At 36.8% G+C, this 72,089-nt stretch overlaps 1 pseudogene; it reads right to left on the bottom strand.

Moving 5' to 3' along the window:
• Positions 1-34,189: 34,189 nt before the first annotated feature.
• On the bottom strand, positions 34,190-55,118 carry LOC110566836 (glyceraldehyde-3-phosphate dehydrogenase-like; annotated as a pseudogene).
• Between the last annotated feature and the right edge of the window lie 16,971 nt (positions 55,119-72,089).

Genomic DNA, 72,089 nt, shown 5'->3' with positions numbered 1-72,089 from the left:
TGGCATGGTATAAAATATTACTAAATTTTTTGCTTTTATTTTATTTTATTTTATTTAAAATTTAAAAAAAAAATTTATTCACTTTACATCCACATTGTAGCCCCTTCTTTCATCTCATTCTAGTCTGGCATTCCCTCCCACTTTCCCCTCATTCCCTTCCCCTAAGTCCTCAAAAAAGGAGAGCCTTCCTCCCCTACCAACTGACCCCAGCCTATCAAGTCTCATTAGGATTGGCTGCATCCTCTTCCTCTGTAGCCTGGCAAAGCTGCCATGCCAGGAGGAAGTGATGGAGGAGCTGGCAACAGAGCAGGAGCAGGCAACATATCAGGGAAAACATCTGCTCCTCTAACTAGGGAACCCATGTGGAGACTAGGATGCCTAGCAGCTACATCAATTGGGTCTTTTTGGGTTTCACAAAGTGTACCCCGGTCCTACTCATCTCCTCATCATTTTGTATCTCCTCTTCTCTCTTGCAACATCCCCAAAAGAAAATAAAAACAAACAAACATACAAACAAACACCTTGCTGTAGAATCTGTAGTATGTTGCAATGTGTCCCACAATACACCCCTCTGTCCACATATCTTCACCTGCAATCTTTCATTGCAATGAGTCATTGGTCTAGCTCAAAGTCTCTGGCTACTGCCATACATACTATCAATATTGGATTCTCACAGGGACTACTTCCTGTTATCCTGTCGTGGTCCTGTGTCATGGAGATACTGGAGCTTTGGATCACCAAGACCAGTCATTTGATGTGCTGTAAGAGTTCACAGGTATCTTTTTGCTTCTGGGTCACCTCTCTCAGGATGATCTTTTCTAGTTCCCACCATTTGCTTGCAAATGTCATGACTTCCTTGTTTTTCATAGCTGAGTAGTATTCCCTTGTGTAAATGTACCCGATTTCTGTATCCATTTTTCAAACAAACAAAAAAACAAAATACAAAAACAAAAAAACAGAACAAAACCTGAGACTGAGACATGGGGACCTGAAGAGAAAGATACCCAAACCAAAGACAATTCATGGAGAGAACCTAAAACCCTGGCTCAGATGTAGCCCATAGACTCAATCTCCAAGTGGGTTCCTTAGTAAAGGGATCAGGGACTTTCACTGGAATGAACTCAGTGGAAGTCTCTCTGATCAACTCCCCCTGTGGTTGTTCAGCCTTGCAAGGCCACAGACACACTGATATGTCCTTTATCAGTAGACATAGAGGGAGAAAAGGGAGGAAGTATAGGATTGGGAGGAAATGAGGGAGGGGGCCACAGCCAGGATACAAATTGAATAAATTGTAAAAAAATGACAATAATAATAATAAATTGTTAAATATTAAAAAAAATAGTTCAGAGGTGATATAGATTTTGAGATGGGCCAACTTAAAGTCCCACATGTGGTCATGGCTGATAGCTGAGTTGTGCAGCTCTCCTCTTCTCCCACATCTGGACCACCAGTGTGAACTCCCCAGCACTTCCCCAGCTCTCTCATCCATATGAAGACCAGCATGGAGCAGGGTCAACTCTCTAGCTCTCTGGTACCTCCACCACCAGAGCCATCTCTACTGTGCTGCCCAGTTGAGGTGCAGGGCCCATTCTCAAGTGTGCTGCAGCCAACGAGAGACAAGATAAAAGTTTCCTGCTCTCAGAACAAATGGGCCAATTCTCGCAACAATTCTGCTGTGTAGTCCAGGCAATGTGTGGGGCCCAGAGCCTGACATTCTTAAACATTATATAACTTTTACCTTTTAATGTTTTAACATAGTAAGAGATTAAATGAATAAATTTATACAACCAGGCTGGTCTGAAACTCGTGGTCCTCTTACCTCTGCATTCTTCAGCAAATGCTATTTGCATGCTCCATTCTGGATCTTGTCATTTAACTTTTTCCATTCCAGGTGATATCCTCTCCTATCGTCTATAAAACATTTATAGTATAAGCCTACTCTATTGTTCTGGTGACACTGAGGGTGAATGGCTAACTTTGCAAGAGGTGGGAGAGACGTTTGACCTTAGTCTTGGTGCAGAAAGTCATGGCCAAAACAGCAGAAGCAAGACTGAAAAGATCCACTTGTTATAGTTAAAAACCACATTAGGACTTACTGCTTTAGATAAGGTTGATGAAAGAAGAAAAACCTTGACTTTGAACACAGGAGAAAGTGAACAGGGAGGAGGGCCTTGTAACTCTCTTGATTTCTCTGTGTGGTTTTTTAATCCTGTGAGTGAGCGTGAGCGTGAGCGTGACCATGTAAGTCCCCATTCCCACACTCCAGTAGCATGTGCACTAGTTTCAACAGCCCTCATACGATTACCCGTTAGGAAGACCATTGCCTAGCAGAAAACATCAGTTTGCTCTGTGCACCAGCACCACAACTACCCTATTCCCAGTTAATAATATTATTTTATATTATCTGTTGATTCTGCCTTATAGACCTGACTGCCTTCTTCAGGTATATGTACCCGGGGAGGATGTTTACTGCCTGTTGGACACTTGTTCATTGAGTGCAGTTTCATTTTGGGAAGGAAAAGTGACATATACATGGACCATAAAATAAAATTTGAGAGATAAAGTTCAGAGGGGACGAAAACTATGTAACCTGCAAATGTTACTAAACAAATCAAAGGTAAAAAAAAAAAAAAAAAAAAGAAAGAAAGAAAAAAGAAAAAAGACAGGCAAGCGAATGAGTGATATATACAACTGAATACATTTAATCCAAACCTGGGGAAAGGTGATCGTCAATAAGGAAAAAGTAGAGAATCATCTGTCCTCTTAAAGATAGAGAGATAAGAATGAACGGGTAAAAATAAGGGATAGAAATGAAAAAAAAAAAGGTTTTTTTATTTTTTCATTTTTTTTATTTTTTGTCCTTTGTCCTTTTTAAGAGTGACCAAAAAATGATGAGTAGTTAGCAGTGGCTAGTGATTTTAAAGAGAACACCTAAATGAGGTGTTGTTCTTAATAAAATCACAATCGTTTGATTTTACCAATAAAGACTCAGGAGACAGATGCTGGGGTGAAAGCCTGCTGGCTCAAAGAGGCAGAGAAAGCACCCAGCTGATCTTCCTCCTCAGCTGATATCCCAGAAGGAAAAGAAAACCTCTTTTCTCTGAAAACCTCCAACTGGATATCCTTCCCTTATATTTCCCGTGTGTCTCTCTATCCAGCCTCCTGACTTCTTTCTTTTTATTTTTTTGTATGTTCACTCCCTGCCAATCAGCTGTTTGTTCCACCTCTTGACTTTTGGTTGATTTTATTTAATTCAAAGAGAAAACTCTTGGGTTAAAGGTGTGTACTAGGGCTGAGCCATACCAAAGCTAGAAACAGGTTTTCCCAGTAAATAAGACAATGTTGGGGTTCACAGTGTGATCAAATAGTGATCAAGGATCCTGTAACAGTTGGTTTGGCAAGAATATAGCAAAACAAGTTATTCTAGTTCTGGGAATGCTAATCTCTGAGGTTTTGGAATATAAATGTCATTTAACTAAATTTGCAGTGTTTAAAAAAAAAGGCATGCCCATGAATAAGGGCAAATTTGGATTATTTATAGAGAATTTTTAATATAAAATATATTTTACATGTATGCAAATACACACATATCCTCTGAAAGCTCACTATGCCAACAGGTCCATGTCTAACAAATAAAGTTTTTAAAGAATAGCTAATTTAGATCAACTAAATGTGGAAAATATTTTTGTATATTTTATCAAATGTGTAATATTTGTGACTAGCTAAGAAAAAGATACTTGAAGTTAAAATCTTCCATTTCTTTTGAAAATTCAGTTGTCTTGAAATTAATGTTAAATTTCTTTGAATAATTTTGCCAATTAAAATATTTACTTAATTATTCAAAGTGTATCATTCAAGTAAAATATTAATGATTATTGTACCTTGAAATAATACATTTATATTTATAATTGCAGAACATTTCATAGCTAAATCTAGGAAGTTTATTTTAAAACATATCTTATTTCAGAACCTATCATCTGTGATTTTTTTAGATAAAATATATCATGTAATTACTACAAATAAAGGCATGGGAGTATAAAATAATATATTTCTTTATGTACAATTGGCCTATTGAATTGGCATTTTAAGGTTGTCTAAAAAACTGGAAATTTTTCCTTGAAAAGAAAATGAGATTGTAATAGTATGATGTGACATTTAAGTACTAGGCCTATCAACATTAAATAAAACAGAATGTTCAAATTTCAGTAATATGGCTTTTATTATAACGGTGTTATTTTTTCTCACACAAATCTTTTATAGCAATCAAAAACTGTAAAATATGACAATAACAGTTTCACAGAAATAAAGATATATTAAGTAAGGACATTTTCTGTGCATTGTTAACTTAGAAGTTAAAGTGGGGACATAAAATCATTGTTGAGTCACATAATGTTAAAATATTGTTCCATCTATTTGTTTAAGTAGTATATCAGCTAGCTAGCATTCAGTGAACAATGAAACAATCAAAACAAAGACTGAATGACTCCTGAACAAATATTGTAAACTCATTGAATGAAATGTCATCTCTAAAGAACCAGCAGTTGAATAAATGAAAGAACCATTGGTTCTATCAATTACAATGGAGCCTGTGTATGAACAGGGAATTGGAAATGTTGCCCAAATGTGTTTTCATATTTTCCATCCCAAATATATCATATTGCAATAATTTTTACTCATTTAACTTGAGGGTCAGTTGGCTTGATCATTACAAAAGACTGACTTGAATGTGTTGAAAGTGAGGACACCCTGCTTTCACGCAATATAGCACTAAAGCCAAATACTTAAGTTTTCATATATTCAAGGATGTTTGAGGACATAAAGTCCTTCTTAAGGCCCCGAAGATTGTCAATACATGCTTTATATGCAGTCCTTATTGGAATGCTACCACTGATTAGTGCTAAACAAAAGATGTATCTTATGCTAACATATAATTTGTTCCCGCTGTACTGAAACATCTCATACATGCACATTGTAGTACATGTTGCAAACTTTCATCAAAATATTAAGTAAAATAACATAAAACTTATGTAATCAAACTAGTGCTATAGGATATTTATTTCCTTTTACTAAACTCCTCTTGACTCTGAGTCCAGTGTCAATATGACTATGACTGTCTCTTATAAATATTTAAAGCCTGTTCAACATATAACATTTTAAATTTTATTACAAAATAAATTTGACTTTATATCACTATGCAAAATAAAATCACACATTTTTAATTTTTTTATTAATTATACTTTATTCACTTTGTATTCCCCCATAAGCCCCTCCCACCTCCCCTCTTGATCCCATCCTCCCTCCCCCTTCTTCACACATGCCCCTCCCCAAGTCCACTGATAGGGGAGGTCCTCTTCTCCTTCATTCTGATCAGGTAAGTCTTAATCATGTAAGAATTATTGCATACATATAAACCTACCACCTGAATGGAGTCTTGTTGCAGATTCATAATCCTAGGGAAGATATATACTTCCAATATACATTCATATATTCATATACATATGCTATACACACACAAATATATGTATATATACACATACACACATCTATATCTATGTGACAACAGTTCTTCAAACATGGCATGAATTTGGAGAAGAGCAAAAGGGATAGATAGGTATCAAGGTAGGAAGGGAAATTAAAGCAATTGTATTATGACCTCAAAAATATCTTTTTATAAATCAACTAAAACAAATTCCAAGTACTTTAGATTTGCATTTGTTTTTCAGCCTTCAAAGTTCAATCATCAGACATTAGAACATTAAATATATAGAGTGGGTTTAAGTACTTTTATGTTTAAGTTATGATGGTATAGCAATAAAGCTCTACTTGTATTTTTCTCTTTTTCATTATTGTTATTATTATTATTATTATATTTACAATTCATTCACTTTGTATCCCAGTTGTAGCCCCCTCTCTTGTTTCCTCCCTTGTCACACCCTGTTACTCTTCCTCCCTTATCTCTCTCCCCCAGTCCACTGGTAGGAAAGTCCTTCTCTTCTACTGTCTCACCCTAGCCCATCAGGTCCCATCAGAACTGTCTGAATCCTCTTCCTCTATGGGGTGACTAGGTTACCCCACCAGGAAGAAGTAGTAATGGAACAGGCAAGCGAGATCATGTCAGAGTCTGTCTCTTCTCCCTTTATTAGCAGACCCACAAGGAGAATGAGCTGTCTATGGAATACATTTGTGCAGGGGTTCTATACACTCTCTATGCATGGTCTTTGGTTGATGTATCAGTCTCTGATATCGAAGTCCAACAGTTTAATCCACCATATAAACAAACCGAAAGGGGAAAAAAAAAAAAAACAAACAAAAACCACAAGATCATCTCCTTAGATGCTGAAAAAGCATTTGACAAAATCCAACACCTGTTCAGGTTTAAAGTCTTGGAGAGATCAGAGATACAAGGCACATACCAAAATATAGTAAAGACAATATACAGCAAGCTTATAGCCAACATCAAACTAAAAGGAAAGAACCTTGAATCAATCCCACTGAAATCAGGGACAAGGCAAGGTTGCCCACTATCTCTGTATCTCTTCAACGTAGTAACTGAAGTTCAAGCCGAGAAATAAGACAACTAAAGGAGATCAAAGGGACACACATCAGAAAGAAAGAAGTCAAAGTATCTACTTGCATTTTAGAGAAATAACCATTATGAAAATTAAGTTGTAGGTTCACATATTGTCCCAAATATCCTAAGTTTATATATTCATAAACATGGATTTGTAATGTTCTAGGTAGAGCATTTAAGTTTTAGCCTAAGTCTTCAGTTATTTGTTTTTGAAGAAATATAAGCCTAATATAGCAGATAATATATCAAATTCACTTAAACTATATAATTTCTCTGTACATGTATAAATATATATACATACATACATATATATGTATATTTTCATGGATTTTATCACTGAAAGCCAATGTGTACTTTAACAATGATGAACTACATTACTATGGCATAGCTGTAAAAACTGAAGCTGTATTAAATAATTATGCTTACCATGTAACCATGTTATTAACTATGATAATCAACCTACTATTTCTCTAATGGATAAAATATTCTAAGTTTAAGTCAGTTGATATTATTGAATTGAAAGTTATCTGATATATTTTCTCATGAGTTCTAGTTGTGTTGTCCCAAGTTATGCAGAAAAATTTATTATTTTATGTGTATAAATTTCTCTGATTGAACACCATCAAGCTTCCTTTTAGTTGAGCATTAATTCCTTTATGTACAACTAAGGCATGAGCTACATTGGCTAAATGATTATTCAGGGTCTGAGCAGTCTGCCCAGTATGACTCATGGCTAATGCCCTGGTGGTAGCTCCAACAGCCGTCAATGAGATGGTAGTAACAATGGTGGCTGTAGTTCCAAGATCCCTTTTCTGTCTGAAGAGAGTCATAGCGTGAGGGGCATCAATGGGCACAGGCACCCAGTGAGGCAAGCGAGTAACCAGGGCATACCTAAATTTACTAGCATTCCAGCATTGGGCAAAAAAGCAAGTATCATTACCACAATTACTTGGCTCTATCTGGCTAATAATGAATAAAAATGTGGGATATAGACAAACAGGTGTGGGCTTATAGGAAATATTATGAGAAGCCTTAACCCCTCGTTGGAACATCCTGCATCAGTTCTAGAACTAGCAGTGGTGGTATGCTGGACTTTGTGTCACTAGCATACAACATGAGAATTTTTCCTGTGCTGCAAATCTGTCTAAACAATTGTCGAGCTATATTTTAGGTAATTTGATTGGAGAATTCGATACTACGATGGAGCAGCTGAGAGTGGCCATTGTCACAGTAAATTCTACCAGAGTGGACGCAGGACTAGCCACAGGATTATCAACATGGATTGCTGCAGCCATGAATCATCTGAAGGAATGGGCGGGCATGGGAGTGTTAGTAGGCCTTCTGGTGTTGGTCTCCTTGGTTTGCCTGTGGTATATATGCAAGATTAGAGTCTCACAACAGTGTGATGCAGCCATGATCATTCAGGCCTTTACAGCCATTGAAGCAGGACATTCTCCCCAAACATGGTTGGATACCATAAAAAGCTAAAATGATACGCTCAGGATGCGAGGCTAAGCACTGCACTCAGGGTCAGCCGCTTTGGACCCAGAGAAGAGCATGTCTGATTGCATGCGGGTTGATGCCCCAGGCCCCGCCTCTGAGAAAAAGGTATCAGACGGGTCTGATGCTCTTTGGGTGGATGACACCTAAATGAACATCTGTACAAAGTCCCAATTTATTTCTAATATCAGAGATCAGACCTCTACTCTTGCCTGATGCGTCTAAAACAAAAAGGGGGAACTGTAGAGAGCTGCGGAATGCTGTGCCTTAAAGATGGAGCTGGTTTCCGCCTTCCACCTTCCCGATGGTGAGTGCTCTCTGTCACGAACAACTCCACATTTGGCTAAGGCCGAGGATCTGGCTTGCTTCCATGTATGTGGACCTATCTGCATTGCCCCCGTGGCACGCCTGGGTTGGCTACCCAGAGGCTATTTAAGCTGTGGGCTGGCTTTCCCCGGGGTCCGAGGATTGTTCAATGTTCCTGAATAAACTGCATTGAAAAAATAAATAAATAAATAAATAAAATAAATAAAACAATCCAAATTAAACACTAAAAAAAAAATAATAATAATTTCTCAAATATTTGAAGTTATTTTCCTATGAGCCATTAGAACTGTGTTTTAACCTAAATTACAACTATTATTTTCACCAAACTCGATAATGTGATTTTTATCTCCTTAATTATTTTAGTTCTTGCCATTTATAATGTGAATAATTTTTAAATGAAAAGTCTTTTCTCTCATCTTGTGGTTGTTATATTTAAATCTTCAGGTATGCATCTCTTTTAGAATTCACAGAGATTTCCAAAAATTAGCAAGGGAATTTGTTGGAAGTTTGTAGGGAAGGATGATAGAACACATCCATATAGATTGTTGGGAAATAACTGAACAGGAAAAATTAAATATGGTGTGTTTGGGAGATGGGAAATATAGGCACTATTAAATAACTGTAAACACATTTCAAAAAAAATCATATTAACCATTTTTGAAGTCTTTGCCCAATGGGAAACACAGATTATCAAAATGTATATAATGTTATAATTATATTTATGTTATAAATTACCCAGCCAAGCACAAAATTAAGAGCCTATTTTTAAAGACTGAACACCCTTGAGTCATAGAATGGGGAGAGACTGTAGGGTTCCATTGCTGAGGACAACACCCATATAACTTATTGAAGACCCATTTATTATAAATATCTTGGAGATATTAGGGCTACAAGACCTAAATATAAACACAATGAAAGCAATATACAGCAAGCTGATAGAAAACATCAAATTAAATGAAGAGAAACTCAAAGCAATCCATTAAATTCAGGGAAAAGACAAGTCTTCCATCATTCTCTTCAACATAGTATTTGAGTTCCTCATTTCAGCTATGTATCAGGGTGACAGTGGTTTCACAGAATGAGTTTGGAGGTGTTTCTTCTGTTTCCATTTTATAGAACAGCATGAAGAGTATTGGTATTAGCTCTTCTTTGAAAGTCTGATAGAATTCTGTGTTAAAACAATCTGTCCGTGTTTTTTGTTTTTGTTTTTTCATGGTAAACCATCCCTGCAATCTTGGAATGAATACTACTTGATCATGATGTATGATGTATTTGATGTGTTCTTGGAATTTCGATTGGCTAAGAAACACGTAAAAAGTGATCAATGTCATTAGTCATGAGGAAAATTAATAAAAAAGCAGCATAGTGTTATATATGTATATTTACATTATATATATATGTATGTGTGTACATATACTTATATGTCTATATATGTGTGCCTATATATAGAACATTGTCATTGTTAATTTTAAATAGAAGACAATTTCAAAAATAAATTCAGCAACTGTAAAAATTGGAAAAGAATGAATATCAAAACTACTCTGAGATTACATCTTACACATAGCAGAATGGCTAAGATCAAAAATTTATAGTGCAGCATGAGATTGTGAAGAAAGGGGGACTTTCCTTGATGAGAGTGCCAACTTGAACAACCACTTTGGAAATCAGTATGGTGTTTTCTCAGAAAATTGAGAATAACTTTGCATTAAAACCAAGGTATAGAATAAACATACTAAAATCTACAGACCTAAAGAAGCTAATCAACAAGGAGGAACCTGAGAAAAATACTTAATTCTCATTCAGAAGGGAAAACAAGATAGACAATGAAAGTGTTAGAAGAGAGGGAACAGAAAAGGAGTCTACCACAGATGTCTTCTAAAAGACTCTACCCAGAAGGATATTGAAGCAGATGCAGAGACTCACAGCCAAATTTTAGGCAGAGCACAATGAATCTAATGGAAAAGTGGAAGGATAGAAGGACCTGGAGGAAACAGGAGCTCCATAAGAGGGCTAACAGAGCCAACAAATTTGGTCCTGGGGCAGCTTGCAGAGACTTATGTACCAATTAAGCACCATGCATGAAGAGGACCTAAGTACCCTGATCAGATGCAGCCAATAGGCAGCTCAGTCTCCATGTGGTCTCTTAGAAAGGGGAGGAGGATCAGTCTCTGACATGGACTCTGTTTCTTGTTCCTCAATCACTTCCTCCGGGCAAGGTGGTCTGGCCAGGCAGCCAGTCCTGCTGAGACTTGATAGGCTGGGGTCAGTTCATAGAGGAGGAGGTCCCCTTTTTTTCTGAGGACTAAGAGAGGGAGATATAAAGGAAAGAGGGAAAGAGGATAGTCCCAGGATGAGATGAGATAGGGGGCTACAATCAGAATGTGAAATAAATAAATTAAAAAAAAATAAAGAAAAATACAGGATTTCAAGGGGATACAAATCAGAAGAAAGAAGTCAAAGTATCACTATTATCAGATGATATGACAATATACATAATTGACCCCAAAACCATACCAGGGATCTTCCACAGCTAGTAAACACCTTCAGCAAAGTGGTGAGATACAAAATTAACTCAAAGAGTCAGTTGCCCTCCTATGTACAAATGACAAAAGAGATGAGAAAGAAGTTAGGGAAATAACATCCTTCACAATAGCCATACAAAATATCTCTATGTAAGTTTAAACAAACAAATTAAATACCTGAATGGCAAGAACTTCAAGTCTCTGAAAAAAGAAATTGAAGAGGATATCAACATGGAAAGAACTCCCATATTCATGGATCTGTAGGATCAGCATAGTAAAAATGGCCATCTTACCAAAAGCAATCTACAGATTCAATGCAATCTCCATCAAAATACCAGTACAACTTTTTATTGATCTTAAACAATTCTCAACTTTATATGGAAAAAGGAAAATCCAGAATAGCTAAAACAAACCTGTATCATAAAAGATCTTCTGGATATATCTCTACCCCAATCTAAAGATCTACTACAGAGAAACAGTAAATAAAATCTACACAGTACTAGGATAGAAACAGGATGGTGTATCAATGGAATTGAATTGAAGATGCAGGAATAAACCCACACACCTATGGACACTTGATCTTTGACAAAGGAACCAAAGCCATTCAGTGGAAAAAAGACAGCATCTTCAACAAATGGTGCTGGTCCAATTGGATGTCTACATGAAGAAAAATGCTAATAGATCCATATTTATTACCCTGCACAAAACTAAAGTCCGAGTGGATCAAAGACCTCAAAATAACACCAGATACACTAAATATACTAGAAGAAAACTGGTGAAAAGCCTTAAGTTTATTGGCACAGGATGCAACTTCCTGAAGAGAAAACCAATAAACCCAAGCTCTAAGATGAACAATTAATCAATGGGACCTCATGAAACTGAAAAGTTTCTGCAAAGCTAATGACACTGTCAATAGAACAAAATGACAGCCTAGAAACTGGAAAAGATTTTCCCCAGTGTGCTTTTTTATGAGGTTGTTTTAGGTTTTATCAGGCCAGGAAATCTCTTACTTCTTACTAAGTACCTGTAATTCCGTTTCTATTTATTCTTCTTAAGGTGGCTAAGTTGAACAAGAAACTTACACTGAAGAAACTTGAGAATCTTAAGGTGCAAAGCCTATCAACTTCTAAATTGATGTTCATCTCTGAAAGTAGGTTCAAAGAAAAGAGGATAATATTCAAATTGGAAATTCCAATCCAAATCAAAAGAATACATGCTCCAATTGAATATCAGGGATTGAGAAAGTGATATAATTTATTTATTTCTATAAATATATTCTCTAACAAAAACCTATTTTCGTGAATTAAATTTGTAAGACTGTAAAGACCTAGAACAGAGGTCCTCAATCTCTAGGTCACCCCACTTTTCGGGATTGCATATAAGGTATCCCGTATATCAGATATATGTATTAAGATTCGTAACAGTAGCAAACTACAGTTAAGAATTAGCACCAAATAATTTTATCGCAGGTCTTGAGAGATGGCTTAGAGGTTAGGAGCACTGGCTGCTTTTCCAGAGGTCCTTAGTTCAATTCCCAACAACCACATGGTGGCACACAGCATCTGTAATGCGGTCTGAAGCCTGCCTCTGTCATGCATGCATATATACAGATAGAGCACCCATAGACATAAAATAAATAAGCAAATCTTAAAAAAATAACTGTGTGTCTGTGGGTCACCACGACATGAGGAACTGTATTAAAGACTCACAGCATTAGATAGGTTGAAAACAACGAACCTAAAATATGAAATTGATAGTAAGTATATTTTAAAGTAATATTTTATACACAGCTGCAAAGAAATTAGAACCAATGGAAATTGTAGAAAGTAGTGTGATTTTATATGACAGAAGCTCTTTTTTTGTTATAGTATAAATGAAATTCAGGGTTAGTAGTAACCTCAAAGTTTGAAAGGATTTAGGTGTCATTATTTTCTCATTTTAAGGTTTTCATGAAGACAGAGAGATACAGAAGTCAAAGTATCACTATTCTCAGATGATATGACATTATACATAATTGACCCCAAAACCCTACCAGGGATCTGGGGTATACAGAGATACAGCCAGAGAGATACAGATGGGGTATATGCTACCTTTAAACTGGTGCACAAAAGAATGAGAATATTTTATTGATATAATATGATAAAATTTATGAATAGAAATAAAATTTATTCATAAAATTTATGAATAAAGCAATTTTACCAAATTTAAATACATCTTGTAAAATTCAGATATGAATTAAAATTTAAATAAAAGACTTATATCAAATACATAATCAATGGACATTTTGAATTTTTTTCATTCGGGAAGAATTACATTAAAATATACAAAATTTACACTCTGTCACAAGAAATTTATGATATGATGATTGATAGTAAAATTCTACTCAGATTGATACCTTAGCAGTAGACAAAGGGGTTGCAATTAAAACTTATTAAAATTCAGAATGAGTCCATCCACCAACAATGCCAAAGTCACAAAGTGACAAATAATATTGGAATGTTCTTGATAGAAATAAACTACAATGCGGTTAAAATAATTAAAAAAAAAAAAACATGGTTTGAGTCTATTTATTTGACTTGATATTTAGAATTCCATTCACAAAGATTTTTCTTGGCAAAGGATCAATAAATTCACCTTACTAAAGAGGTGAGTAAAGGGCAGACATTTATTTGCTTTGTATGATTCTCTCTGAGTCACAGCTGCTGCTTTTTCAACAATAGAATAAGCTTTAAGACGTATTCTTTTTCAGTTAGTTAGCTATAAGATAAACACTCATGCATGAAATTGAATCAGGTTTTCCTTAGGGAATCTGTCTTCTTATTCCTAACTATGCTCCTGTCAAGTTTGTTATAACAAAATTGGTTACATTAACGAAAGATGGGTTTGAGAATTTTAAAGCTTGAAGAAAATCAGAATATCTAATGTCTATTATAAAAAACTTAGCATGCTTTAATTTATTGGAAATGTATTTTCAGTCAGTGAGAGTATAGCTGTGTTTTAAGCTTTTAGTCATTTTAGATAAGTTTTATAATATCTATCACATATTAAGATATAAAGAGTAAACAATATCTAAATAATTTATTTTAAAAAGAAAAATAGCAAATTGTTTATATTTTCATAGTTGCATATAAAAAAGTTAACAAAGTAAGACTTTTTTATTTTTTTTTATTTTTTACTTATTTCTTATTAGTTACATTTTATTAACTCTGTATCCCAGCTGTATCCTACTCCCTCATTACCTCCCAATCCCACCCTCTCTCCCTCCCTCCTCTCCTCCCTGCCCCTTTCCAATCCATTGGTGGGGGGAACTCCTCCCCATTCATCTGACCCTGTTTTATCAGGTCTACAAAGTCCTCCTCTGTGGCCTAAGAGGACTGCTCCTCCCTTGGGGGGTAGGGAGGTCAAAGAGCCAGCCATTGAGTTCCTGTTAGAAATAGTCCCTGTTCCCCTCACTTTGGGAAACCAATTGGTTACTGAGCTACCACAGGCTACATCTGAGTGGAGTTTCTAGGTTATATCCATACATGGTCCTTGGTTGAATGTCAGTCTCAGAAAAGACCCTATGCCCAGATATATTTGGTCCTTGTGGAGCTCCTATTCTTTCCCCATCATACTAACTCCCCTTCTTTCATATGATTTCCTGTACTCTGCTGAAGGTTTGGTTATGAGTCTTAGTGTCTGCTTTGAAACACTGCTCGGTAGAGTCTTTCAGATGCCTTCTGTGGTAGACTCCTGTCATTTGTTCAATGCACATCCCATCTGTCTTTCTAAATGAGGATTGATCATCTTATCCCGTGTCTGCTCTCTTGATTATCATTTTTATGTGTATAGATTTCATTATATTTATCATATCTTGTAGGTCTATATAAGCAAGTATATACCATGTTTGTCTTTCTCCTTCTGGGATACTTCACACAAAATGATCTTTTCTAGATCCCACCATTTGCCTGCAAATTTCATGATTTTCTCCTTTTTGATTGCTGAGTAGTATTCTATTGTGTAAAAATACTACATTTTTACCCATTTTTACATTTGTACCCATTCCTCTGTTGATGGACATCTGGGTGGTTTCCAGGTTCTGGCTATTGCAAATAAAGCTACTATAAACATGGTTGAGCAAATATCTCTGTTGTGTACTTGAACAAATTTTGGGTATATACCTAGCAGTGGTATAGCTGGGTCTTGAGGAAGCACTGTTCCTAATTGTCTGAGAAAGCACCAGATTGACTTCCAAAGTGGTTGTACCAGTTTACATTCCCACCAGCAATGGAGGAGAGTTCCCCTTTCTCTACACCTCTCCAGCATGTGTTGTCACTTGAGTTTTTCATCTTGGCCATTCTGATGTGTAAAGAAAAGCTTCTGTAAAACAAAGGACACCGTCATCAAAACAGAACAAGTGCCTACAGACTGGGAAAGAATCTTCACCAACCCTTTATGTGACAGAGGGCTAATATCCAGTACATACAAAGAACTAAAGAAGCTGAAAAGCAGCAAACCAAGTAATCCAATTAAAAAATGGGGAACAGAGCTAAACAGAGAATTCTCGACAGAGGAATATCGAATGGCAGAGAAACACTTAAAGAAATGCTCAACATCATTAGCCATTAGGGAAATGCAAATCAAAACAACCCTGAGATTTCACCTTACACCCATCAGAATGGCCAAGATGAAAAGACTTCTTTTTTTTTAACATGTAAAAGTGATGGAGCACTAGTATGATTTTAGAAAGCTTAAATGGATGCATATTAATTAGAATAGTGTTTAACAAATAGTGTGACTTAAGTAATGTTAATATTAAAATAACAACAAGAACATAGTACGGAATTCATTGGGTAGCCTGCCCTCAGTTCTTCTTCACTTTCTCTGTTTCCATACGCCCAATCCCTTACACTTGTACCTAGTGTTTCAACAGTACATCAGCTGCAGCTTCCCTTCAGTGCTGTAATTCGCCCCATGAATCATAAAAAAAAAAACATCCTGTCAAAGCCCCCCTACCCACCCAACCACCACTTTATTCCAGCCCCTAAATAAGGAGACTCAGCCTGACCAACCACAGGCCTTGCTTGCCAGACAGCCAGGTAGACTGCCAGCGGGCCTTCACTGCCTGTGTTCCTTTAGACCCAGTCTCAGAAACTTCAGCAGTGTTTCAAAGAAACACTAGCTGCATCCTCCCCTCACCCAGCCCACTTTTTCTGTGGATATTTGTCCTGACTACTCCGACTTAATGCTGTGTCACAGCTGCCAACATGGGCTAACATACCCTGAGCAAACACAGGCCACATCTGTCAGTACAGTAATCATAACAATAATTCTTCCCTGGAGTCCAGATGTTCTGCAACAGCAGGACCAGCATAATCCAACACAGCTGAAAATAAGAAAAAGTCTTTGAAACCTACTATATGGAGATGATAAAAATACTTTAAGAGACAACAAATATACCCCTTAAAGAAACTCAGAAAAACATAAACAAATAGAGTAAATGAATAAATCTATTAAAGAATGTCTGAAAAATAAAAAAAAAATGGAGGGTATGTATTAATCCCTTAAAGAAAGGCAAAAAATATTATAGTGAAAGAAAAAGAATAAGATTGTTCAAGACCTAAAAATGGAAGCAATAAGGAAACAGAAACTGTGGGAATTCTGAAACTGAAAAGTTTAGGAATTTCAACAGGAACCACAGAAACAAGCTTCCACACCAGAATATAAGAGATGGAGGAGAGAATCTCTAGTCTTGAAGACAACAACAACAAAAGGATAAATCAAAGAAAATGTTAAGTCTAAAAATTTATCACATAGTACATCAAAAAAAATTGTAGCACTATAAAAAATAAAACCTGAGAATAATAGAAATAGTAGAAGGGGAAGAAACCCAGCTCAAAGACCTAGAAAAATTTTCACTACAAGCCTAGAAGAAAATGATTCTAACCTAAAGAAGGAAATGGCTATAATATACAAGAATCATTCAGTTGAGGGGCATCTGGGTTGTTTCCAGGTTCTGGCTATTACAAATAAAACTGCTACAAACATGGTTGAGCAAATGTCCTTGTTGTGTACTTGAGCATATTTTGTATATATGCCTAGGAGTGGTATAGCTGGATCTTGAGGAAGCACTATTCCTAATTGTCTGAGAAAGTGCCAGATTGATTTCCAACATCATTGTACAAATTTACATTCTCATCAGGAGTGTTCCCCTTTCTCCACATCCTCTCCAGCATGTATCGTCACTTGAATTTTTGATCTTGGCCATTCTGGTGGGAATAAGGTCAAATATCAGGGTCATCTTGATTTGCATTTTCCTGATGACTAAGGACATTCAACATTTCTTTAAGTGTTTCTCTGCCATTCTATATTCCTCTACAGAGAATTCTTTGTATAGCTCTGTACCCCATTTTTTAATTGGATTATTTGATTTGTTGCTTTTGAACTTCTTGAGTTCTTTATATATTCTGTCAGATATAGGGCTGGTGAAGATCCTTTCCCAGTCTGCAGGCTGTAGTTTTGTTTTGATGATAGTGTCTTTTGCTTTACAGAAGCTTTTCAGTTTCATGAGGTCCCACTTATTTAGTGTTGCTCTTAGAGCCTGCACTGTTAAAGTTCTGTTCAGGAAGTTGTCTCCTGTGCCAATGAGATCAAGGCTCTTCCCCACTTTTTCTTCTGACTGATTTAGACTGTCTGTTTTTATGATGAGTTCTTTGATCCACTTGGACTTTAGTTTTGTTCAGGGTGAGAAATATGGATCTATTTGCATTTTTCTACATGTAGACATCCAGTTGGACCAGCGCCATTTGTTGAAACTGCTGTATTTTTTTCCATGCAGAACACCAAATAGATTGGACCAGAAAGAAAAGTCTCCTTTCCAAATAATATCAAAACACTAAACATACAGAAAAACTTGACCATTACCTGAACACAAAAGAATATTCTGTCTTCTTAGAACCTCATCAAACTTTCTCCAAAATTGACCTTACATTTGTACACAAAGCAAGCCTCCACAAATACAAGAAAATGAAATAATCCCTGAGTCCTATTTGAACACTATGAATTAAAGCTGGATAACAATAACAACAGAAAATGTATAAACTCTGGAAGATGAACTACTCTCTACTGAATGAAATGTGGGTCAAGACAGAAATAAGGAAAGAAATTAAAAAAATACTTTCTAGAATTCAATGTAAATGAATACACAGTAGCCAAATTTATGAGAAAAAAAGAAAAGCAATGTTAAGTGTAAAGTTCATAACACTATGTGCCTACTGTAGAGGAATTTTACTCCAGTAATGTGGCTGATCTGATCACATCCAAAGATCTATGTCCTTATGACCCAGTTCAATTGCAGACCTGGCACACACCTTAAATTCCTCTGAAGTCTAAACACACCATTAGTACACAGCTTTAGTTCCAAACAATAAACTAATTGAGGGAAAGACAAAGTGATGATCAGAGAAAGGTTTGACAGAATAGGCCATGCCCAACTCTCAGGAGAGCAGCACAGGAAAGAGAAGCTCTTTAAGAGGAGCACAGGGCGAGAGTTCAGTGCGTTGGGAGTCAGTTGAGAGGCAGTGCAGTGGAGTGGAGCTGAGCTGGTGGCAGTTCAGCTGGTGGCAGTTCGGTTTGTGGAGCTGAGAGTCAGTTTTTACTGGGACAGTCTTACAGAGACAGGTTGCAGAAAGAACAAGCTAGACACAAGTGAAGAACGTCTAGGACAGAGAATGAGAAGAAACCACAAGATTAGGGCAGATTGGGAGGGTTATATGAGGGAAAGCAGAGCAATTCAGTCAAGCTGATAGAAGAGAGATTTAGTAACTCTGTTTGGAGAGGAGTTTGAGCCAGAACAGCTGAGCTGAACCAGCTAACCCAAATTAAGAAATAGTTAGAATGGGTGACCTTTTCAAAAGTAAGCCTCAGAGACAACATCTTTATCAGGTGAATAAAAGTTATTTTTTTTACCTATATTAATAACTTGGAGGGATCTTTTATTACAACTTAATAGCACACCTGAAAGCTCTAGAACAAAAAAGTAAATACACTCAAGAGGAGTAGACAGCAAGAAATAATCAAACTGGAGGCTGAAATAAATTAACTAGAAGTAATGAAAACAATATAAAGAACCAATGAAACAAAAAGTGAGGCCTTTGAGACAATCAGCAAGATAGGCAAATCCTTATCCAAACAAACTAAAGGAATGAATGAGAATATTCAAATTAATAAAATCCTAAAAGAAAAAAAAATGGTACACAGCAAACACTGAGGAAATCGGAATATCAGAAAGATAAAATTTGAAAACTTTTGGCCATAGGTCTCAACATCTGCTTTGATAGTGTGCAGGGCAGAGCCTTTCAGAGGCCCTCTGTGGGAGGTTCCTAACTTGTTTCCTGTTTTCTTCTTCTTCTCATGACCATCCTTTTTGCCTTTCTGAATGGGGATTGAGCCTTTTAGCCAGAGACCTCCTTCTAGAATGCAGGGAATCTTATGAGAGAAGTGGGAAATAGTAAGATCTGGCGAGGACACGAGCTCCACAGGTAGAGCAACAGAACCAAAAAATTTGAACACAGGGGTCTTTCCTGCGATTCATACTCCAACCAAGTACCATGCATGGAGATAACCTAGAACCCCTGCACAGATGTAGCCCATGGCAGTTCAGTGTCCATGTCGGTTCCATAGTAATGGGAACAGGGACTGCTTCTGACATGAATTGATTGGCCTGCTCTTTGATCACCTCCCCCTGAGTGGGGAGCAGCCTTACCAGGCCACAGAGGAAGACAATGCAGCCACTCCTGATGAGACCTAACAGAATGGGATCAGAAGGAAGAAAAAGAAACCCTCCCCTACCAGTGGACTTGGGGAAGGGCATATGTGCAGAATAGGGAGGAAAGGAGGGTTTGGGAGGGGAGGAGGGAGGGAACTAGAGGGGGGATACAAAGTAAATAATGTATAATTAAAAATAAATTAAATTAAATTAAATTAAAAAAATTGAAAACCTTTAGTCCAGAATTAGGAAAAACAAAAAGAAACAGATAATTTCATTATACATACCAGTTACCTAAGATAAATCAAGATCAGACAAAGAATTTAAATAGATCTATACTTCCTAGTAAAATATAAGTAGTTATTAATGTGATCTGGATGCATTGTATGAAATTCCCAAATGATCATTAGAGATATTATGTTGGAGGAAAAGAAATAAAGTACAGAAAAAAAATCTGACAACCATAAAATGCTCTACCTTTCAAATAAGAGTTAAAACCAATACTCTTCATATTATTCCACAAAACAGAAACAAAAGGACAATTGCTCAGTTCACTTTATGAGGCCACAGTTAACCATACCATATGAAGACTCAACATAGATCAAGAATTACAGAGCAATATATCTCATGAAAAGAGATGTAAAAATACTCAATAAAATATTTGCAAATAGAATCCAAGAACACATCAAAAACATTAGCTATGATCAAGCAAGCTTTAACTCAGAGATTCAGGGATGGTTCAATATAAGAATATCAGTAAATGTAAACAATACTCAACTTCATATGAAAATAAATCTACAACAATCCTGTAAAAAACATCCAGAGGTATAACCATCCCTGATTTTAAGCTCTACTAAGAGCCATAGCAATAAAAATCACGTGGAATTGACATAGAAACAGGCAGACTGATCAATGAATTGAACTGAAGACCTAGATGTAAATCCACACACCAATGACAGCTGATTTTTATAATGAAGCCAAAATTACACAATGGAAAAGAGAAAACATCTTCAACAAATGATGTTGGCTTAACTGAATGCAGCCATGTAGGTGAATGCAAATCCAACATATCTCCCACCCTACACAACACCCAAGTCCAAGAGGATCAAAAACCTCAACATAATACCAGATAACTAAACCTAATATAAGAGAAAGTAGGGAATAGCTTAGGATACATTAACACAGGAGACAAATTCTTGAGGACAGCAACATAATGCAGGCAATAAGACCAATTAATAAATGGGATCACATGAAACTGAAAAGCTTCTGGAAGACAAAAGATACCACCAATAAGACAAAACAGAAGACTACGGAATGAGAGAGGATTTTCACTAATTCTACATCTGACAGAAGGCTAGTTTTCAAAATACTTAAGGAACTCAAAGACACTAGATATCAAAAACCAAATAATGTAATTTAAAAAGATATAGATACATCTTGTGTAAGAAGTGGGAAATAGTAGGATCTGGAGAGGATGGGAACCCCGCAAGGAGAGCTACAGAACCAGAAAATTTGAACACAGGGAACTTCCCAGACACTCATACTCCAACCAAGTACCAGGCATGGAGATGGCCTAGGGCCCCTTCGAAGATGTGGTCCATGGCAGTTTAGTGTCTAAGTGGGTTACATGGTGATGGGGGGAGGGACTGCTTCTGGCATAGTCTGGTTGGCTTGCTCTTTGATCACCTCCCCCTGAGAGGAGGGCAGCCTTACTGGGCCATGGAAGATTACAATGCGGCCACTCCTGATGTGATCTGGTGGACTGGGATCGGAGGGAAGGGGAGGAGGGCCTTCCCTATTGGTGGATTTGAGGAGGGGCATGCGTGGGAGGAGGGAGAGGGTGGGATTGGGAGGGGAGGAGGGAGGGGCTTATGGGGGGATGCAGGGTGGATAAAGTGTAATTAATAAAAATAAAAAAATTAAAAGAAAGAAAAATGGTATAGATGGAATATAGATCTAAACAAAGAATTCTCAACAGAGGATTCTCAAGTGGTGGAAAACATTTGAATAAGTGTTCAACATCCTTACCTATCAAGGAAATGCAAATCAAAATGACTCTGAGATTCCATCCTTTTTTTGTATCTTTTTATTATAATATTTTTATTTATTACAATTTATTCACTTTGTAAGCCAACTGTAGCTCCCAGCCTCATTCCTTCCCAATCCTTCCCGCCTTCCCTCTTCTCCTCCCAGGCCCTTTCCCCAGTCCACTGATAGAGGAGGTTCTCCACTCCTTTCTTCTGACTCTAGCCTATCAAGTCTCATCAGGACTGGCTGCATTGTTTTCCTCTGTGGCCTGGTAAGGCTGCTCCCCACTCAGGGGGAGGAATCAAAGAGCTAGCCACTGAGTTAATGTCAGAGACAGCCTCTGTTTCCATTACTAGGGAATGCACTTAGAGACTGAGCTGTGTGGGCTACATCTGTGCAGGGGTACTAGGTTATCTCTATGCATGATACTTGGTTAGCGTATCAGTCTCAGATAAAACCCTTTACCCACATTATTTTGGTTCTCTTGCTTTCCTTATGATGTTCTAGTCTCCTCCAGGTCTCTCTAACTCCCTCTTCTTTCACAAGATTCCCTGGACTCTGTCCAAAGTTTGGCTATGGGTCTCAGCATCTGCTTCAATACCCTGTAGGGCAGAGCCCTTCAAGAGGCCCTCTGTGGTAGGTTCCTGTCATGTTTCTTGTTTTCACCCTCTTCTGATGTCTATCCCATTTGCCTTTATGAATGAAGGTTGAGCATCTTACCCAGGGTCCTCCTTCTTGCTTAGCTTCTTTAAGTGTACAGATTTTAGTATGATTAGCCTATATTATAGTCTAGTATCCACTTATAAGTGAGTATATACCATGTGTGTCTCTCTGCTTTTGAGATACCTCATTCAGGATCTTCCTCCATTTTACACCTGTCCAGACCTAGCTATACCACTGGGTATAGCTGGAAATATACAGAAGAAAAAAAAAAAAAAACACTCCACCCTACCACAAAGACACTCAACTATGTTCATGGAAGCTTTATTTATAATAGCAAGAAACTGGAAACAAAATAGATGTCTTTAAAATAAAGAACATGCAATGAAAATTTGGCACATTTACCCAATGGAGTATTACTCAGCTGTGAAAAAAACAATGATGTCATGAAATTATAGGCAACTGAATAGAATGAGAAAAATTCCTCTGTGAGATGACCTAGACCCTGAAAGACAAACATGGTATGCACTAACATACAAGTTGATATTAACTGCAAAATAAAGAATAGTCATGCCACAATACAAAGACCCAGGAAGGCATAGTAACAAGGAGGACTCAAGGGAAGATGCATGGATCTCCCTGGGGAGTAGAAATACAAAAGATATTGCTGCTGAATGGGGGGTAGGTGTACACAGAGAGGATAAAGAGAAACAATGAAAGGAGTAATAGGAGACATAACTGGAGTTATGGGACAATTCAGGGGCAATATAGCAACCCAGTGCAATGGAAACTCCCAGGAATCTATTAAAGTGATCTTAGCTAACACTCCTCTCTATTGGGGATTTGGAGCCTAAAGGAGCCTAAACAGGCCAGCTTCTGTAACCATACAAGATTTGAAGTGGAGGAATTCAGACACTAAACCAGCCACAAAACCTTAGACCTGCAATTTGTCCTGCCAGCATGATATGCAGTGGGCAGGTGGCAATGAAAGCAGGAGGGATGAGATATGGGGGTGAGACAGAGAGTGTGTGCTGAAAGACAGATGGACTTGGATGTCCCGTCCAGCAGGAGTTCAACGAGTTCCTAAGGAGGGGCAAAAAGAATGAAGTGAAGGCAAGGAGACACAAAGAATGAGAGCAAGTCTATAGTCTGATCTCGCTCTCGTTTATTTGAAAAATTTCACACAACTTTATAGGTAGAAGGCAGGTAGGGAAAATGTGTCAGCAAAATAGTTTACAAAACATAACAGGGTGATTAATGATAATGCAGAACACCGCAAGAATGTTTACTAAAAGACATAATACAAGAATGTCAGCTAAGATATCTCAAAATGTCTAGCCTGACACACAGACGTCTCATAGGTTCTGGAAACATAAATCTCTCACCTACGACCTTGTTGCAGCTGTCTGTAACTTTCCACTCTCTGGTAGTGGCTCCTGGCACTTGGGGATCACTTGGGCTATGGTATGAAAATCTAGTGCAGAGGATTCTTTCTGGAATCTCTGAGGTTTATGTCAACGGGGATTCCTAGTAACAGAGGATATGGAATCTCAACTGGCCATCTCCTGTAACCAAATGAGGCCTCCACTGCAGGCACTGGGTTGTGTTCCCTTGAGGTATTCGTCAAGAAGATACGTAAAAATCACCAAACAACTCAGGTCGATGCTAGGACAGAGGAATATTTTCTGCAAACCAACAGCCTGGCCCTATTTCTGAGGACAACATCCATATAGCCCACTATACGTGGAGAGGCTGAGCAACTGCTGGCACAGAGCCTTCCCCTTTACATTCAGCCTCTTCCTTGAAGAAAGGTGCTCTGCATGCTATGGAAAAAGAAATGTGGACACAAGCCCAGCCATAAATTCTGACCAACAATCTGGACTGCCCGAGAGATAACCTGGGTCAGTAGTGACGCAGAACTTGTGAGAGTGGTCAACAGTGTTTGATTTAACATGAGGCTCCACAATAGGGAAAACTTGCCCTTCACTGGATGGCCAGGAACTAGATGTAGAGTAGAACCAAATACAACTGGCTAAAAATTTTAAGAAATAAAAGCAAGCAAACAAACAAAATAATTAGTGAAATGATTCCTAATGATATTTTGCTATACTCATAGCTTGGTGCCTTTTTCAGTTGTCATCAGAAAACCTTCCTCTACCTGTAGATGGAAATGGGTGCAATACTCACATCCAGACATTGTGTGGGGCGTGAGTCTTAGTTGGAAGTCTCAATCAGGTCATGTCTCTCACCAAGGAAACTGGGGTACCCCATGGAAGAGAGGTGAAGATACTAGGAGCCAGAGCAGATGGAGGACCTCAGGAGAATATGGTCCACTGAGTCACTCAAGCAGGGATCCTATGAACTCACAGAGACTGAAGAGGCACCATGGGGCCTCCATGGTGTGTACCAGGTCCTCTGTATATATATCTGGTGGTGTCAGCTGGGTATTTTTGTGCGACTCCTAACTATTGGAGCAGGTGTGACTCTGCCACTTTTGTCTCTTTTGGGGACTACTTTCCTTCTATTCTGTTGCTCGGTACAGCTTCAGCGTGAAGGCTTTTGCCTTGTCTATTGCTTGGTTTGTTATTGTTTGTGCTCATATCTGTTTGTTTATTGCATTAAAATGCAAGTCAAAAATATATAATTTAATAACCCTATACAGCTTTTTTACCATTTTTCATAACCTTAAAAAAATTCTTTGAAAATATGCGATATGTTATATAAGTTGTATAATGGATTTAAAGAAAAAAGTGTCAGATTCAAATGTCACAGAATATGAAACCCTTGCTTTTTATAATGCCATACATCATTTAAAAGAATCTTTCTAATAAAGTTCTCTAACACTGCATCAGAAAAATTGCATTCTCTGTCTTCAGATAAACTTCATATAAATAGTGCCAACGTTATAAAAACTGCATAACTGAAGCACAGGTTTGAGAGGGTATGAAAATAAAACTACTCTCTCATTGGCTTGATAGAACAGTCACCTAAACAACAAAAGCATCCCTATTTCTTTGCAGGAATGGGGACTTTCAAAGGGACATTTTAGGCTATTTTTGTCTGTTTGTTTCTGTTTCTAAAAGGAAGCATTAAAGATTAATGCAGTAAGTCTGTGTTCACATATAATGAAGCCAAGTTCATTGCTTCAGGATTTTCAAGGCTAAATCCTCTGCTTAATGAAAACTTACATTAATCCATTTCAAATTTAGAATCTAAGAGCACAATTAAATTTTCTCAATGTGAAAAAAGAATGCTATACATTTGGGGTGTCTAGTGTCACGAGTGCATTTTTATACTTTCTACTACATGACACTGCCTGATGTCATATGTGTGCCTCTCACACATTTGGAGAGGCATGGGGACTTAAATACTGGCATTAGCCAACAGTACTATTTAGCTTGATGTTTCAGCAACATAAGTCAAAAGGTCTCCTGTCACTCAGAGATAACATAATACAACTGACATGTATGAAAACAGATAAAATGTAGGTAGGAAAAACTACCAAATAACAAAAAGACAATTATATTTTTGTTATTTGTTTATTCACATAGTCATTTAAGCTACAGCTCTATCATCTTATGGCAAAAAAAGTTTCCTATTTGATGAATATTTTAAACAATTTTTTCAAGCTTCAAAATGACATTATATGTTAAATTCACTTGTGTGTTTACAGGAAGGTACTCTCAGTTTTAAAAAGTTTTTTTTTGCATAATCACTGTGAATATAGACTGGATTAAAACAAGAAACCGTTAATTATATTTCTTCCGAAATTATTTGTACAAATGTTCTCACAATATTAATAATACATTCTTAGGTGGAACACAGGCATGAAATAGGCATTGTCAAGTGCAATAAAGTAATTTTACATGTAATAAGTTTTCTGTAATAAAAAATTAAAAATAGAATATCCTACTAAATTATATCATCTTATTTTTATTACATTTATTAATGTCATGAGTGTATTGGGTGGCAGTAGTGCTAAAATTCCATGATGCACTTGTGGAGGTGAGAGAAAAAATTGTAAAAGTCAGCTTTCACTTCTACTATACAGTACCTGGTAATCCAACTCAAATCATCAAGCTTGATACCTAGCATCTTTACCCATGTAGCTGTCTCATTGGTCCAGTAAGTTGTTTGCAGTCCAACTGTGCATCAAAATACAACAGTCATATTTGTGCACTAATAGTTACATCACTAGATATTGAATCTGGGCTAGCTTGGTTGTTATAGTAGATCGCTTCATCATTGAATGTTCAGAGTATTTTAATCACCAGCATTTTTTTTATCTTAAGCTTTCTTAGTAATAGATATGAAAAACACTGATATGATTCTACAATTTTAATGTACCTTCTTCCTACATATAATCATCATGCTTTTATAACCTTCTGTATATTCTGAAAGCAATATCAGTCACCCCAAGGGGTATCTTCACATCAGTTGAAGATTAGACAATACATTCAAAGAAAGTAGAGAGTATGTACTTCACGGCTTTTCTAATATCTCTGTGTGTATATGTGTTTGTATGTGTGTGTGTGTTTTCAGGAGATTTACTTCCCTTTTTTAGCAACCCCAGCTACTGTTAATAATATTTCCTTGAAGGTAAAGTTTTCCTCATTCCACAAATAATTACATATCCTACCTTCTTTTGACTTGAATAGATAATCCGTGATCCCTCCTAAATCTGACTAACATTTTCAAAATAGGAATATCCAGTACATCTTTATGATTCTATCTCAAAGTGTAGCAAAAGATATCTTAGTCCCAGAAACAGAGTCTGGAAATGGAATTGTGGTATCAAATTGTACACATATATGGTCTCAAAATTTTTCCTTCTTACAAGAAATAGAATACTAGCGTTTTTGTTACTTTGGCATAGGAAACTACCATTGCATAACTGCGAACCAGTGACAGCACGCAGTGCGCACACAAGATACTTGAAACCCAATTCTTAAAAGAATTCCAATTTGTGGTAACACACTGATAATAAAGATTATTAAATCATAAAACTGCCCCTGTCAATTTAGAGCAGTTACAAAATAGGATCTTGAATGTTCAGCACAGAGTACAACTGAAAAATCCCCAAGATTGTGTATGTATGTTCATATGGGGATGTTTGTGTACCACCTGCACCTCTGCTGTCTGTAGAGACCAGAAGAGAGGGAGCTTCTCTAAAACTAGAGTTAGAGATGGCCGTGAGCTGCCAATGGGGAACTCCTAACTGGGTTTTCTTCAAAAGCAATAATTGCTCCTAAGTTCTGAGCAATTACTCCAGGCAACTTATATATTTAAGGACGATGAAAACGAAAGAAATCAGTGGAAACATCAGTATCAGTAGCAGGATTTACTGGGAAACAAAAGAATCTCTGGGTAACATTCAGAGAATTTTGCAGACTATGTATGATAGCTAGAACTTTAGACCTACAAATCTGCCTTCTTTGCCAGGAAAATTATCTCATAACAACAAGTACAGTAAAGTATATCCAATATGGAGAAGCTGAGCTGTTAGTCAGGAAGATATAACCCAATTTTGATTGTTTAGTTAGATGACATCAGTTTGTGCTGGCAAAGACTATGAAGAAAATATGAAAATCAATTATGGTAATGGTGGATCAAAAAAGACAATATACAATATTTTCTTGGTATAAATGTTTCATGTGGGTGAATTTATTAGGAATATAGTATGCTGTGAAGAAGGAAAATTAGTGTGTGCTATATAATAAATAGAACTAACATAAGATGTGGAGAGAATGACATTGAAATGCTGAAGCCCCAAATCATATTATATGGCAAGAAACTTAAAATCCTCAAAAGATTTAATCAGAGAATGGACTTAATTCATTATGTGCAGCTCTTTTAACTAGTCCCATTTTGTAGCTGTCAAAAGGACATGGTCATCACTTTCACAAGTGGATTTAAGAGAGTAATCTATCAAATAGTTTAAAAGTGTTTCTACTGACTCTTCTCATTCTGCAGTAAATGGCATTGAGGTTCTTGCAATGACAGTTGATTTCCTGATCTAGAAAAAGAATATTTTAATTTCACCTTTATATAGGCAATTATACTATTTAGTGTCAGAGAAATAATAGTTATTTTTACTACAATAGGGAGTACTGAGAAAATTATAACCAGATTATATTAATGTGTGCAAATATGGGATAATGGCTCTTTTATTAGAGTCATATTCTGAAGAGATGAGTGTCCCTCTAATATGGAGTATATATGCATAGACAGGAATTTTCTAGGTTCTGAAGAAGAAATCTTACTCCAGTGACAGGCAACAAGATATTGACTATTAGAGTACTTTTTAAAAACTCTTTTAATTAAATTATTTGTATATCTTTATCTCTATGACACCCCAATCCTTTCCAATACTACAACACCAGGTAGGAGAAAGAAAGAATAGGTGGGAGACAGGCACAATTTTCTTTTTTTTTTTTTCTTTTCGAGTGATGATTTCCTTTTATTTTGAATTAAGATAGTTAAATCTACTATAATGATATTGCCATTAATAACTTAGCGCTCACTATAATAATGCATATGAAAGAATGCTGACTTTGTTTTGACAGTTCTATCACAGATATGTTAATATACTAACAGAATACTAGCTATTTTTCTTTTTTAAAGCTTTTTTAATTTTTTTATTATTAGTTACATTTTATTAACTCTGTATCCCAGCTGTATCCTGTTCCCTCATTCCCTCCCAATCCCTCCTTCCCTCCCATCTCCTCCCTGCCCCTTTCCAAGTCCACTGATTGGGGAGGACCTCCTCCCCTTTCATCTGATCATGTTTTATCAGGTATCTTCAGGACTGGCTGCAAAGTCCTTCTCTGTGGCCTAACAGGACTGCCCCTCCCTTGGGGGGTGGGGAGGTCAAGGAGCCTGCCATTGAGTTCCTGTCAGAAATAGTCCCTCTTCCCCTTACTATGGAAAACCAATTGGTTACTGAGTTACCACGAGCTTCATCCGAGCAGAGGTTCTAGGTTATATCCATACATGGTCCTTGGTGGAGTGTCAGTCTCAGAAAAGACCCCTGTCTTTTCTCAGAAAAGCACCCCTGTGCTCCTTGTGGAGCTCCTATCCTTTCCACGTCATACTAACTCCCCCTCCTTTCATATGATTCCCTGCATTCTGCTGAAGATTTGGTTATAAGTCTTAGTATCTGCTTTGATACACTGCTAGGTAGAGTCTTTCAGAGGCCCTCTGTGGTAGGCTCCTGTCCTGTTACATGTTTTCTCTTACTTCCAAGGCACATCCCATTTGTCTTTCTAAGTGAGGATTGATCACCTTACCCCAGGTCCTCTTTCTTCTTTATCTTCCTTAGGTGTATAGATTTCATTATGTTAATCATACCTTATAGGTCTATATTAGTGAGTATATACCATGTGTGTCTTTCTCCTTCTGGGATACCTCACTCAGAATGATCTTTTCTAGATCTCACTATCTGCCTGCAAATTTCATGATTTCCTCGTTTTTTATTGCTGAGTAGTATTCCATTGTGGAAAAATACCACAATTTCTGTATCCATTCCTCTGTTGAGGGACATCTGGGTTATTTCCAAGTTCTGTCTATTACAAATAAAGCTGCTAAGAACATGGTTGAGTAAATGTCCTTGTTGTGTACTTGAACAAATTTTAGGTATATCCCTAGGATGATATAGCTGGGTCATGGGGAAGCACTATTCCTAATTGTCTGAGAAAGCGCCAGATTGACTTCCAAAGTGGTTGTACCAGTTTACATTCCCTCCAGCAATGTAGGAGGGTTCCTCTTTCTCCACAACCACTCCAGCATGTGTTGTCATTTGAGTTTTTTTATTTTAGCCATTTTGATGGGTGTAAGGTGAAATTTCAGGGTGGTTTTATTTGCATCTCCCTGTTGGCTAAGGATGTTGAGCATCTCCTTAAGTGTTTATTTGCCATTCTATATTCCTCTACAGAGAATTATGTTTAGCTCTGTACCCCATTTTTTAATTGGATTACTTGATTTATTGCCCTTTAACTTCTTTAGTTCTTTATATATGCTGGATATCAGCCCTCTGTCAGATATAGGGTTGGTAAAGATCCTTTCCCAGTCTGTAGGCTGTCATTTTGTTTTGATGACAGTGTCCCTTGCTTTACAGAAGGTTTTCATGAAGCTTTACAGTTTCATGAGGTCCCATTGATTGATGTTGCACTTAGAGCCTGTGCTGTTGGTATTCTGTTTGGGAAGTTTTCTCCTGTGCCAATGAGTTCTAGGCTCTTCCCCACTTTTTCTTCTAAACAATTTAATGTATCTGGTTTTATGTTGAGGTCTTTGATCCACTTGGACTTTAGTTTTGTGCAGGGTGATAAATGTGGATCTATTTTCATTTTTCTGCATGTAGACATCCAGTTGAACCAGCACCATTTGTTGAAGATGCTGTCTTTTTTCCATTGAATGATTTTGGCTTCTTTGTCAAAACTTAAGTATTCATAGGTGTGTGGGTTTATTTCTGGGTCTTCTATGTGGTTCCATTGATCCTCTTTTCTGTTTCAATGCCAATACCATGCAGTTTTTATTACTGTTGCCCTGTAGTACAGCTTGAGATCAGGAATGGAGATACCTCCAGATGATCTGTTGTTGTACAGGATCGTTTTGGAGATTCTGGGTTTTTTGTTTCTCCATATGAAGCTGAGAATCTTTTTTTCAAGGTCTGTAAAGAATTGAGTTGGTATTTTGATGGGAATTGCATTGAATCTGTAGATTGCTTTTGGCAGTATGGCCATTTTCACAATGTTAATCCTACCAATCCATGAGCACGGGAGATCTTTCCATCTTCTGATATCTTCTTCGATTTCTTTCTTCAGAGACTTGAAGTTTTTCTCAAACAGGTCTTTCACTTGCTTGGTTAGAGTCACACCAAGGTACTTTATGTTATTAGTGGCTATTGTGAAGGGTGTTGTTTCCTGATTTCTTTCTCAGCCCTTTTGTCTTTGGTATACAGAAGGGCTTCTGATATTATTTGAATTGATTTTGTAACCTGCCACTTTGCTGAAGGTGTTTATCAGCTGAAGGATTTCTCTGCTTAAATTTTTGGGGTCACTCATGTACACTGTCATATCATGTGAGAATAGTGAAATTTTGAACTCTTCCTTTCTGATTTGTATCCCCTTGATCTCCTGTGGTTGCCTTATTGCTTTAGCTAGGACTTCAAGTACTATATTGAAGAGATATGGAGAGAGTGGGCAGCCTTGGCTTGTTCCTGATTTCAGGGGGATTGATTTAAGTTTCTCTCCATTGAGTTTGATGTTGGCTATAGGCTTGTTATATATTGCCTTTACTATTTTTAGGTATGTGCCTTGTATCCCTGATCTCTCCAAGACTTTAAACATGAATGGGTGTTGGACTTTGTTAAATGATTTTTCGGCATCTAAGGAGATGATCATGTGGTTTTTCTCCTTCAGTTTGTTTATGTGGTGGATTACATTGATGGATTTCTGTATGTTGTACCACCCTTGCATGCCTGGGATGAAGCCTACTTGGTTATGGTGGATGATATCTTTGATGTGTTCTTGGATTCAGTTTGCAAGTAAATTATTGAGTATTTTTGCATCAATGTTCATAAGATAGGTCTGAAGTTCTCTTTTTTTTTTTTTTTTTTTCAATGCAGTTTATTCAGGAACATTGAACAATCCTCGGACCCCGGGGAAAGCCAGCCCACAGCTTAAATAGCCTCTGGGTAGCCAACCCAGGCATGCCACGGGGGCAATGCAGATAGGTCCACATACATGGAAGCAAGCCAGATCCTCAGCCTTAGCCAAATGTGGAATTGTTCATGACAGAGAGCACTCACCATCGGGAAGGTGGAAGGCGGAAACCAGCTCCATCTTTAAGGCATAGCATTCCGCAGCTCTCTACAGTTCCCCCTTTTTGTTTTAGACGCATCAGGCAAGAGTAGAGGTCTGATCTCTGATATTAGAAATAAATTGGGACTTTGTACAGATGTTCATTTAGGTGTCATCCACCCAAAGAGCATCAGACCCATCAGATACCTTTTTCTCAGAGGCGGGACCTGGGGCATCAACCCGCATGCAATCAGACATGCTCTTCTCTGGGTCCAAAGCCGCTGACCCTGAGTGCAGTGCTTAGCCTCGCATTTTGAGCGTATCATTTTAGCTTTTTATGGTATCCAACCATGCTTGGGGAGAATGTCCTGCTTCAATGGCTGTAAAGGCCTGAATGATCATGGCTGCATCACACTGTTGTGAGACTCTAATCTTGCATATATACCACAGGCAAACCAAGGAGACCAACACCAGAAGGCCTGCTAACACTCCCATGCCCGCCCATTCCTTCAGATGATTCATGGCTGCAGCAATCCATGTTGATAATCCTGTGGCTAGTCCTGCGTCCACTCCAGTAGAATTTACTGTGACAATGGCCACTCTCAGCTGCTCCATCGTAGTATCGAATTCTCCAGTCCAATTACCTAAAATATAGCTCGACAATTATTTAGACAGATTTGCAGCACAGGAAAAATTATCATGTTGTATGCTAGTGACACAAAGTCCAGCATACCTTAAATGACTTTCAAAATTGGAGGAAAACATGGAGTTAGTCAATTGGCATGGAGCACGTCTCGCCCCTGGGGGCAATGGTCTCCTGAACCTACTCAGACCTCGGACACCACCACTGCTAGTTCTAGAACTGACGCAGGATGTTCCAACGAGGGGTTAAGGCTTCTCATAATATTTCCTATAAGCCCACACCTGTTTGTCTATATCCCCCATTTTTATTCATTATCAGCCAGATAGAGCCAAGTAATTGTGGTAATGATACTTGCTTTTTTGCCCAATGCTGGAATGCTAGTAAATTTAGGTATGCCCTGGTTACTCGCATGCCTCACTGCGTGCCTGTGCCCATTGATGCCCCTCACCCTATGATTCTCTTCAGACAGAAAAGGGATCTTGGAACTACAGCCACCATTGTTACTACCATCTCATTGAAGGCTGTTGGAGCTACCACCAGGGCATCAGCCATGAGTCATACTGGGCAAACTGCTCAGACCCTGAATAATCATTTAGCCAATGTAGCTCATGCCTTAGTTGTACATAAAGGAATTAATGCTCAACTAAAAGGAAGCTTGATGGTGTTCAATCAGAGGATTGACCTCTTGCAGGAGCAAATTGATACCCTATGGCAAATCGCTCAACCTGGCTGTCAATGAAAGTTCTCTTTTTTTATTCGGTCTTTGTGTGGTTTAGGTATCAAGGTGACTGTGGCTTCATAGAATGGAGCACACTTTTCTTAGCTGCTTCCTGCTTGTTAGGGTCCTTGGGTTCCTTGAAGTCAGTCCAGTCCTCCTTTCAGGAGATCTCCAACTTCTTGTCTCACTGCATCAGCAGCAACCAGGAGCCACAGGGATGAAGTAGTAGCAGCTTTGTTCTCTCTTGGAGCTCCTTGAAACTTTGTTGGCTCTGGCATTTATTCTTTCTACAGAGTCCTCGTATTTAAATTGTCTGCAGCTGGCAAAGAGCTCCTCTCAGAGCCTACACCAGACAAATAGTTTACTGGTGTGAGATAACCAAAATCAGTCCCACATCTCACACCTGGGATTAAAACAAAAACATGTTTATATCCACAACAATTGAGAAAGGCATTTTTTTGGGGGGGTGAGTGTGGTGAACTTTATTGATGGTATTCAAGGCAGCAGTGTGCCCTGAGCCCCTCTCATTATTCTGGTCATCTATACTAGAAACTGTGACAGAGATGTTCAGTATCAGGGGCTGAGTTGAAACAGGCACTCCTCAAACCAAGGCTTGTCTCTTGTCCTTTCTGAGGTCGGTGGTCTAGAGCTTCTCACTCTTTAGAGGTCACTCTTTAGAGGGTGGTGAGGTCCACCACCCTGTTGCTATAACCATATTCATTGTCATACCAGAAATTGAGCTTTAGAAAGTTGTCATTGAGAAAAATGCCAAACATAGGAGCAAAGATGGAAGAGTGGGAAGAGTGCGAGTCATTGTTATTGTCAAAGGAGAGAACCTGGCCCAGGATGCCCTTTAGTGGTCCCCCAGATGCCTGCTTCTTGATGTCATCATACCTGACAGTTTCTCCAGGCTGCATGGCAGATCCACAAAAGACACAGGGGGTAGAAACATGCAAGGCCATGCCAGTGAGCTTCCTGTTCAGCTCTGGGATGACCTTGCCCACGGCCTTGGCAGCACCAGTGGATGCAGGTATGATGTTCTGAGCAGTCCCATGACCATGATGCCACAGCTTTCCAGAGGTACAATCCACAGTCTTCTGAGTAGAAGTAATATCATAGACAGTGGTGATGAGTCCTTCCAGGATTCCAATGGTGGTGTCTTGAGTGAACTTGGCAATGAGGGCTTAGCAGTTGGTGGTACAGGAATCATTACCGCCAATCTTGAAAGACTGGTCATATTTATTGTCGTTCACACCCTATACAAAGATGAGTACATTGGCAGAAGGTGCAGAGAGGATAACCATTTTGTCCCCATTCTTCAAGTGAGCCCTATCTTTCTCCATGGTGGATAATATACCAGTAGACTTCACAGCATGCTCATACCAGCATCACCCATTTGATGTTAGTGATATCTTGCTCCTGGAACATGATGATGGGCTTCCCTTTGATGATAAGCATTCCATTCTCAGTCTTGACTATGCCATTGAACTTGCCATGGGCTATACTGGAACATGTAGACGATGTAGTTGAGGTGAATGAAGGGGTCATCAATAGCAACAATCTCCACTTTCCCAGATGAGAAGTTAGCCTTGGTAATCAGGCCCCCAATATGGCCAAATTTGTTTATTCTTACCTTCAATATGGGTCTAAGGTACGTCGGTGGCACTTCACAAAAAGATGCAGCTGTCTCTGAAACAGGGAGGAACAGAGAGCCAGGGCATTTATTATAATTACTGAAAGGAAGAATTAACTAAGACTTTAGATTCAATGTGTACATGTTCCTATCATATTTGAGTTATTTAAGAAAAGGAAAGTAATAAATACACAAACAGGATTTTGTGTCTACTATATATCTATGATAATCAGGTAACGTATAAGGAAATTAAATAATCCACATATTAATCTAAACCATTCCTCTATTTCTTAAAACTTTTACCTAATTAATATATATGTAAAATGTAGACAGTCATGAGGATACAGACCTACATGCCAGCAATTCAAAAGACTGAGTTTGAGGGCTGACTTGCTTGTAATTTCAGTAACCTTAGAACGTGAGGCTGGAGATGGCTGCAGATTTTAGAATAGTCCACAGAGGATGTCTTTACATTTTATCAGTAAGATAATATGTGTTGCCTTGACAATATAAATTTCCTTTAATAGATGTTAGAAATAAATAAATAGTTTCAGTTTTAAAGGGAGATCTTTTCTCCAGAGAATAAATTGGAAAGTGATAGAGCAGAACATAAAATGTTCTCCCCTGACTTGCACACATTATCACATACATGTACACTTGCTTACACAGGTATGCATACTTTGAACAAACTTACTCTATATCCATACTGAAATAAGGTAAAATTTTACAATCTTTTTTACAGCTAATATCTCTTATTTGACGGAAGGGACAAAACAGATCCTTGAACTATTTCTATCATGTCCAAAGTTCTCTATACAAATCAATGTCCATCAGTGGTCAGATAACTATGAATATGTAAAAAGATTTAAGTCACTCATAATACATTCTATAATAAGATCATTTAATTTATGCATTAACTATAGCATCTTGGAAATTTAAGCTTAATCTATTTTGTACTTTTCAAACTATGAGTGACAGGAAAATTGCTTCATTTTTTTTATATAAAGTTCATTGCAAATAATCAGAAGATGTATTTTTGGAATTGTCAAGCTGACAAATCTGTTCTTTTTCTTTATTATTTTATTATTTATTCTCTCTATAGTTCTGGTATGTATCCTTAAATATCTAAGCACAGGCCTATAAGTTTCCTTAAATGAATGTGTCATAATTGCCATCATGAAGAATCTGAAGTAGATAGACATGGATGGGGAAGGAAGGAACATTGGAAGTGAGGTTCAAATGGCAGCAAAGAAAGAGATGAGGGAGTAATAGGGAGACATTTGAGAGATCACATGGAAACCCAATACAGTAGAATTTTTCCAAAATGCAAACACAAGTTAAGTATATATAAATGAAATTGCCAAATAACAGGGAGACAGAACTCCAACTGAACATCACCAATCATCAAATGAAGAAGGTTCCAGTAACAGGAATGGGTTACATCTAGTTAAGTAGTTGGCCAAATGGGCCCCATGAAAATAACAAAACAATGCAGGCTGTTACCAATGCTATTAATTGCTTGTCACAAAATGACCATTAGGCTCTATTGCTGAAGACAACTCATTGAAAACAGAGAAATCAATATTGTGTGTACCTATAGACTTAATCTTCATAGACTAGTGTTCATGGTATTGGGAGGTACTCAGGAAGCTACTAAAGGAGAAAGGTAAACAACAACTGAGCTACACACCCACTGATCTACAATGATGACACACCTGCAAGATATTCGAGTGTAATAGTAACACACAGCTTGTAGGAGTAACTAACCATGGTTTGGTTTGACTGGGCACAATGCTCATGCCATGAGAAGGATGTCATGCCTGCCCCTGCTTGTGTGGACGACACCCTGAAACTAGATAGGTCAGGGAACTGGGAGAAAACCAAATACGTCTCTTCTCATAAGGGAATGCAGAAAAAAAAATGACTCCTAAAAATTGTACTATAACTATAATTTAGTTTCCTGCTCAGCCATCATCAGAGGATCTTTCCTGCAGCAGATGGGAAGAAATACAGAGCCCCACAACTGGAAAATGTACAGAGAGTGATACACCTCGAAACACTCATTCCTAAACGGGGTGTCACCATCATATCCCTTCTCTCAGGTCTAAGGAAACATTGCAGAAAAGGAGAAGAAAAAAATTTAAGAGCCAAAGGAAATGGAAGATACCAAATAAATAATGTCCTGTAAACACAGCTGGACTGAAGCACATACACTCTCAGAAAGACTGCGTCAGGCTACGCAGGCCATGACTGTGTCCACTCTGCATGGGATCCCAATGCTGACAGCAGAAGTGGCCAGACGATCATGTTCTAATCTTAAAGCTACCTCCAATTGATAACTATATGTAAATGAAAATTAATTTTTTTCAATGGAGTTTAACTGGGATTAAAAACAATTTTTTTGTAGTTTTTTTATTTTTTTAAATTAATTACACTTTATTCACTTTGTATGCCCCCATAAGCTCCTCCCTCCTCCCCTCCCAGTCCCACCCTCCCATCCCCTTCTTCACATGCCCTTCCCCAAGTCCACTGATAGGGGAGGTCCTCCTCTCCTTCCTTCTGATCTTAGTCTATCAGATCTCATCAGGAGATCTGATGACTCCTTCTTCTTCTTCTTCTTCTTCTTCTTCTTCTTCTTCTTCTTCTTCTTCTTCTTCTTCTTCTTCTTCTTCTTCTTCTTCTTCTTCTCTCTTGTCATCTTCTGTGGCCTAGTAAGGCTGCTCCCCCCTCAGGGGGAGGTGAACAAAGAGCAGGCCAATCAGATTATGTCAGAGGAAGTCCCTCTTCCCATTACTATGTAACCCACTTGGACACTGAACTGCAATGGTCTACATCTGTTCAGGGGTTCTAGGTTATCTCCATGCCTGGTACTTGGTTGGAGTATGAGTCTCTGGGAAGACCCCTGTGTTCAAATTTCTGGTTCTGTTGCTCTCTTTGTGGAGTTACTGTCCTCTCCAGATCTTACTATTTCCCACTTCTTACATAAGATTCCATGCACTCTGCCCAGCAGATGACCATAAGTCTCAGCATCTGCTTTGATAGTCTGCAGGGCAGAGCCTTTTAGAGGCCCTCTGTAACAGGTTCCTAGGTTGTTTCCTGTTTTCTTCTTCTGGCTTTCAGAGGCCCTCCGTGGCAGGTTTCTAGCTTGTTTCCTGTTTTCTTCTTCTTCTGATGTCCTTCCTCTTTGCCTTTCGGGATGGGGAATTTTCGAATACAATAGATCCCAAACACAGTTTCACATCCCATCTCCCATCAACTTCCCTTTTCCCCAGATCCAGTTCCCCTCTTAAAGGCAGTCCCCATTCCCAGCAGTAGATGGCCAACACGGAAGTAATTAAACTCAGTGGCATCTTTAGAGAGGTTCTTTGTCACATAAGATTTAGTCAGGATATTTAATAATTAATTTATTCACATTTACTTTTTAAGGTCAGAGGGAAGGGAAGGAGCACCTCCTCTATAAGTGGACTGTGGGAGGTGCATGGGAGGAGATGAGGGAGGGAGGGTGAGATTGGGAGGGGAAGAGAGAGGGGGCTACAGCTGGGATACGAAGTGAATAAATTGTAATAAATAAAAATAAAATAATTAAAAATATAAATTGCAGGTATATGAGTATATATTATGGTTTCCTCTTTAGTGTTTTTATGGGGTACCAGCATATATGAATGTGTCTCCATCTCTATACATGCTTCTTGGTTCTTTGTTGTTCATTTCTTCTCTAGATTTTCTTAGTATGTTACTTATTATTATTATTATTACTATTATTATGTGATAATGAAATACAATGAAATAAAACATAAGATAAAAATAACACAGCAGAATTGAACAAAATAAACAGAAGGGAAAGAACTCAAGAAATGACCAAAGGATGAGGGGGAAACGCAAAAAATAAAACAGAAAACAAAAAAATAACTCCATTTGTTCACATACTGTTGGTTCCCATAAAAACACTAATCTCACAGCTGTAGTATACAGCCCAAAGGTACATTTGCTGCCTTCTCTTCCATAGCGTGTTTTGAGCTAAGAAGGAAGGGATTTGATGGAGACATCACAGTTAGGGCTGCGTTCCATCAGCTTCTGTATTGGCAACAACCTGGGTTGTTTGGGGTTTCCCACCGGACCACCTTAGCCAACAGCTCAGTTAGAGGTAACCCAGTCTCAGTATTGGAATTCCATTTAGTAACAAGAGATATCCTGTTGGCTCTCTGTCTCCTCATTATTTGGTGATTTTACTTAGGTCTCCTTTGTATATGTATATATTTTTAGAAAGGTTCTCCTGTTTTATGGTTTTATACTTCCCCTCAAATAACCCTGAACTTTAGCTGACTCTAGAGCATCCTCCCCTCTTTCTCACTCCTCTCTTCTTGATCCTTCTACTTCCTTAGACTGATGGTCCCTTGAGGTTCCTACATCCTACTTAGAAATTCCAAAAACACACTGAAATAACCTAAACATAAAAATGTGACCTTTCCTGTCACATATTGTTTATAGCCTGTCCTTGGGCAAAGAACACAAAAACTTATTATATTATTATTCTTCAGAAGCCTATGTGTTTTCTAATCAGAGACAGAGTTAGTGTTTAGATGGGAGAGGAGCTGAAGAAGGTTTTGGAGGAGTTGAGGAAAGGGAAGCCATAAATAGAATATATTGTATTAAAAAAGTGTTTTAAAGAAAAATTAAAACAATTGAACAAATGATGTTCTCAAATGACACTCTGAATAATATAAACAGAAAATGAGATAGGTAAAATGCTGATGTTTTAAAGAATCTGATTTGTAATCTAATTGAAATATTCTGAAATATAAAATAATCAATAATTTTATATAAAATATAAAATAATATATAATAATCAATAATCTATTTCTGTGTTTGAATTTGTTTTTTACCAATGCACATAAATTTTTGTCTGTGTAAATCGTGGTATGTATGGTGTATTTTGTGGTGTTAACTCTTATGTCTGGGCATGTACAACACACATTAGCATGCACAGGACCATACCATATACCTATAGGCCTGAAGTAACTGGATGAATACAGAGCATATGCATAAAACTGCATTTTGGCACTCTTCTGGAAAGTACAAGCCAAATTCTGTTATGTTCTGTGTCATGCCTAGTAAATGCAGAGTGTTTGAACAGAAGAATTTGTTCTTCCCACAGTTTCAAACTTCCAATGACATTTCACTGAAAATTTCAACAGTTAAGAATTTGAGAATGATAACTAAAAAAAAAAAAAAAAAAAAAAAGAAAAGAAACTAAGAAATAAGAAAACAGAAATAATAAGAGAACAAACTCCTTAAACCAACACAATCAAACATATAATCATCTTAATAAGACATGACAAGATAGTTTATAACTTCCATAAAATTGCATGAAAATTTGTCTGGACTTAGATAATCTCTTCACGTGCACTTGGATAAATGTATGTTGGCAGTGCTCTGCTGGTTGCCGTTCTTGCCTGAACTCGATAGCCATTGGAAGCTTGGCGCTAAAGGCAGAACTCCCTCCCTTCGGCGAGGTCCCCTGTTCTCTGCCTGACTTCATCTGGAGAGTACCCTTAGATAACAGATTCTCTTGCCCAAACTTGATATATGGCCTGTGAACCCACAGCTTGATGCTAGCAATCTCCCTCCTGTGCACATATATTAATCAAGCACTGATATTCTACTCTTATGATTGGAGCGTGCTGTAAAATGCAAATCAAGCATCATTGAAGTGCCTACTTTCAACCAGTTGTGTTCACCTATTTTTGGAGCCCCCTCCCAAATCACTCCCCTAGGCTTACATATTCTTTTTTCTCTGGAAGTAAAGTTGAACTAACAGTTAGCTGGTCCCAGGGTGTGTGATCCTTGTACAGTTCTCACCATTGGCAATTCTAGGCATGCTTTTGGTCTTCAGCCCCTCCTGACTTCATAGGCTACTGAGAGGCAGACCCCAGGCAGGAGGAGAACCACAAATATATATATATAATATAATACAAATTATATATATATATAATATAATATATACAAATATAATGATAATACAAATATATATTTGTATTATTAATAATTTTAATTATTTTTTATTTTTTATATTAATAACAATTTATTTACTTTGTATCCCAGCCATAGCCCCCTCTCTCATTTGCTCCCTATCCCACCCTCCCTCCCTCATCTTCCCCCATTCCCCTATCCAAGTCCACTGATAGGGGAGGTCCTCCTCCCCTTCCAACTGATCCTAGCTCATCAGGTCTCATCAGGACTGGCTGCATTGTCCTCCTCTGTTTTTAAGCATTATTTAATGATCTATTACCAACAGCTATTAATAAAATAGTATTTTGTTAAGTAAGAAATGAAGATACCCTAGATATTCTTCTAACTCATGTATACATTAAATATATATTGTGAAGTTTAAGGTTATTCATTAGAAGCATAGGAAATTTATTTCTCCACTTAGTAGCAGTTGACTCAAATATAAAATTAAGTGATGAACATAAACTAAGCTGACATTTAAATTATTTCAAATGTCTCAAATCCCTATAATCTTAAAGATAAGATTCAATGAGGATAACATCAGAAATAGCCAGTGGTCATAGAAAAATATCAACTCTACTCTCTAAAATATGGCTTAACATTTTTTTTACATAAAATGTGCATTCTAACTTTATATTATTTCTCTTATCCTATTGATAGAAAATTTAGTAAAATAAGACATATTTATGGTGTAGTGAGGCTTTCTATATGATCAAATGACTGAAAAAAAAAACTTTTAATGAACATATTTAAATGTTAGAAATGAACATGAATATATTCTTTGGAGTCATTTCAAATAGTCATGTTTCTACGGCTACTACAGTATTTCTGCTCTTTCTTCAGAATGATCCCTGAGAGTTATGTGGAAGAGGTGTATTGTAGATATATCTCTTGAAATGGTACTCTACAACTTTGCATTTTGGTAGGTTGTGCTTTTTTCTAGTGGTCTGTCTGCTGCAAAGAAAAGTATCCTGGATGAGAAATGAGGACTACACTTATTTTTAGGTATAAGAAATATGTTTATGATGTAATTAGGGTTCCTTCAAGTTTAATAAAGAGGTGTTTGTTGGTTCTTTTCCAAAATTGACTTCACATATTTCTGTAGGAATGTGGGTTGCTTTCTTCCTTTATTAGCATCATAGAGTGACTTTCATTTTGTCTGTTGTGCTTCATAATGACACACACACAAACATATGTATATCAAAATATTTACTTAGGTATTTTCTTCTTGCTTAGCTTTGGTTTGTTTGGTTTTCTTCATTTGTTTTAAAGAAAAGGAAAGACTTATTTGAGTTCATGGTTTGACCGTACAGTTCATTATGGCGCAGAGGGCATGATAGCAGCAAAGTTATGCAACTGGCCACATTGCATTCCTAGTAATAATACAGAAAATTCAATATTGATACTCTATTGTCCTCTTTTTTTGTTGAGTTTTGCTCTCCAACCTATAGAATAGAAAGACACACTAGGATGTATCATTAAAATTTCTTATGTATTGACTGCTCAATTCTAAATATGAATATTTTATTTTGGTATTTAAGGTTATTATTAATCAGGAAGATGAATTAAGAATATAAACATTGTAGTAGAATTTTCTATTAAAATGCCCTCAATTAAAATTAGTATAAGAATTAGATATTTTCTAGTGCTGTATTCTGAAGAAATTTTTTCTAATATATAGTTGATATATCCTATAGTGCGTATCTTCTATTTTTATTGGTCTTTAAAAAGAATTTGTTATATACAAATACATATTCTTGCTGTCAAGCCAATATTATAAATAATTAAACTTTTTACTTAATTCCTGTGCCATATGATGTTTTTATAGTTTTCATTTAAATACTATACAGGAAAATCACTATTCAACATACAATAAAATTTGGTATTTAAAATGTTCAAGAAAAAGTTGTTGTTTTTTTTTTTTTTTTTTCAATGCAGTTTATTCAGGAACCTTGAACAATCCTCGGACCCTGGGGAAAGCCAGCCCACAGCTTAAATAGCCTCTGGGTAGCCAACCCAGGTGTGCCATGTGGGCAATGCAGATAGGTCCACATACATGGAAGCAAGCCAGATCCTCAGCCTCAAGAAAAAGTTTTATGTTTTCACATTTTTAGACTATGAAAACAATGAAGCTGAGGGAGGCATAGAAGGGTAGAGAGAGAGGAGGGAGAGAAAACTTACCAAGTGTATGTGATGCCTTTGACAATTGCATCCACTTTGAAATAAAACCATGAGATTTGCAGACATCCTCAATTACTGAGCTCATATTCAAACCACAATTTGTATAATCACATCATTACAGTGTCTTAAAGGAAGTATTTTGTAACAGCTCACAAAAGCTAATTGCACAATCTCCTTAGGCTGGGACCTGATTCAGTGCTTAAAGTGCTTACTATGAAAGTTTGGAGATACAAGTTTGATCAGTAAAAGTAACTTTTATTCTCCTATTGTAATTTTTGACTTGGAGGCTTACAGCCCCATCTGCTAACCAAGGCCTAGTCCTGAAAGAGTTTAGCCTTCATACAATCTAATCTAGGCCTCAAATGTTTTCAGGCTTTGGGACTTACTGCTGAATAAACTCACTCTTGTTCTTTCTGATCTCTGGATGCCTGGCTCAGCTCAGCTCTTCTGGCTCAAACTTCTTTCCAAGTTAACTGATTCAACCTGGCTTCCTCTGACTGAATTGCTGAGTTTATCCTCAAATTAACTCTAGTAATCTGTTCAGATATTCTGGGTCCCTCTCATTCTGTAGCTCATTCTGTGGAGGAAGGGAGGGAATGGGATGGGAGGAGGAAGGGAACCACAGGGGGGATGCAAAGTGAATAAAGTATAATTAATAAATAATTAAAAAATGGCAGTGTTGACTATATAAATCCCCCAAAATATAAAAGTAAATAAATCTTTAAAACTGTGAACTTCACCTTTATAATAAGTTAATAACAATTTCTAGGTCAAATTTTCATCATACCTGTTAATATTCTTCAAGCTAAATAAATGAAAAAAGATTAATTAAATTTTTATTGTTATATTAATTACAGTTTATTTATTTTTTTATCCAAGCTGTAGACCTCTTCCTCATTCCCTCCCAATTCCATACTCCCGCTTTCATCTTCTCCCATGCCCTTCTCCAAGTCCACTGATAGGGGAGGTTCTCCTCCCCTTCCATCTGATCCTAGCTTTTCAGGTCTCATCAGGGCTGGCTGCATTGTCTTCCTCTGTGGTCTGGTAAGGCTGGTCCCTTTTCAGGGATTGGTGATTAAAGAGCCAGCCACTGAGTTCATGTCAGAGACAGTCCCTGTTCCCCTTACAAAAAATTAAAAGTATATATAAAAGGGATAAATTATAGACTTTTATTCAGTTTAAATATATTGTGTTTTATGTTATTTCTGGAGTTATATCTTATTCAGCACACACACACACACAAATTTTTTCTTAGAATAATATTATTTTAGCCTGTACTTTAAATACTGTTGGAAAAATGCAAAGGGGGGAACAAAAGATTTTTCTTAAATAACATTGCAATTTTAGCCTAAAAAAATTATAAAATATTGTTAACTGCATCTCTAAGTAGACAAAAGCAATGTGATTTGATTGTTATTGATTAAGCTAAGTAAATTAAACCCAGCATGGTAGAGAACCTGTTCTTGTTACTAAAGAATAAAATTAATGAATTACTTTACTGACTTTTTTCTTTTGAATTGGCTCATTTAAATGAAAGTATAAACAAGATTAGAGTATAAGAGGAAGATCATTAAAAATTTTTGTTCCCTGACACTGAGAATTAAAGCCACAAAGTTCACCACGTTTTAGGAATACAGCTAATTTTGAAACCTTAAAAATAGCTTCTAGAATTACACATCTCTTTAAGACACCTAGATATACTTGGGGTTGGCCTGAACACATTCTTAATAAACTCTGAATTTCTTAAAAGATATCGGTGTGGTTAAGGAAATAAATCCAAGAATTGCTTCTTTCTCTTGAAGTTTTCATATATAATTCCTGGATGCACAATGAATCTTTGAGATGTTAGGCTACTTTTGTTCTAAAACCATTCCTACTGTCTCTGAGGTAAAAGGACCATGAACCCCAGTGGGGTTTCATAGCATTGAATTTTTGGTGATAGTGTGAGAATTTATACTTATGGCTAAGCCTAGAGCAATGCTTCCTTATGTAGCATGCATTAGATTAGATCTCTAATACCTAATATAGATATTTTTTTTCTAGTTGCTCTGTGGTTGTGCCAGGCTCATGTTGTTTTTGGCTGGGGTATGAACTAACTCTAGGAGTTTCCAGTACTTAAAGAATTATCTTGTAGAGAGTTTTCCATCAGTAAGGTATGTGCTTGAATATCTCTTCTTGATCTGCATTCATTAGTCCAATGCCTACCCTTAAGACACCTTTTATAAACCCTGGAAGGCCAAGGTCTTTTAAAGAAGTTTGAAGGAATACCCTTTCTACAATCACTATTCAAATGACCTCAACTCCCACAGTCAAAACAACAGACATTTTTATGTCAAGGATTATTGGCCATTGCTTGTTCAGTTTCGGGTCATTGGGATCAATATCAGCAGTAGTTCTACTGATGAAACTTTTAAAGGTCTAAGAACTTTTTTACACTCTGTATTTCATTTTTGAAAACTGAAGTTTCAATTAATACCATTCTCATATCTAACTCTGATATTGCCCTGTATATAGCTAATGATAATAAAATTCTCTCAGGGGTTGACATAATCTTGTGAATGACAAACACTTCGTTTTTTTTATCCTTCCACTTTATGCTAAACTGTTAAAGCCACTAAAGTACATTGTATGATAATAGAGTCATCAAATTGCATCTCCTTTCATAAATTAGCATATCGGATTTGGCTACGAAGAAACACCATAATCACAACAACTGTTATAAAGGAAAGAACTTAATTGGAGTTTGCTTATAGTTTAGGTGTTTAGTCCATTGTCAGTATGGTGGCACATAGACAGACATGGTGCAGGAAAGGAGCTCAAAGTTTGCCTAGCATTTTTAAAGAGGGTTATAGTCTTTCTTAACTGGACTATTACCAGAGCATTCCTGAAACTATTGAATTTTCCTAACATACTAATACACAAGTCTATCAGTAATTAAAATCTATTAGTGCTTTTCAAAGTTAATTATGGAATGCTTAATCAGTTTGAGTTTTATTTACGGTGCAGTCTAGATTACATTACAGATAGGCATTCTGTTTAATTACCTATATTTACAGCATGATCTACTATTCAAAGGAAAGCTTTCACTTGCAGCCAGCTTTTATGCATTAAATAACAGTTAATTGAACCTTGAGTGGTTACTTACATAATGTAAATGGAAATGTTAGAAGAAAACTTACCCATAATTTTTTTTATTACAGTGAAGGATTTCAGACATTAGTAGTAGTGAATTTATAGGAGAGATTAATAACTTGTTGGTTTATAGGATTTTTACCTGATATGAAATGATAATTACTATCTTAAACATCTATGAAATGTCATTTTGTGTACAGATAAATATGCACAATTTCATATACTATTTTTAGAGCTTAAAGTAAGTCCATGTGGATTTCCAATTTGTATTCATTTTATTTCATAGCTTATATTATGATCTTTTCCTAATCATACATGAACTATGAATAATTTTTCCCAGCTCTCATAGGATGGCTGCTTTGTGTGTATGAAGCATAAGTTTTCTTCAAGCAAAGAGAAAAAGAAACAATGTCCAAGAGCATAATGCAGAGAACAAAAAGTAAAATATTTACTATTAACAAATCTAGGAAAGTTGAATTTACTCTTTGGACCTCATGCAGCAAGAACTGTGTTCATGAGAGTGAGTAAATGCAGAATGTTGCATATAATTAATTTCACACAATGTGAAAAAATAATAGTTGCTGTCTTCCAATGTTAAGAAATGCATAATTTTAACAGTAATGATATCTATTATAAACATAATCTAAAGACAGTGTGCTCTTCATTTAGTGTGTTTAATATTTACCGTATCTCACAATATGCATACCTGCCTTTATATTTTCTAGGGTAAATAGTAAATTTTGCTTTGTAAATAATTCAAATATTTCAAACATTATGTCTTGATATTTCATCCTTGATATAATACAGTATCACAGTTACTATGACTACCAAGACTCTGTGCCACTTTACTTTTTTCCACAGATAAAAAGAGAAATGAATTGAACTCAAGAGTTTTCACCATATGCTGTCTTCTGATTCATTCAATCTGCCTCATTATAAGAATATTTTCTCCACTGACTGACATGAAAACCTCAACTAAAAATATCTTCTAATGACTTAGCTTTCACTCAAGAAAATAAAATGCTTCCTTAAAAATTTCTGACAATATTTCCTTCCCACATTAAGTGAAAAGATGTAAAACTACATTCTGTCATTTGTTCTCAATATTGCTTTTCTGTAGACCTAGTCTAACTCCAGAGTCATTATGTTTTCAACTAGTGAATTCTCCACAACAGTCATATTTCTTGAGCTTTAATTCCATTCACAGTGTCCTTATCTTTTCTTTTTCTTCTTTTTTTTTTTTTTTTTTGGAAGTTTCCTCTGTGTTAAACATCCACTTGCCAAAATCATATAGCTCTATCTCGCATCCTATTGACTTTGAGTATTGTGATGGTGATTTCACTTGCAGCTGTTGGGAATACAGCTTAATTTGCTCATGAAAATCATACTTACCTGTTTTTGTTTATCTTATTTATTTAGTTATTTTTATACTGAGTAGATACATTAGTCTTTCAAGAGGCATAACTCCATACATCAGTGGTACTCAACCTGTGGGCAGACCCTTTGGCAAGCCTCTATTACCAAAAATATTTACAATTTATAACACAAGCAAAATTACAGTACCAATGAAAATAATAATTTTATGACTGTGGATCACCATAACATGAGGAACCAAATTGAATCATCATAGAATTAGGAAGTTAGAAAACTATTGTCATACATGAATTCCCATTCTTGTTCTGGCTGAATGAAAGATGTCTTGCCTGCTTGAAGATCCAGCATAATTTGCTTTTCTGTGTGTGTTTGTTTTTGTTTTTGTTTTTGATTTTTGGTTGCTTTGGGGTAGACTCTATTTAACATGTATTCTCCAGGATCACATGTATTAAAAAAAATAACTGATACTTTTTAAAATTTTTAATGAATTTCATCTCCATATCTTATCTTCACAGATTGACTCAATTTTAAATGTCATTATTTCTTTTTAGTTTATTTTTATTTTCCTTTTTTACTTATTTACATGTCAAGGGCACCTCTTACTTCCTCTCCTCCCATCCACCTTTCACCCTTCCCTCTTCTCCTCACCTTTTCCCCCCTTCTCTGTACCAGCCTTCCCTAGCACATCAAATCACATCAGGACTGAGTATAACTTCATCCCCTGATACCAGGCAAGGCAGCCCTGCCGAGGGGAAGTGATCCAAAAGCAGGTGATAGAGTCCATGTTAGAAACAGCACCTCCCCCCTCTCAAGGCAACTCATATGAAGACCAAGGAGGCCAACAGCTACATGTGTGCAGGGGTCCTAGATCCAGACCGTGCATGTTCCTTAGTTGATGTCTCAGTCTCTGCAAGGATCCATGGGATTGGTTTAGTTGTCTCTTTTGTTCTTCTTGTGAGTTTCCTGTCCCCTCCAGGTCCTTCCATCTTTCCCCCAACACTTCCACAGGAACCCTAAAGCTTCGCCCCGTGCTTGGCTGCAAGTCCAGACCCTCTGCTGGCTGGAGCTCCCAGACTACAGACAAGTCATGCTCCTGTCTGCAAACATAGCACAGTATCCTTAGTGTCAGGGGCTGGCGCTTTCCTGTGCGGTGGGTCTCAAGTCGGGGCCAATTATTGGTTGGACTTTCCCTCAATCTTTGTTCCCACTTCATCCCTGAACTTCGTGTAGACAGGATAATTTTTGGAACACAGGTTTTTGTTGGTGGGTTGCTGTTCCTCTCCTTCTACCAGTCCTGCCAGGCTAGAAGGTGGTCACTTCAGTCTTTATGTCTCCCCTCCTCCAACTGGAGTCTCAGCTAGATAGTCACACCCATTTCCTTGCAGGAGCCTACCCTGTGGCAGGCCTCCACCTTGATGAAGAAATGGTCCCTCTCAGGTTCCCTTCTTGTTCCTAGCCTTCTCACCACCCCTTCTCCAACTTCCTACCTGATTCCCACCCTTATTTCCTTCCCATTCCCTGCCCAGTTCCCTCTCTTCAGCCACTTCTGCTCTCTATTCTATTTCCTCTTCTGAGTGTAATTCCAACCCCTCTCCCTTGGGCTCTCCGTGTTACTTAGCTTCTTTGGGTCTGTGTTTGTAGTATGGTTATATGGTACTATAGATCTAATATCTATTTATAAGTGAGTACATACCATTTGTAACTTTCTAGTTAACCTCAATTTGGATGATATTTTCTAGTCCCATCCATTTTGCTTTTATTCCATATTTCAGCTTTTTAGTAATACTGGCTTTTATACATGTGTTATTTCTCAATAAAACCTGTGACTTTTTCTGAAAAATTTTGATAATACATTTAATAAATACTGTATAAATTTCCACATCAAAATCTATTTTATTATGAAAGAAATGAGACTTTTCTCAGGAATTTGGATTCTCAACAGTTACCTTAAAGTGATTAAATAATTATTTTGAAATTCATAATCAATGTGTACTCTGCATAAAGATGACATTACAGTAGAAATCCCTCCCAATGTAATTTTTCATGGAAATGTTGCCTTTCTGTTGATGCTCATAGCACATTGCCACTGTCAAGTATAATAAACTCTAATTTGAAAGTCACTTATTGAGGAAGGTTAGGGAATATGGCAATTTGACAGAAGTTCTGGTAGTCCTTAATCCACAATGAAGAAAATGCCAAAAAGTATACATGGTTGATGATTCTCAGAACACTAGTCTTATACTATCTTAGTAAATATATAATAAATCACACATAAAGAGTATATATAAAGCCCAGCTGGGTTTACACTGTGGATATTTGGATTTATGTATGAAGGGTTTTTTGTTTATTTGTTTGTTTTGATTTTTAAATGCTCAGGTTATTCTCTTTTGGAACACTTAGCATTTAATGTTCTTTAAGTGACTATTTTTCTATCAACTATATTCAATTATTTTACTTGATTCTATATTTGTACTTGTAACATAAAAATTAAAAGAAAATAGTAAAGACAGCAATGTCCAATATAATCGCCAAAAGAAACCTAGTGCACTGGAAGATTCATGGACTCTACAAGAGTCACCGTAGTAAAAACATGTAGTATTGTGGGACAAGGAACCCGAACTAGCCATCTCCTGTAACCAGGGCAGGCCTCAAGTGGACAGATTGGAAAACCCACCTCGCCATAAAACCTCTCACCTACAGTTCGCCCTACTTGAGGAGTGTTCTGGAACCAGAGCATAGCCTATCATAATAATAATTAGAGAGACCAAAGGGACTTCATTCGGCAACTGATTGAGCAGATGCAGAGTCCCACAGCCAAACGCAAGTTCTGGAATCCTTAGGAGGACAGAGAAGAAGGATCTGAGGAACCAGTGGAGTCAGGGACACCAAAAGAACAAGGCCCAGAGATTCAATCAATTGATAGTTACTCATTGGGAATCACAGAAATCAGGGAGTCTATAGGGGTCTAACCTAGCCCTTTTACATATATGTTGTGGCTGAGTAGGTTGGTGTTCTTACTATGGGATTTCTAAAGTTGAGAGCAGGGACTGTCTCTGACACTTTTGCTGCTTGTGGGGCCCTTCTCTTACTGGGATGCCTTTTTCAGCCTTGATGAGATGGTTTATTCCTGCTTTAATTGAAGCTTTTATACAGTATTTGGTTGATGTCCTTGGAATGTCTGCTTTTTACTGAGGGGAGGCATAGGGTTGGATCTAGGGAAATTCAAAGTTCAGGAGGCTGAGAAAAGACTGGGGAGAAGGGAAGGTGAGAAAACAGCAGTTGGGATGTAATATATGAGAGCAGAATTTAAAAATAAAACCATATAATTCATAGTATGTTATTATTAAAATAATTTTGAGAATTATCTTCAGTTCTGCATAAGATGTCTTAGAGATTGAGCATAATTATTCTGGTGAGAGTAACAAACTGAACTCTCTCAATGGGACAGGGCAGTTTTGAGAAATTCTGCCCTGAAAGAATACATGAATGAATTACCTTGACAACAAGGTCAAATGCACCCCAGCACAGAGAGATAAACAGATTCATAAATGATAACTTGGTTAATAAATATAAATGTTCCAATAAAGCACAAGTCAAACTCAAAAAATAAACATATATTTAGTATGGTTAAATTCAAAATATAATATCCAGGCTATGTCAAGTCAAAAAAAATATTGAATAGTATGCTTTTTAATCTTGACACTAACCATGAATAACTGAGGTATATAAAAGCACTTCAAAAATAGAAAAAGCATTATAATGCTACAAACTATAATTCATAAAGTTATGACCGTCTTCATAATGCAAAAAAATAGCCGTAAGAGAACTTTCAAAAGAACTAAAATAGGGCACTAAGAAAATATAAGAAATATAAATAAATCAACAAAATAATTAACCTTTTCAAAAATAAGAGATACACAAAAGATTGACTCAAAACAGACATATCCATAATCATTTTTACTGAAGTAATAAATAAAAATTAATTTTCAAGTGTATCTAGATATTGAATACACACACATACACCAACCCTGAAAAATATTTCAATCAATCAAACCAATACTTTAAGCAAAATAAGAAATTAATTATATGATGGAAGCATCTTGCTAATCAATAATGTGAAAACCAATATTATATGCCAAAAACTCAGAACAAAAAGAAACCGAAACATAGTCATGAAGTTTACATAAAGGGAAGGCAGAAATATATATATATCCTTTTAAAATCTATGCAAAGTGCAATTATCAGAAAGAAAACATATACATTATATACAGTAAAACAAGAATGAGGCCAAAATGAGTGAATTAAATACATAATTTTCAAAACTAAAAAATAATTAACATCATAGAAATTGTTCATAAATTGCTCTGTCAAACCTCATAAATTTGTTATAATATATAAAATTTTTCCAAAGTGTTGATTGAAATTTGCTCTGATCAGAATAAGCCATGCCTTAAAGGTGTTAAGAAGGTTGTCAACTAGAAATATTAATGGGTCATATTAAAGGCAAAGCCTACTACCACTTGGTACCTGACACAATACTCTAGTTTTCTCCCTTTGGTTTTTCTCATTATTTATTTTCTTTGAAGAAAAATTATAAATAATGATTTTCTTTTAAAGACAGAAAAATTTTTATTTTCCTCAAAGAACAATTACTCTGGTGTTATTTCAATTTTGTTAATAGCCATGATTTGTACATTTTTGTATATTTGCTCTTCAACATTATTTCCTTCAACCTGTCTGAGGGTAGATATACCGCATGTCTTAGTCATAGTTCTGCTGCTGTGAGGAGATGGCAAGAACGGGGCAATTCCAACAAAACAAAGAATACATCTGGGGTTTGCCTAGTGCTTCACACTTAGTATATTATCATGACAGGAAGCACGGGAGAGAAAGCTTAGTGGGAAGGAGGCAGGCCTGGTGCTGGAGAACTAGCCAAGAGTTACATCCTGAACCCTTCAGGCCTAAAGAAAAAAAAAGGGGGGAAATGCTGGCTCAGGATGAGACTTTTTAAAATATCAAAGTGCACCCCATTCCCACCCCCACCTCCACCCCACAGTGACACATTTCCTCTTGTAAGGGCACATTTCCTAATCCTATGAAAAAACTCCCAGTACATGGTGAACGAGCATTCAAATATCTGAGCCTATGTGGGCCTTCTTATTCAAACCACAACAGTATACTTGAAAAATATCCTCCTCCTCCTCTTTCCTTCTCCTTCTTTTGTTTTTCAGGACAGAGTCTCTCTGTGTAGTCTTGGCTGTCTTGGACTTGCTTTGTAAACCAGGCTGGTCTTGAACTCACAAAGATCTACCAGTTTTCTTTTTTAAGTAAAGCTCATTACTTAATTTTTATAGAAAATATAATCTAGTCATTAATTAAAAGCACTACTTTATAATTCCAGAGGGCTGAATTTTACCCTAGTAAAGAATATTAAACTTAAGTGGCTTCAATACTACTACTGTAATGTAAACGATATATTATTTGCTAACTTAATGAACATCTTCTGTTAAGGAATAAAATAAAATTCATGTTCCTTTCTATTAAACTGTACTAAATAAATTTCTTCATCCAATTTGGTGATGTTAGGAGTTCTGAATCTTAGTTAAACTCATAACAGGGCAAAATATACTTTTAGTGAAATAGTGCAGAACACATTAAAGAAAAGAAATTGTCAAAAATCAAACTTCCCCAAGCAGACTGCCTTGCTAGATGCACAGGAAAACCGGAAACATTACACAACATAGAATGGCCAAGTCCCCATTATCCAATACATGAAAAAAATAAACATTTTTAAAAAACCATGTATAAATCACATATGAAAACCTATGAAGAGTTAATGCTTATATTCAAAGGAACTGTATGCCTCTTGGCAGATTTTCTGAGATAGTTTTTTTTTTTTCTTTTTAAAACCTTAACAAATATTGAAATTGACATATAATACAGTAAACTAAAGACTGAACGATACTAGAATGAATTTATACTTAATGAAATATATACTAAAGTATTGCCAAATGATGCTTTTGGTATTTTGATTAAAGATGTTTTTGTAAGAATTCAGACATGTGAACTATTTTTTAAGTAGAGACAATATTATCATTTTAGCAACTTATCATTCCTTCTGGTTCTGGCATACAGCATTTAATTTTATTCCAGTACTGATTGCATCATTATGTAATTATCATAATAATTCTAGGAATTGATCATTGTATCATATGCCTAACATTTCCATTCTTCTAGAGACAAAAACATTACAAGTTTAGATCAGCGTGTGAGCTACATAAAAAGTAATTATGTAAAATAGTAATAAAGTCTTTTTTTAAAGAAAAAAAACCTTGAAGAGTAGAAATAAGTAGGCTTTTTATAGATAACTGTTTATCTTTCCATTTTGTTCATTTCTCTTTCCCGTTATAATAAGGATATAATTAGTCTTATTCCCCTGCTGTAGTTATGGTAAGAGATGAAGAAGCTCTTCTCTGCATTTTAAGTCCCAGCATTGAATATTCAGAGAATAAAAAGTTAAAAGAAATACTCTAATGTAAATGTATCTGTTATCGCCAGATGTAATTGTTTTAGAGGCTTACTGCTAAATAACTGGCCCTTTGCTAGTCCTTTCTGAACTTTCAATGGCTGTTTTGAGCTGTTCTGCCTCACAACTCCTCTCTAAGCTGACAGATTCAAAGTGGCTTCTCTTGCTTCTCACTGAATTGCTCTGCTTGGAAAAGCTGTCTCTCAGCCCACGAACTGAACTGAACAGACTCAAATGCACTGTACCTCACTGTTTCCCAGCTTACTGAACTCTATCCACGCACTTTTCACTTAAGTCACCTGTCCTTCCTCTCTGTGTTCTCCTGAGAGTTGGGCATATCCTATCTCTGACTCGTTCTATCAGATCGTTCTCTGGTTTGTCACTTTTTGTCTGTGTTGAAGTAGAAGGAAATTTAGGTAGCCTGCCCTTAGGGACCTAGCGATTACTTCCATCATTAGCTGCCCACACCAGGTGTAGCAGGTGAACGCAGCCAGATGAAAGGACCTCCTGCTCTCTCTGTTCACAGTGCCCTCCCTCTTCCTTTCTGTTCTCTGCAACTCCCTCTCCCCAATCTCTTCTCTGTCCTCATTGATCCATTCTCATCCATCTGCCTGCCTATATGTTCACGAGGCTTCCCCTACCCCCTCCCAGGCCCTCCCTCCTCTCTCTTCCCCAGTAAACCTCCTTAAACCAGATCTGTTGCATGGTATAATTCCGCAGGGAGCTTACCTTGGCACTGGCCCGCCATGTCCGCTCCGACTTTGCAGCGTCGTTCTATTTCATAACATTCGGTGTTGTGACCTCTGAGGGCTCTCTGGTGTCTCTGCATAGGGGGATCCGTTTTACTAGTACACCCACCTGCACTGTTTGCGTTCTGGTCCACCCATAGCTACTTAACCCAACCCCTGCAGATGGTGAGTTCTCCCTCTTAACAGCTTAAATGCTCCTCTGAGTCTGGCCATTTTCCATTAGGCTTCATGTTTACAGTACTTTTTTTTTTTTTTTTTCCCTCACCCTCTTGGCTTCTCAAATATTTTGGTTACAGGAAAATCACGTCTGCTACTCGTGCTCCTAGCAGTGGTCCCTGTCTGAATAAATGATGATTTAGTAGTACAGATCCTGACTTTTTTTCAGTTTGGTCACCCCTGGGTTGCTTGGACCACAGCAACTTGTGCTTGAGACTTATCAGTACGTCATCCATCAGAACTGCCTCCTGCTACACCTAGCTTCTAAATAAATTTATCGAATCTGACCTCAATATATTGCCTAAGCAAAGAGGAGAACAACAACAACAAAATTATCGTTTCTTTCTTTCTTTTCTTTTTTTTTTTTTTTTTTTTTGGCTTCAAACCCTGTTGCTTTCTGACAAGTCTCCTTCCCCACACTGAAGCTGCAACAGTGCAGGGCCAGGTGGGACCAGAGACTGCAATGCACACACACACACACCTTTTCTGCTGAAAGCAGCTGCTCTCAAGGCCACTTCTGACATATGCTCGCATCATTTGTCTGTAAATTGGATTCCACATTCTAGCTAGAGTCTGACTTCTCCACATGGCTCTGGCATTGGGCCTGCCCGCATGAACCTGCCTGATCCTTCCCTCCTGTAGCCAGCCTGCTCTAAGACAAGTACAGCCTCTTTTTGGACCCAAATTATATTTTAAAAAAAATCCTTCCTCCATTCAAAAGCCAGAAATTGGCCCACCTCATTTTCAACTTCTCACTGCCACAGACAAATGGTCCCCAATTATCTTATATCTAAGCTTGATTGCTCCCAAAGTCTCTTATCTCTAAGGTTCTACTTTCCCACTCTTATAACATATTTTATCTCTGATTTCTTTTCACTGAGATATCAAAAGCAATAAAAAATATCTTAAGATTATGTTGTAAATTCTTACTTTAAGACATAAGTTTCTCATTGGGCATGGTTTAAAATCTATATAATCTGCAAAAATATTTGGCTTTAAACATTTTTAGCAAAAGGCTTATAATTAAAAGTCTCTGTCTATAGGAATGGATGCATGTTTAGTGCATGTTTGTGTGCATACGTGTGTAACTATGTAACTTTGTGTGAATGTGTACACATAACATAGACTCACTTCTCATTTACAGAGTGTTTTTAAATAGCAACAATGTGGACCAAATGGCTTGCAACCTGGTTAACCATGTGACTTAACCATTTAGAGATGACCACATAGTATAAAGTAGCGATTATAAAACTTCTCAGTCTTAATGAACTCTCCATTTATTATTGTACCTCCTTTTAGACTAAGAAAGAAACTAGTCTTATATTTTAAATTATTATGGATATTTTATGATCATAGATTCAGTTATATTTTTACAACATACTGTATATATGATTCAACACTAGTTTAATATATCCCTTCTATGATGAGGAAATTTCAAGGTTATAAAGGTGATTCAGATTAACAAAAGCTAATTTATGTCTTTGCTAGTATGTACCCATATATATTTATTTCCAACTGGTCTTAAATGTATGAGTTCACTATATTCTGTTTGTTTTATTTATAGATTGTAGACTTATAAACTATTGGATATAGTTAAAACTCATAACTTGGTGTTTATAATTGAAAGTTTGTGCGCAAATAACATAAAGTACCTGGTGTGACTCTAACCAAGCAAGTGAAAGACCTGTATGAAAAAAAATCAAGTCGTTGAAGAAAAAAAAATATTGAAGAAGATATCAGAACATGGAAAGGTCTCCCATGCCTATGGATTGGTACAAATGACAGTGAAAATGGCCATCCTACCAAAAGCAATCTACAGATTTAATGCAATTCCTATCAAAATACCAACACAATCTTTACAGACTTTGAAAAACAATTCTCAATTTCATATGGAGAAACAAAAAATCCAGACTAATTAAAACAATCCTGTACAATACTTGATCTGTTGGAGTTATATTCACCCCTGATCTCAAGATCTACTATACAGCAACAGTAATAAAAACAGCATGGTACTGGCATAGAAACAGAATGGCAGATCAAAGGAATCGAATTGTAGATTCAGAAATAAACCCATACCCTACAGATACTTAATTTTTGACAAAGAAGCCAAAACCATACAGTGGGGAAAAAAAAAAAAGACAGCAGACAGCACCTTTAGCAAATGGAACAGGTGTTACTAGATATCTACATGTAGAAAAATGCAAATTGACCCATGTTTATCACCATGTACAAAACTAGTGGCCAACTGGATCAAAGACCTCAACATAAAATCATATACACTAAACCTGTTAGAACAAAAATTGGGAAAGAACCTTGACCTCATTGGCACAGGAGACAACACCAGAACACCAACAGCACAGGCTCTAAGATCCACAATAAATAAGTGGGATCTCATGAAACTGAAAAGTTTCCGTAAAGCAAAGCGCACTGTCAACAGAACAAAACAACAGCCTACATTCTGGGAAAAGATACTGATCAACCCTACATTTGACAGAGAGCTAATATCCAGAATATATAAAGAAGTCATAAAGTTAAACAAACCAATAAACCAAGTAATTCAATTAAAACACAGGGTACAGAACAACAGAGAATTCTCAACAGAAGAATATCTAATGGCAGAAAGAAACTTAAAAGTGCTCAATGTTCTTAACCATTAGAGAAATATAAATCAAAATGAAGTTGAGATTCCACCTTACAGCCATCAGAATGGCTAAGATCAAAAACTCAGTGGATAACATATGCTGGAGAGCTTGTCTAAAAAGGGGAACCCTCCCCCATTGCTGGTGGGAATGTAAACTTGTATAACCAAATTGGAAATCAGTCTGTTGCTTTCTCAGAAAATAAGGAATAGTGGTACCTCAACACACAGCTATACCACTCCTGAGCATATATCTTAAAGATGTCCAACCATACAACCAGGATATTTCCCCAACTCTGTTCATAGTAGCTTTATTCATAATAGCCAGACTCTGAAAACAACCTTTATGTCCCTCAACTGAAGAATGGATACAGAAATTGTGGTACATTTACACAATGGCATACTTCTCAGCTATTTAAAACAAGGGGTCAGATGGAAGGGGAGGAGGACCTCCCCTCTCAGTGGACTTATAGAGGGGCAGGGAGGAGATGAGGGAGGGAGAGTGGGATTGGAAGGGAATGAGGGAGTAGTCTACAGCTGGGATACAAAGTAAATTAACTCTAATTAATACAAAAAATAAAATAAAATCATGAAATTTTCAGGCAAATGTATGGAACTAGAAAAGATCATCTTGAGTGAGGTAACTCAGAAGCAGAAGGACACATATGGTATATACGCACTTATAAGTGGGTATTAACAGGACTGCTCCTCCTTTGGGGGGTGGGGAGGCCAAAGAGCCAGTCATTGAGTTCCTGTCAGAAATAGTCCTTGTTCCCCTCACTTTGGGAAACCAATTGGTTACTGAGCTACCACAGGCTACATCTGAGCAGAGGTTCTAGATAAAACAGGATCAGATGAATGGGGAGGAGGTCCCCCCCTATCGGTGGACTTGGAAAGGGGCACAGTGGAGATGAGGGAGGCAGGGAGGGACTGGGAGGGAATGAGGGAGAGGGACACTGCTGAGATACAGAGTTAATAAAATGTAACTGATAAGAAAAAAATAAAATTCAGAGAACAAAAAAAAACAAAACATCTATACTTAACTTTATAAGAAACTGCTAAATTGTTTCCTAAAGTAGCCCTGCCATTTTGTAACAATAAATGAGACTGTTTCTTGCTTGAAAAAAAAATAAGTGGGTATTAGCCATATAATGTAGGATAAACATATGAAAATCTATAGTTCTAAAGAAGTTAAACAACAAGGAGGACTCTAGGGAAGAGGCTTAATCTTCAGTCAAAAGGGAAAACAGGATAGACATCAGAAGTAGAAGAAGACAGGGAACAGTACAGGAGCCTTCCAGAAGGGGACCTGTGAAAGACTACACAGCAGGATATCAAAGCAGATGTTGAGATACAAGGGCAAACTTTCAGCAGAATACAGTGAATCTTATGGAAGAAAAGGGAGTTAGAAAGACCTGGAGAAGACAGGAGCTCCACAAGGAGACCAACAGAGCCAAAAATCTTGGCTCAGGGGGTCCTGCAGAGATCATGTATGGAGAAGACCTAGATCCTCTGCTCAAATATAGCCCCTGAACATCTCAGTCTCCATGTGAGTTCTCTAGTAAGAGGAGCAGGGGCAGTCTTTGACATGGACTCAGTGGCTGACTCTTTGATCACCTTCTCCTGGTTAGGTATTCTTACTGAGCCACAAAGAAAGAAGGTCCAGATAGTCGTGATGAGACCTGATAGGCTAGGGTCAGATAGTAGGGGAGCAAGACCTCCCCTATCAGTGGACTAGGGATGGGATATAGTGGGGGTAAAGAAGGAGGGAGATAGGAGGGAGGGGGCTACATCTGGAATACAAGAGAAAAAAATGTAATAAATAATAATAACGAAGAAAAAATTTAAATAGCAATAAAGAAAAGTAGATTTGAATAAAAGCCTTTGTAATAGTTTCATACTACAGTATCTTTCATCAAATAAATAGAAAAAATAGAGTTCACTTTCTTAAGAGACAGAACCTTTATAGTTCCTTTCCCTTATGAAATTCTCTGTTGCTAAGATCCCTCTATATCTCTTTTCCTTGAGGTTCTCAAACTTGCTGGGTATTGCCATTGCCATTATTTTTTGGCTACCCTAGTGTTCAGTGTTAATACATCAAACAGTTGCTTGGTGATATGTTCAGTTGGTGAAATTATTCTAAAGCATCCAGAAAGCTCTGGCTTTTATGTCCTAGTACAACAGAATATGATCTTCTTAGAGCTTTTTTTACAAACCCTATATTAAAAGCTGCTGAGAACCTTCAGATTTCAAGGGCCAACCTAGAATAAGCCTAGAAACTAAGCCTAAAAGATATAAAAATCTCTTTAAAATAACAAAAGTAAAACAATCCAACAAAAAACTACCAACTAACTAATCAGAACATATGCTAACAAGTAACGACTGGGCTTTTCTGCTCATAACATCACTTTTAAAATGGAGAATGCTCCACCATCCATTTCCTACAAATGGTTTTTCTTGTGATTTATTCTTTTTTGGAGATTTTAATAGGCCAACATAATCTTTTTCCTCAAACCTTACTCTTCTCTCTATTTTTAGGCTCAAAATTGAGATATTTAGCCTTCATCCTTCCACCAGATAGCAAATTCCAATTAACTGTCCTAAGAAATGTTAATTTATTTGAATGTTATTTATGCAGAAACATTTATTTTCAGCTTAATCTCTTTTAAATATAATAGTAAGTTTTATTTCAAATGTTTTATTTAAAAAGTTAAGCAAGAGAGTACACTGGTAACTATGTCAAATAGAAGATATATTTTTTTTCCCGGAAAATTCACCTGTGCGACTGGGAGGCTAAGCTGCAACAGGATCATAGCAATTTATAACCAAAGAAAAGAAAGTTTTACAGAAATCACGGATTGTGGAAAGGCCAGAAACAGAACAAAAGCCTTTTTTAAAAGGCACAAGAGAAGAGGAGAAAGACAAATCTTGTTAGGGTGGAGAGGTTGGGGTGGGGGGGGAGATGGATGGCAATGGTGTAGGGCGTTGCCAGTATGAACCAGATTTTCCAGATTCCAAGGGATAATTTGCATCCATTAATATACAGAAAAAATAAGCAAAAAAATTATATAAAAGTTACCTAGAATAAAATGTGCAAAGCGTCTGCAAAATAAGTACAGACAGTTAATCTTAAGATGCAATAAACAATTCATTCTTAAAATGGAATAAATGGAAGGTATTAATTGAATTTTCACCCACTGAATCAAACTAGAGCAGTGAACCTAAGCCAGGAGGTCTTCAGAGATGGGTATAATTCTGAGGAAGAACAGAATACCTGATGCCACATGTAGAACTGAAAAGCTAACACACTAATAACTTAATACATTAAAGTATTTCAAAACTATGTATTTGAAAAAAAGGTGCATGGTGGAAAAATAGATATGGCTTGATCTCTCTTCTCTTTAGACATATTTCTCAAGTACTCTACTCATTATTTTATGATGTTAATGGCTGTCCTAGGCCTCCTCAACTCAGCAAACCCTTCATTGACCTTTGGATACTACTGCCTGTTGTCTGTGCTCCCATAGGGAAGACTAGTCTAATACTGCGGAATCACAACTTGATAATCACTATCAAAGAGTATTTTTTCTTCTCATAAAGGTACAACCTGTGAAATGCCTGAGAACTGATCCTTCTTAGTTTATATTTGTTTCAAGCAGGAGTAAAAAATTTACTACTACTTGCTCTGGTGTGACAAGCATCAGATATCTTCTTTCCACAGGCTCATATGTAAGACATCTTAAATTTTCTATCAATTTCATTTTCTGCTTATTTCCATATACACTTACTAGACCACATTAATGTCAATATATTTGGATGGCTCATTAATACCATATTGCTTCTGAATGATAGCATGTTTTGGTTTGGTGCTTGGAGGTTTTTATTTCATTCTGTATATATAAACTTTCCATTTGTTAATAATTTTAGTAATATTATTTTTATTCTTCCAATTCCCACACTTCTAAATATCAATCTAACATATGAATCTGCTAACTTAATTTGTTACATGGACATTGTATTGATTTGGATGATAAGTGTCCCCCAAAATCTTGGGTACTTGAATACATGGTGTAATGTTGGTCGCAAATTCTGGAGGTATGCTTTTTCTGTAGTAAGTGTTTCACTAGGAGCACTCTCTGAGAGTTTAAATTTTCGAGCATTTTCTCTGCTTCCTGCTTGCAGTTTAAAATGGGAGCCCTCAGCTTCATCCTTCTGCCAGTATGCTTTCTCTTTGCCACCATGGACTCATACTTTGGGATTCTAAACCTAAATAAACACTTTCTTCTGTAAGTTGTGTTGCTCACAGAGGTTTGTGAGTCCTTCCTTTGGGTTGAGCTTCCTTTTGGTTGACATTTCCACCCATAAATGTCTTCTTCAAGTCTTCTTGGATTTAAATACAACAATGCATGGTAAACCTAAAATATGTTCAATTGTTTGTATTGAGTTCTATTGGGAACTAAAGTTTAAAGTCTTGTCAACAATGAAAATGTTATCATGTTCAAGATATAAGTGTGAATATATGAAATATTTTAGATGATAATCAGTAGTATTATTGAGGGCTAATGGGGACGATGCCATCTTCAAGAATAAGAAAGTCTATTGATTTTTAGAGATCACTACTCTGATAAAAACTGTATTTTCTTTTTTTTTTTTTTTGCTTCAGTGCAGAAATTTCAATACAGGAAAACTAGACAGTATTGCAGAATCGGAATTTATTAAAACTATTTTAGTAAAGATTTTTGAGTGAAAGAGAGGGACTTGGAAATTAAGACAGACCTTGGAGAATGGATGTTTGCTTCTCAAAGGGAGTCCTACTTTATTGTTTTTACAATAGGCATAGATTGATTTTACTTTGTTTTGAAACTAGTCCTTTAAAGGATTGCTAGGAAACATAAATGAGATTGTGACAGGTTTCTGAGGAGTGCTGGCAGGAGTTCAATTGATATTGCAAAGCTATAAAGCATAGGATGTAGGAAGTCAGGATATCTTTACTGTAAATAAAGTTAATTGTCCAAATGTATGGGGAAAGAAATGAGACCCAACCTAGGGCACATTCATTCAAGCCTTAAGTATTGCCATTGTGTGAAGACATTGTGTGAAGTATATACATACAACTAAACTATTATACCTTTATCAGCAACATTTGCCAAGCAAGTTAATTGTACTGGTATTCTTGCTTCTCAGTTCCTGAGAGGCTTCAGCAAGACTCCAAGACAATATATTCCTTTCTGTTTTCTGTTTTCATAGTTTCCCCTGTCTTTTTGTTTACCTCACTCCAAAGAAAATATAGCCGGTAATGTGACAGACATTAATTCCAGGTTAGCTGGACAGATTCATTCATAAATTGGGCAAGGCATTCATGTGCTGCATAACGTAAGTCTATGCCATAGTTTCTGCAGAGTCAGGTAAAACTTTCTGATGATTGGTTGTGGGAAGACTGGTGAAAATCCAAAGAACAAAGAGAGATTCCTATATCTTTATGTTTTAAAATAGTGTTAAGGATGTATTGCGGAGGAAAATAAATGTGATATTGTTAAAGGAAAAAATGATTTAAAAAATTAAATGTCCTGCCAAGCCATGAGCATGGGAGATCTTTCCATCTTCTCATATCTTCTTCTAATTCTTTCTTCAGAGATTTGAAATTTTTTTCATACAAGTCTTTGACTTCCTTGGTTAGGGTTACTCCAAGGTACTTTATGTCATTTGTAGCTATTGTGAAGGGTGTTGTTTCCCTAATTTCTTTCTCAGCCCTTTTGTCTTTTGTATACAGGAGGGCTACTGTTTTTTGTTTGTTTGTTTGTTTGTTTGTTTTTTAATTAATTTTGTATCCGGCAACATTGCTGAAGGTGTTTATCAGCTGTAGGAGTTCCCTGGTAGAGTTTTTGGGGTCACTCACATATACTATCATATCATCTGCAAATAGTGATAATTTGACTTCTTCTTTTCCAATTTGTATCCCCTTGATCTTCTTCAACTGTCTTATTTCTCTAGCCAGGACTTCCAGAACTATGTTGAAGAGATATGGGGAGAGTGGGCAGCCTTGTCTTGTAACTGATTTCGGTGGGATTGCTTTAAGTTTCTCTCCGTTCAGTTTGATGTTGGCTATAGGCTTGTTGTATATCGCCTTTACTATGTTTAGATATGTGCCTTGTATCCCTGATCTCTCCAATACTTTAAACATGAATGGATGTTGGATTTTGTCAAATGCTTTTTCAGCATCTAGGGAGATTATCATGTGGTTTTTTTCTTTCAATTACATACGCAAATTCATGATAGTATAGCTTGGTGGATAACAACTCTACAAATATAGTCATTGTCATATAATGGGTTTTAAGAAACTTAAAAAACATTGATCTGTATTAAATCATGGAGTAAACACACACACACACATACATACACACATTCATGAAAAAGTGACAGAATTTTGAGCATTCTCATACAAGATAGAATATTAAATAGGTTATAAATGCTACTTTTAATGGTTTATATGGAAAGTTAAATATGCATGAAAGATAAAAACTAGATAACAATTATTAAATAGCAAGAGTAAGTATTCTTCCATGGAAGCCATACCTGACAGAAAAATAAACAGTTAAGTAATATAAAAATAATTTCACATCTGTTACATGATTATCTGAAAAATTACAATTTAAGAAGGAAAGGTTTTACTTACAATAGGACAACATAAATGCTCATTATGAAATGTAAAAATACACAGGTTTAACTTGCAGTTTAGTGATTATATAAAAAACTCTGAAAATATCAATAATATATACAATGGATATACTATGATAAGTTGAAAAATAAGACAATAAAATATATGACAAAGAGAATGACAAAGATGGAATAAACCAATCCATGTATTGAAAATAGAAGACAGAAGCATATCCAACAATGTCATACTATTCACTTTTTCTTATTTAATTTCAATATTTCTTTCTTCCTTTTCTTCCTTTATGATTCTTCTGTATCCCCTCCATGTTTTTCTTCAAATTCATGGTCTTTCTTTTTACAAATAATACATATATATTCCTACTATAACCTGTTCAATAAAATCTGTAGTTTTCTAGAGAAGTACCATCTTACATTAATTCTATATTAAAATGAATATAAACAACTAATAAAGAGCTGTCAATGTGTAAATGAACAGTGATTCTACATATGTATTAAACATCAAAGAGAGATGTGTGTGTGGTTTTATAATACCATGCAGGTTTCATAACCTTATTTATGTTGCACACTGGAAAGAAAAAAAAAAACGGCTAACAATGATGGCTTTGTTAGGTCTGTGTATTATAAGTGGTCCAAGAAAACCAAACTGTTCTATTTCTCAAACATCACCTAAGAGCCATGTAAAATTGCCTGTATTTGAAATGGCTTATTTCTTCATTCAAATGTCAGGTTATTAAATTTCCTTTTTATTTCTCTATGGAACAGTCTGATTCTTCCATTGTGTAAAAATGTCACCGAACAGCTGTGACCTTATGTTTGGAGATGACTGGCACAATGAAGTGTCAGAGAGAGTGAGAATGACATACTCTCATAAAGGGAGCTGCCTCTATCTCATTAATCACTTGTTTATAATCACTAGAACAGGTGTGGACTAATGGATACATGCTAATAAAAATCACTATTTGCTCTTCATTATCAGTAAACTAGAAAAAAATTAGTATTGTACTGAGGTCACCTTATGCCTTAGAAATTCAACAGCTAGGCAGGAGCATAGTGAGCATCTACTTTCATCACGTCTGAAATTATAGAACGTTTTAATTTCTGATTTCATTTTAGCTTTATTTTAGAATTATCAATGTGTTTAAGCTGCATCTATCACATTAATCACTTGTTTGTAATCACTAGAACAGCTGTAGACTGATGAATATGTGCTAATAGGATCACTATTTATTCTTCATTATCAGTGAACTAGAGAAGAAACTGGAGGTGTAGTTAGGTCAGGTGATGATGTAGGAATTCAACAGCTAGGCTGGAACATAGTGAGAATCTACTTTTGTCAAGTCTGAAGCTATGAAACATTTTCATTTATAAGTTCATTTATATTATTATTTTAGTATTAGAAATGTACCTAAGTGTTGGAGAAATGCATCAGTGTGTAGGTATATTTACTGTGCAAGCATAGGATCTAAGTTTGGATTCTAGCACTCATATATACTAGATGCATCTAAATTTCCTATTTTACCAGTTCTTTTAAGGGCAGAGACTACAAGGTCTCTGTTGGTTGCTGGCTTCCTGCCTAGTTCAAGGATCAGAGACAAACCTTGTCTCAAGGGAATTAGTCAGAGGTGATAAAACAGGACATCTGACATCTTACATTGGCCTCTGGGTGTACACAAGGTCTGAACACACATAAATGTGTGAGTAAACCACAAAAATATACAGCACAGTCACAGACTTACATAAACACAATGTTTTTTGAGCTCCAAAAGGAGATCAACAGAGCCAAAAGAACTGAGCCCTGAGGGACCTGCAGAGACTGATACCCCAACAAAGAACCATGCATGAAGAGGACCTAAAACCCCTGTTCAAAAGTAGCCCATAGACTCAGTCTCCAAATGGGTTCCCTAGTAAGGGGAACAAGGGCTGCCTCTGGCATGAACTCAGTGACAGGCTCTCTGATCCCCTCCTCCTGGGTGGCACAGCCTTCCCAGGCCACAGAGGAAGACAATGGTAGCCAGGCCTGATGAGATCTGATAGGCTAAAGTCAAAAAAATAAGGGAGGAGAACCTTACCTTTCAGTTGGTTAGGGGAGGGGCATCGGGAGAGAATAGGGAGGAAGGGTGGGATTGGGAGAAGAAAAAGGGGGCCACAGCATGGATACAAATTGAATAAATACCAATCTTATTTCCTTCCCTTTTCTCATCTGGATCCCACACTCCTTCCCTCTTCTCCCCATTCTCCTCTCCTAGTATTCAGAAATGGGGAGCCTTCCTTCCCTACCAACTGACCCCAGCCTATCAAGTCTCATAAAAACTGCATACATTCCCCTTTCTCTGTGGCTTGGCAAAGCAGCCCTGCCAGGGAGAAGTGACAGAGGAGCAGGCAATGGAGTCCATATAAGAGACAGCTTCTGCTCCCCATGCTAGGCCTTCCACATGGAGGCATAGCTGCCTATAGACTACATCAGAGCAGGGGCTTAGGTCTTCTTCATGTATGGTCCTTGGTTGGTGCATCAGTCTCTGCAGGTTCCCCTGCTCCCAGATTTGTTGGCTTTGTTAGTCTTCCTGAGAAGCTCTTGTCTCCTCTGTGTCCTTCCTGAAAAACAAGCATGGTATATACTCACTTATAAGCAGATATTACTCATATAATACAGAACAACGATACTACAATCCACATTTCTAAAGAAGCTAAGTAACAAGGAGGACACTAGGAAAGATGTTTAATTCTCATTCAGAAGGGCAAATAGAATAGACACCAGAAGCGGTTGGGAACAGGATGAAGAGAGGGAACAGGATGAGTTCCTTCTATAGTTGTCCTCTGAAAGAGCAGGAGAGCAAAGCAGATGCTGAGACTCACAGCCAAACTTTGGAGAGTGCAGGGAAGTTTTACAGAAGAGTGGGGGAATAAAACACAATGTTTGTTTGTTTTAACATCCACATATTATTACTTTCATGTTAAAAAAATACCATGTCACCAGAATAGTTTCAGTTATTGTTTCAGGTGGGTATGTAAAGGAATTCATGGGGACTTAATTCCACAGAAATATTTCTTTGTATTTAAGTTGATATTTACTGAAAATTATCCTGTTTCCAGATATCTATGAAAAAAATTTAACAGTTGTCTAGTTGTCTTAATTTTTAGTATTCACATATTTCATCATTGTAATGTCTGGAGCCTTCCATTTAAAAATATATAAAAATTGTAAATCATAAATAAACCAAGGTGGGGACACACTTAAATGAGATTCAGTGTCAGATACCGGGTTTGAAGCATTAAGGTTGAAAGTTGTTGAGGATGGAGCTCTACCTCATATTCAGCTTGAATGTTAGTTCCTGGCCTCCTGTGTCACTAATTTTATGTGGTTGTGAAGTATTCTAACTCCTCTCCTCTTTTTATATCCTCCTAGGATATAAAATGCTCTCTGAATGGGATGAGGGAGCCTCATATTTGTACCTCCTTGAGATCTGAAATATATGAAACAAAAGAGAGTATAGTTAACATTGACTTAATTGAATTTCTTACTGAAAATATCCTATTTCCAAATTTTCATGAAATAAAAGCTGACAGTTTTGGTGTTGGGTAAGGGAAGGAAATTCCTCCTGGATAAGCCTGGTTTATTTTATAAATTCACTTTTTCTGTTCTGTATTTCATTTCTTTCATTTCAATCTATTCTTTTACTGGTTTTTGTTGTTGTTTGTTGTTGTTGTTGTTGTTCAAAAGAATAGGATGTCAGTTATCTTTTTTTTTTTAATTCCCATCTTTGAATGAAGTTGTTAAGATTTTTGGAAACTCAAATGTACCTCCACTGATAGTGAATATGTATTAACACATTATATGAATCATTCACAAAACAGGTGGATGATCCTTATTTTACCCCAACAATATCTAATTGGAATGTAATTATTTTCTGCTCAGGAATTAGACAATCAATGTAACAGCCTAAAATGAGCAACTTTCACATTTCTTAATCAGTGAGCTTGTATCTCATTTATAGATAATGAGGATATAGGTAACTATAAAAAATGAGAAACTACTGCTTTGAACTTACACAATTGTACATTCAGGTGAGACATATCTTTGTCACCACCCATAAAAGTTAATCTACATGGGATTGTCATTATTGTCAGTAGAAAAATATATGAAGGGAAGACATATTCTGTAGATGCTTTGGAAAAGGGTATACAGCCCATCTATAACATGTAGGCTGGCATAATGGCCTTTCGCTGTTGCTCAGCTTCACATAATAAGAGTGCTTTTCTTTGTATTGTCTCTATAGTTACTATCCGATGTCATCCCTCAGGGGCATTAAACTCTAATCTATGATAAATACTTTCTGTGATATCTACGGTTTGTCTTCTGTGAATTAATTTGGCAGGATAAAAGGACCAGGAAGCTGTAAGAGTGATATCCTGATACTGTTAGGTTGCTATTCTTGATCTAATCTTTATTAAATTAAAAATATATTATACAATTGCTATACTATTTGGATAATGATTTTCTTACATGCTATTTCCTGAGTGTTCATGCAAGGTAGTGACAGTCTCAAATGATGAGTCCATCCAAGTCCATTTAAGTGAACTATTGAATTTATCTAAATTTTGCACAGAAAGATATGACATCTGAAAGCTTGTCTGTCTAACTTGAAGTTGTAGCAACATAGGCCTCAATCCACCCTAACCTTGACCTCTGGTATACTCATCTCAACCCTCCCCCCCCAAAAGAAAAAAAAAACTGCATGCAGCTGACACAGGAGGGAGTTTTCTAAACCTTTTTTACTCCTTCCAGCTGAGAATGAAAGTAGCCTTATTCGCCACATCTGAGAATTTGCTATAAGCTGTATTGTGCTGCTTGTTCCATTGCCATGACTACAGTCCCAGGTATTCTGTGCGTAACCAGAGCAACACTACTTCATGACAGAGATGGCAATGTCAAACCCAGAGAAATAGTTACATTGCATTTTTACCAATGAACAGTGCTCTGTTTATAATTCTATTAGAAAAGGGGATTTAATAACATTAAAGAGGGAAAAGCCCTAATGGCTTAATTTTCCTTTAAAAAGTCCATTTTATTGGTAGGAGTATCATATTGGAAATTAAAATTTAACATATTAAAATCAGATTGTTACAGTAAACTCTTAGGTAATAAACTTGCTATTTAAAAATATAATGGACTGAATAAGTACGATTTAAAGACAGGCATGTTGGCACAGGACAGTAAATGAAGTGCTTAAAAGGAAACGGGAAAATTAACAGGTCAAATTTATCCTTGAAAACACAGTAATCTGAATGACAGGCTGGCACACACAGGGCCTACCTAAATGTTAATGACTAAATTAGTAAAGAAATAAGTAGATATATAAACAGTAAATAATGAAGAAAAATATGCTTATTTATACTTTGGTCATATGGGAAGTCAGGGAGACTCAGAGTTTCTCTCCTTTGTTGTTGCAGATGTTACAGTTAAAAAAAAAAAACTGCTAAAAGATAAACAGAGAAAGAGAATGAGAGTAAGAGAGAGTGAGTGAGAGAGAGAGAGAGAACACAGTGCACATTTCCATGTGTTGTCAGAAAGATGTGACAGCTTTTTCTGGGAGGGAAGATCCTCCGCCAGCTACCCCAGGCTTCAGTCTTTCCCTTCCTTCATTTTAATTTAATTCTTTGGGCACAATTTTTCAATAATCTGATAATTAAAGAAAGGGCACAGTGTCCGTTTGGAAAATATTACAACCATTAATCTCTTTTCTATCAATGCACACAACCATATGAAATATTTTTCAGTCACTTCTTTTGACTTTTGAAGAATCTCTAGTCATAACCTTACTATAGTAACTTCTCAGGAGACTCAACAGTCTTAAATATACAAGTAAAGGAAGTAAATGGATCTAAAAAGACACAAGGTACCAAATATGTGGAAGTTTGTATTCATCACAGTTTTCTCCTTTGTCTTCCAGGTTAGGGACCATTGACTTCTTCACCTGTCACTTTCTCTACACCACTAACAAATGAAACAAATATAAATATCTTTTCCATAATTCTTCTGTCATACACACAATGTTTTGGTTTTTTTTTTGGGGGGGGGGGGGTGTTTGTTTTTTGTTTGTTTGTTTTTTTTGGTTTACAAACCTGCATAGAGAATAATTAAACTGAAAACTAAAAGGTGATTGTACGAAGTATATGTTTATAATAGCATGTTAGTTATGTCATTAAGTGTCAGCTGTTTTAGAGACTGTTGAAAGATACCACGTGCCTAAATCCTGAACACATGGAATTAGATTCAAGAGAATTGGGAATCTGAGGGCACCTTCTGCTACACAGTGAATTTGAGACCTGCTTGGAACCCATGAAATCTTATTGCACACTAACAAACAATAGGATAGGGATTCCTCCCTCATTAAAGGTAGATTGTAAATTCAGTAACCAAAATTTTAGGATTCTGATTATTGATTAAAATAACAGATCACAGACTGGAGTCAAGACACAGAATTGTCTAAAACATAGGACCATCGAGATAAAGAAGAAAAGCACTTACAGTGTTGAATATAGATTAAGAGAAAGAACAGGGACACAATGGCCTTTCACACCTTATGGGTATTTACACAGTGCCACCTCTTTTGCATTTGTGACAACATGCTTTGTGAATTGCATATAGCTCCCCAAGTTCCCACCAGTGGTTCTTATCATATGTAAACGGTGATGCAATTCTCAACTTAACCTACAACAATACTATGGAACTTAAAATCATTATCTAGTTGGAAAATTTCTAGAGAACAGCAGTTCCCATTTTCCTTCTTTTAGTAGTTAATAGAGATGAGCCTGCCAATGAACATCATAAAAAATCTCTCAGGCGAAGTTGTCTGTCCCAGAGAACTTAGGAACGCTTAAAGCCTATAGTACTTATACATCTATATAATGGTATTTTTGGACATTTTTTACTCTTATTTCTTGAGAATACTACATTTAAAAATAAACTTTAGTGTCTGCTTTGAAACACTGCTAGGTAGAGTCTTTCAGATGCCTTCTGCGGTAAACTCATGTCATACGTAACCAAACCCTCGGCAGAGTGAAGGGAAACAATCATATGAAAGAAAGGGAGTTAGTATGATATGGAAAGGATAGGAGCTCTAAAAGGATCAAATATATCCGGCCACAGGGTCTTTTCTGAGACTTGACACTCAACCAAGGACCATCTATGGATATAACATAGAACTTCTGCTCAGATGTGGCCCGTGCTAGCTCAGTAACCAAGTAGTTTCCCAAAGTAAGGGGAACAAGGACTATTTCTAACAGGATCTCAAGGGCAGGCTCTTTGACCTTCCCTACACACACACCAGGGGAGGAGCAGTCCTGTTAGGCCACAGAGGAGGACTTTGCAGCCAGCCCTGAAGATACCTGATAAAACAGGGTCAAATGAAAGGGGGGGAGGTCCTCCCCTATCAGTGGACTT

Source organism: Meriones unguiculatus, chromosome 9, assembly GCF_030254825.1.
Source record: "Meriones unguiculatus strain TT.TT164.6M chromosome 9, Bangor_MerUng_6.1, whole genome shotgun sequence".
Taxonomy (NCBI): domain Eukaryota; kingdom Metazoa; phylum Chordata; class Mammalia; order Rodentia; family Muridae; genus Meriones; species Meriones unguiculatus.
The sequence above is the reverse complement of the archived record's forward strand: the minus strand, read 5'-3'. Positions and strand labels throughout refer to the sequence as shown.